This window comes from Lagenorhynchus albirostris, chromosome 2 (genome assembly GCF_949774975.1).
Source record: "Lagenorhynchus albirostris chromosome 2, mLagAlb1.1, whole genome shotgun sequence".
NCBI lineage: Eukaryota > Metazoa > Chordata > Mammalia > Artiodactyla > Delphinidae > Lagenorhynchus > Lagenorhynchus albirostris.
In genome coordinates, this window is record NC_083096.1 from 71,940,917 (window position 1) to 72,013,005 (window position 72,089).

At 41.4% G+C, this 72,089-nt stretch overlaps 3 protein-coding genes across 4 annotated transcripts; 2 read left to right on the forward strand and 1 right to left on the reverse strand.

The window, feature by feature from the left end:
* The first annotated feature begins 7,077 nt into the window (after window positions 1–7,077).
* LOC132515447 (E3 ubiquitin-protein ligase MSL2-like) lies at window positions 7,078–10,228 on the forward strand. Its single transcript, XM_060141863.1, has 2 exons — window positions 7,078–7,174; window positions 7,891–10,228. Exons 1-2 carry the CDS (start codon window positions 7,078–7,080, stop codon window positions 9,291–9,293), a joined length of 1,500 nt encoding a protein of 499 aa, XP_059997846.1. The 3' UTR covers window positions 9,294–10,228.
* A 3,753-nt stretch (window positions 10,229–13,981) lies between these two features.
* LOC132515911 (T-cell surface glycoprotein CD1b-2-like) lies at window positions 13,982–46,614 on the reverse strand. Of its 2 annotated transcripts, none has more exons than XM_060142279.1 (6): window positions 46,487–46,614; window positions 17,590–17,856; window positions 16,640–16,918; window positions 16,141–16,419; window positions 15,570–15,663; window positions 13,982–14,667 (listed from the first exon to the last, which is right to left on the reverse strand). In XM_060142279.1, exons 1-6 carry the CDS (start codon window positions 46,605–46,607, stop codon window positions 14,646–14,648), a joined length of 1,062 nt encoding a protein of 353 aa, XP_059998262.1. In that variant the 5' UTR covers window positions 46,608–46,614; the 3' UTR covers window positions 13,982–14,645. The 2 variants fall into 2 exon arrangements, with proteins under 2 accessions (XP_059998262.1, XP_059998263.1); XM_060142280.1 differs by lacking the exon at window positions 46,487–46,614 and adding an exon at window positions 18,111–18,228.
* Window positions 46,615–65,288: 18,674 nt separating this feature from the next.
* Window positions 65,289–66,676, forward strand: SMIM42 (small integral membrane protein 42). Its single transcript, XM_060141864.1, is given in 2 exon segments — window positions 65,289–65,332; window positions 66,433–66,676. Coding segments are annotated over 2 exon segments (288 nt in total).
* The last annotated feature ends 5,413 nt before the right edge of the window (window positions 66,677–72,089 follow it).

Consider the following 72,089-nt stretch of genomic DNA (forward strand, 5'->3'; position numbering starts at 1 on the left):
ATAAAGATGTAAAAAAAAAAAAAACGAACGGCAGAATTTCAAATACCAAATTTTAGATATTTAGGCAATTAACACTTCTGTATGTCACAGGATTTTTTTTTAAGCTACGTAGTAGGGTTTCATCTGGCAAAAAAAAAAAAAGAGAGAGAGAGAGAGAGAGAGAAATACACACTCACTGTAGAAAATTTAGAAAAAAAATAGAAAAAAGTTTGTGACCTTGGGTGTACAGAATAGGATTGATTAATCCTTTCTTCCTGACACACATACTCATTGTTGGTCTAGCATGGCCTGCTTATCTTATCTTACTATTTTAAGTAATGTAGTCACTCATGAACACACCACTAGCAACAAGAGGTAGGACCCTGACCACACCTGCATGGTCTTCTCCCCAGTTCATCACCCTGCCTCTTCCCAACTGAGCTGCCTATCATCCTGAATTAGTATTTATCACTACCTTGCTTTTCTTTGTATGTTTTCCTTGCCTTTATATACGTATGTGCGTGTTTTATATATATGCATAGACACACACATTGTGATGTTAACTTTATGTATCAATTTGGCTGGGCCACAGGGCGATTAGCTATTTGTTCAAACATTATTCTGGGTGTTTCTTTGAGGATGTTTTGGGATGAGATTAACATTTACATTGATGGACTTTGAGTGAAGCAGATTGCCCTCCACAATGTGAGTGGGCCTCATCCAATTCAGCAGAAGGTCTGGATAGAACAAAAAAGACCGGCCTCCCCAAGCAAGGGGGAGTTCTTCAGCAGACCGCCTTCAGACTCAGACTGGAATATCCACTCTCCTCGGTCTCCAACCTGCAGCCCAGCATGCAGATTCAGGACTTACCAGACTTCATAACCACAGGACCCAATTCCTTATAAGAAATCGCCTCCTGTATATATATAAACATCCTACTGGTCCTGGTTCTCTGGAGAACCCTAATACACATATATATTTCCTAATGTTTTTAAGGTTGTTAAATGTAAAAAAGGGATTCATGCTAAACACAATCCTTTTTAACTTATTTTTCATTTAATACAATATAACTAAAATTTAGCCATATTGTTACATGTCACTATAGTAGTTCATTTTGGCTACCTTATGAGAGTCTGTTCTGTGGCTATTCTACAGTTTATTCATTCATTCTCCTGTTGATGGGCACCCGGGTTGATTTCAGTGTTTTTCTATGGAAATAATTTTTTTAAATGAAAAGAATATTAAAGTATATTTCCTCCCACTAAAAAAAAAAAGAAAGAAAGAAAATAAAGGACAAAGTGATATGGATACAGAAATTTGTAGAATGTTTGTGAAAGGGAATACTGAGAAGAGCTGTGAATCTCACAATTCTCTAAGATTGGATTAAATATAGTTGGGTAAATGGATTTTGTTGGAAGTGGGCTATTTGTATTTGGTTTGGATTTGGTTTCTCTGTTAAGAGAACAAAGTTTTCTTGGAATGTTGCTTTTGATAACAAATTGTGTGAGTTTCTTTGCCTTTAAATGATCTGTGTTTGCTTTTGAAATATTTTCACTTTGGTTAAGTGAATAAGTATTGTCTGCCAGATTCTAAAAGATTGACCTCCAGCTACCTTTGAGATGCTTCAAAGTAACCCTGAGGCATCTCAGAGAAATATTAAATTAACTATGATTACCTGGTATGTTAAATTATAGGGAAAGCATTGTCAAATGAATGATAAGCCTTCTCCGGTTATACTGTATGGATAAATGTTATTAATACAGATATTCTAAAAATTACATGAAATTCCTAAAAATCTGGTATGTCCTGATAAAATGTTACCAGTCATAATTCTGGTTATTGTAACCAAGTTTCTTTACTGATTACATCATAATCAGGTGTTTAACCATGACTTTTATATCTTTCTGTCATTTAAAGACAGTTATTGTTGTATTCTGATGCTTTTGCCAAAGTGCTTTATCTTCAAGAAGATTCACTTCTTGAAATTTCCTTCAAGAAGGAAATTTTGACAAGTACAAGTCTCTGATAAATTTCAGATTATACCACTGAACTGGGTAAGAAATTAAAGAATCCTGATAGAAAACCTGGTGGCTTCATAAAAAGTTAACAAAAGGATTAGTTATTGAGTGAACTGGTGAATATAGGTATAATGCTTATGGGTTTTTGTCTGGAATATTACTGGTTTTGATCTATATTTTTCAGATATATGGAAGCCCTTCCCCTCAAGCTACTATGACTTAACAGCAATTGGGTAAATTACACCTCTGTGTTTAGAATCGAAATGCTATTCTTTTCTCTCTGCCTGGTCTCTCCAGAAATAGGAGAGTCTCAGGTTCTGAGGAGGCTTATCAAGTGAATGGGAAAAACTATCTCCTGGCATGTGCAAGAATTTTGATATTTTGGAGACCTCTAGAAAAGAGAAGTCCACTGAGGCAGAATCTGATGGCAGGACTTTGTCATGGATTTCCTGGCCTTGAGAGGCCTTTGTGGGAATTCAGTCTGAGACTCCTGAGGAGTTCCACCAAAGCCAGTGTGGAGGAGCCTATGTGGTCAATAGACTGGACTTATTTTGGAAACAAATTAGTCTTGATTCGGCTGTGTTTGTTGGAGATGAGGGTGATTAGGGAGAAAAATATTATGTTTCAATAGATATTAAATTCTAGTTCTGTTAATGCTGTTGTGTTAAGCACACTTTTGCCTTAATATTCAGGAGGACAAGAAAATTACCTAACAGAGTTATCACAAAGTATAACTACTCATGATATATGACACTGCTTGCTTTAAGTCTATTGCTAAAAGCACATGTACAAATGCTTGTGTGACAAATGGGTGTAATAGATTTTATATATATATATATATATATATATATATATATATATGGCCTCTAAAATGATTCCCTATTAACATACCTCTGAGCTTGTTCACAATATCTGATCAGTTTTCCCCCAATATGAAAAACTAGGCAGATATAAAGGAGGCCTAGCACCCCAGCTGCTTGCTGGTGCAAGCAGCTGACTCACCCCAGCATTGAGGAATGGATATTTTGATCATCAAAGTTTTCTACTGAAAGATTTACAATCAAAAGTTAAAATGATGGAAGAATCTGCACACATTGAAGTATGGGGAAATCATTTTGGCTTATACATGGTGTAACTTAAACTTTACTGACCAAAGTGGCCTGTTTTGTGAACTTTCAGACATGCATTGTACACCTACTTTGGCCATTGAGGATAAAAGTACATTTGAAAGTCAAAATAGAGTAACCATGGTTCAGACATCCAAGGTAATACTAGGTGGCCATTGTGGATGTGACCTCAGATATGTTCCTGGGTTGCTGAATTTTCTTAGCTGTGTCAGACTAGGGGACACCACTAGCCATTCTCAAAGCAATGTCTGCTGGCAGCTAGAAGCTGCAGCCTTACATTTTCAAGGTTTCCTCTTGTAACAATTAAATTTTTAGACAATAAGATTCTGTAGATCAGATGTTGGCATAAAAAAAGGAGACTGTGTAGTGGCCAATAGCTCCTATTGTGTATATGTTAATACAACACCAGAAGTTAAAACCTACTTAAATAAAAGACTGGCTATCTGGCTACAAGTCTCCCCAAGGTGCTGGGCCCAGACTAGGTTTCAGGTTTATTCTCCTGATTTCCTCAGGGAATGATATCTGTTTTCTCTCTTAAAGTTAGTTTGAATTGGGTCTGTTGCATCAAACTGGCAGACCAAGGGATTGAGGTTTTAATCATACCAGACTCAGATCCAGGACTTGGAACTTAGGGATATTTATAATTTGGTGTACCTTCCCAAAACTGAGGCAGGACTATGCCCCATTTCAGCAGGAAGTACCCAGAGTGGTTGTCCTCATGTTCTCTGAAAGATTTGGGGAAGGTTGAAAGACAAGGTGGGATTGAAACCAAGTCCCCCTACACCTGAGTTTCTCTGCTGAGTTTATGATTAACCTCTATACCCAATATGTTATTCCCTTTCTTATCCAGCACCTGTTCTCCTCAAGATTGAGAAGTATCAAAGAAAAGGGGGATTGAAACTGAGCAGGACCCTGGGCCTCCTGGACATGAAAGCCTTTCTGGCCCCCAATTCTTCTTTGTAGAAATTACGTTTCATTCAGCTCCTTGACCCTCGATGAATTCCAGAAAACAGATTCAATCAGTTGTTAATCAGGGAAAGGATAGAATGCAGAAACAAAGGAGGAGCAAGCAAGAAACAATAGGGCAGCCTTGGGAAAGGGTCCTGGTTCCTCCTCAAGAAATATACATAAAAATATCTTTAAGTTCTTCTGCAAGCCCCCACCCACCCATGTGGAGGATGGCAACTTCAGACTGAGCACAAGATTTCTGGAACACTGCCCTGTTACCTCACCACTGAACAGAAGAAAGTCACACACCCTGCACCCCAAATTTTGCCTGTAAAAACTTTCCCCAAAAAACCATCAGGTAGTTTGGGGTTTTTGAGCATGAGCCACCCATTCTCCTTGCTTGGCCCTACATAAATCTTTCTCTGCTCCAAACTCTGACGTTTCAGTTTGTTTGGCCTCACTGTGCATCAGGCACACAAACTTGTGTTCTGTAACACTACTGGTATATGACCTTCTTTTCAGTAGTTCTTGACCTTTGGAGCTGCCACTACTGGCAGATAGTTCCTAAAACATTTGGAATTTCCTAACTTTTGAAAGCAATCAAGATATCTTTTGTTAGTTAATGAAGTGACTTTGGAAACCCCCTATATAACCTAAGGATGGGTGCTGGTTGTCAGTGGAGACAATCATGTGATTGGAGGGGTGGAACTTCTAGTCCCACCCTCTGACATCCAGGGAGGTAAGAGGGACTAGCAGTTGAATTGAACCCTATAGCCAATGACTTGATCAATTTACCTATGTAATGAAGTCTCCAAAAATAACCCAAAAGAATGGTGCTTGAAGAGCTTTCAGTTTGGTGAACACATTGAGGTCAGGAGAACAGCAGGATTAGAGTCGCATGGAAGTGCCGCCACCTTACCCCATTTCTTGCCCTTTGCATCTCATCCATCAGGCTCTTAACTATCCTTTTATAACAGGTGATCTAATAAGTAAATGTTTCTCTAAATTCTGTAAGCCACTCTATAAAATTAATTAAATCTAAGAAGGAGGTCAAGGGAACCTCCAATCTATTTGTGACTGGCAAGTCTGATTGCCCCCTACAGTCTTGTAGGTCTGAACCCTTAAACTGTGGAATCTGATGCTATATCCAGGTAGATAGTGTCAGAATTGAATTGAATTATAGGACACCCAAGCTGGTCCAAAGTGTTGCTTCTTGGATGTGTGAGGAAACCCCCTCCCTCACACATTGGAACTGGGTGATCAGAGTCCTTATATCACAACAGAATAAATGCAAAGAGAGTAGAAGGAAGGAGATAATAAAGAAAATGATACAATCATAGAAATAACCAACAACTCAAAACATAGCTTTTGAAAAAATTTATAAATTTGATAATCTCCTGTCAAGATCAGAGAGAGAAAACAAAGAAAAGAGAGAGAACCGATTTCTAAGATCTGGTTTAAAAAGGCCGGGTACATAATTATGAACCCTATAGACATTAACACGATAAAAAGAAGATATTATGCACAAGCCAACAGTAAATTAGAACAACTTGGACAAATCCTTTAAAAACACAACTTACCAAAGAGGACACAAAGAAATAGACAATTTGAAAAGAGTTATCTTTATTTATTTATTTTTTATAAATTTATTTATTTTATTTTATTTACTTTTTTTTTTGGCTGCATTGGGTCTTTGTTGCTGCATGTGGGCTTTTCTCTGGTTGCCACGAGCGGGGGCTACTCTTCATTGTGGTGCACAGGCTTCTCATTGTGGTGGCTTCTCTTCTTGGGAGCATGGGCTCTAGGCACGTGGGCTTCAGTAGTTGTGGCACACGGGCTCAGTAGTTGTGGCTCGTTGGCTCTAGAGAACAGGCTCAGTAGTTGTGGCATACGAGATTAGTTGCTCCGCAGCATGTGGGATCTTCCTGGACCAGGGCTCGTACCTGTATCTCCTGCATTGGCAGGCAGATTCATAACCACTGCACCACCAGGGAAGCCCCATTATTTTTATTTTTAAAAATTATCTGTGAAATTTAAAACTCCCTCCCCCAAAAACACTTCCCAACACATGTCTTCACTACTGAATTTTACCAAATATTTATTTTAAAAATAAATACATAACAGAAATTCTCCCAGAGAACAAAAACAGAAGAAAGATTTCTTGACTTGTTTTAGGAGGTTAAAAACCCTCAAAATACCAAAGAAATTATAAGAACTAAAAAACATTATAAACAAAATATTAGCAAACTGAATCCACATAATACTTTATGAACAAGACAGATAAGTTGCAGAAACACAATTTTGTTTTACCATTTGAGATTCAATAAATGTGACTCACAACATTAAAAGGAAAACAAAATATGTAAAAGATTTTGTCATTTCATGATAAGCCCTAATGAAATTCAGTAGCCATCCATAATAATAATGATAATAAAAAACATTTAGCAACTTTGAAAGTGTTCTTAATCTAATAAAAAGTATACATGAAACACTTGCAGCAATTATCATAACTAATATTCTCTTGAGTAATTCTTATCCAATACAAGTAAAAAGATGAGAATGTCAGATGTCAATTCTATTCAACAGTGTACTGCTGTTCACAACAAGTGCCATTGAGCAAGAAAATGCAATAAAAGAGATCATGAGGATTGAAAAGAAACAACTGGAATTTTCATACTTAGAGCTGTCATGAGAGTATGCATAGAAAATCCAAAAGGACCTACAGATAAAATATTAAACTTAATAAGTTAATTTAACACGGATACTGGAAACAAGGACAAAATATCTTTTAACATATTTCTATAGATTAGCAAAAACCACACAAACACATACACATGCACACAAACTCTCATATAAAAAGAGTTGAAAAGCCCTTATATTCTGAGACTGAAGATCTGTTTTTGAAAGTCAATCATCCAGAGGTCATAGTCATGGGTAAATTAAGGTTTTCCAAGGTAAGGACACAGAGGAAAATCACAAGTCCAAGAAACCACCTTTGAGGGATGATGACTTGGGGGAAGGAGGAGAATAAGAAGAGTAAAGAAAACAAGGAAAGGCATAATAAGAATGTGGAAAAACTGTTACAAGACATCAGAAAGCATAGTAATATCAGAATTTTTAAGCAAGTAAATATTCTAACTCAGTTCTTTTAAAAGGAAAAATGAGGGCTTCCCTGGTGGCACAGTGGTTGAGGGTCCGCCTGCCAATGCAGGGGACACGGGTTCGTGCCCCGGTCCGGGAAGATCCCACATGCCGCGGAGCGGCTGGGCCCGTGAGCCATGGCCGCTGAGCCTGCGCGTCCGGAGCCTGTGCTCCGCAACGGGAGAGGCCACAACAGTGAGAGGCCCACGTACGGCAAAAATGAAATCTGTTGTGCTCATATAACTAAAATATCCAGAGGTAGGTCAGTCTCCACATGTGGTCTTTGGCTCTGTCATCATTCTGTTCTATTTGTGAACTTCATTCCTGGGCCAGCTTTACCTATGGAAAAAAATTCTATAGCAACTTGGAGCTTTGAAGGCATCATACCCCCAAGACAGAGTCCCTCCTTCCTCAACCACCAAATATAAACTATTGCTTTATTTAAGTGGGATCACCAATTATTCCAACTAAGTGCTGAGGGAGGAGGTGAAATTCTGTTCATTATCTTAGACCTTGGTTCTCATCTGTGGTCAATTTTGCCCCCGAGGGACATTTGGAAATGTCTGAAGATATATTTGTTTATTGTAACTGGGGAGGTACTACTGGCACCCAGTGAGTAGTGGCCATGGATGCTGCTAAAAATCCTGCAGTGCATTGAACAACCCTCCATAACAAAGAATTATGCAGCCCAACACGGGATATAATAGAAGCAGTCGACTGTTCTTCTGATATTTTGGCTTTGCTTAATGATGGATCATTGTTTTGTGAGGAGACGGAAAAACCCTCAGATTCATCCTTTACTTTGTGTTTGACACATTCCCCTTTACCTTCGACCTCAGAACCCACAACTGATCCTCAAGCTAGTTTATCTCCAGTATCTGAAAGCACCCTCAGCATTGCTATTGGCAGTTCTGTTATCAATGGTTTGCCTACTTATAATGGGCTTTCAATAGATAGATTTGGTATAAATCTTCCTTCACCTGAACATTCAAATACAATTGATGTATGTAACACTGTTGACATAAAAACTGAGGATCTGTCTGACAGTTTGCCACCTGTCTGTGACACGGTAGCCACTGACTTATGCTCCACAGGCATTGATATTTGCAGTTTCAGTGAAGATATAAAACCTGGTGACTCTTTGTTACTGAGTGTTGAGGAAGTACTCCGCAGCTTAGAAACTGTTTCAAACGCAGAAGTCTGTTGCCCTAATTTGCAGCCCAACTTGGAAGCCACTGTATCCAATGGACCTTTTCTGCAGCTTTCTTCCCAGTCTCTTAGCCATAATGTTTTTATGTCCACCAGTCCTGCACTTCATGGGTTATCATGTACAGCAGCAACTCCGAAGGTAGCAAAATTGAATAGAAAACGATCCCGATCAGAAAGCGACAGTGAGAAAGTTCCGCCACTTCCAATTTCTACCATTATCCGAGGCCCAACATTGGGGGCATCTGCTCCTGTGACAGTGAAACGGGAGAGCAAAATTTCTCTTCAACCTATAGCAACTGTTCCCAATGGAGGCACAACACCCAAAATCAGCAAAACTGTACTTTTATCTGCTAAAAGCATGAAGAAGAGTCATGAACATGGATCCAAGAAATCTCACTCTAAAACCAAGCCAGGTATTCTTAAAAAAGACAAAACAGTAAAGGAAAAGATTCCTAGTCATCATTTTATGCCAGGAAGTCCTACCAAGACTGTGTATAAAAAACCCCAGGAAAAGAAAGGGTGTAAATGTGGGCGTGCTACTCAAAATCCAAGTGTTCTTACATGCCGCGGCCAACGCTGCCCTTGCTACTCTAACCGCAAAGCCTGCTTAGATTGTATATGTCGTGGCTGCCAAAACTCCTATATGGCCAATGGGGAGAAGAAGCTGGAGTCATTTGCTGTGCCAGAAAAGTCCTTGGAGCAGACCAGGCTCACTTTGGGCATTAACGTGACTAGCATTGCTGTGCGCAATGCTAGTACCAGCACCAGTGTAATTAATGTCACAGGGTCCCCAGTAACAACGTTTTTAGCTGCCAGTACACATGATGATAAAAGTTTGGATGAAGCTATAGACATGAGATTCGACTGTTAAATCAGTGGGTCTTTAAACCTACCTCTGGTAGGGAAATAGCTACAGTTTTACGGCAGCTATGGTTTTGTTGGTTTAACTTGCCGGAGCTCCTGCATATAGATCACTTGTATCAAGTGTTTTCATTGCTAAGTTATATGTGTTAGTGTCGGGGAAATAGTTTGCAGATAATGGAGGAGTAACCCTACAACTATATGTCCTTAGTTCTTACAGAACCTCATAGTTTGAGAACAAATGCTGATGCAACTGATTTATACAAAACGAACTTTGGCAAGGAAAATAACATTAACCTCACTGTTTATGGTCATGCTTTGTGCATAATCAAAGTTTATGATTAAATGTAAGGAAGTGGTATCTAGTCAGTCCATAAAGATTGTGCTCATATTTTGTGAAAAAGTAGCCATTAGTTTGTTCAGGAGACTCAGTGCTACCTTCAGATGCCATTGATGTTTCTCCTGTTGAAAAGCTGATGTGTCCAGCTCAACCTTTGTGCTGACATAATACCATTTCTAATCATGAAAATTGGCTACTGGTGTATGTAGCAGTTCTTAAATCAGCAGTATTATGAAAGAAAAATTGCCCCTCATTAGAATGTTGAAGAAATCTGTCTTTTAAAAGTGAACAAACTGAAATTCTGTCAGACTGCAGATGTTTTTAGCTGTTTATGCCACAAAACTCTTCTGAGTTGATCCCCATTTTTAGTTAAGTCTGACTCATTTCTAGGGAAAAAAACAAATCCTTCACTTTGAGCAATGTTCTAATAAGATAAATGAAGTGGAGAAGAACAGTTCTATTCTGAAGGTAATTGAATTTAGACTATGGTATGTGACAGAATTTTTTAAAAAATTATTTAAATGTTTTATTTAGAAATTGGGATTTATTTAAAATAATTTTAGAATAATGCTCCAAAAGTTACTCAGATTTATGCATTATACCTATTGCCATTGGCCACTTCAAAGTGATTTTCGTTTCCTCTGTTTGCCAAAGACTTATTTTGAATATGCTTTTTACTTTCTTTCCTTTTTTTTTTTTTAGGGTGCTATTCATTGTGGAGACTTCTTTATAGAGGCCTAATAAAAATGCCTTTTTATGAAGCCTGTGCGTTTAGTTGGGTTTGAAGCTAGGAGGATATTCTTTAGAATACTCTTTTGCATGTAAAGCACAAACTATGTTTCAGTTTAAATGCACTTCTTCCCTGTGATTTTTATGGGGGAGATAAGTGAGTCACAACATTCTGTTGAAGGGAAATCTAGTCAGTTGCTTGAAAGAGCTCAGCCCAAATAAAACAAGGACTGACTAGGTTGTAAAGAAATGACCTTATGATTTAAAAGAAGAGTTGCTGCTTTGACAGTGCTTATTTAAAGAAAAATACTGCTGGAAAATTTTCAGTTTCTACTACGTTCACCATCTCTCCTGAGATCTGACATATGTTGAAGTTATGTTTTGATTTGGCACACAGCATGTTCAATGATGGTTACTCACCTAGTACAAGACATGGAGAAGAAACCTTTGGACACAGAGCAGATGACACCTTCTGTTTTGTAGTGTATCCTGGTGTCATTTTCTGTGAATGTGGTCAGGTAGAGTTGTTTTTGTTGTTGTTGTTGGGTTTTTTTTTTTTTTTGTCTCTTTTGGTGGGTGGGGGTGGGCTAAAGCCATAGGAAGAAAAATGTGATGTATGTGTCCAGTATGTACTATTTTGTTTTTGTTTTGCGAGAAGAGTTGAACTATTTTTGATAACAAGAGTAAATGGTGGAAAATGAAAAAAAAAAAAAAAGAATTATGCAGCCCAAAGTGTCAACAGTCCAAAGCCTGAGAAATCTTTAGACAAGAGTTTCTTAAAATTAAATGTTCATCTGAATAACCTAAAAGACTAATTAAAACACAGCATTCTAGTTCCCATTCCAGGATTTTCTGACTCAGTAAGTCTAGAGTGGGGCCTGAAAATGTCTTCATCTGACAAGCTCACAGGTACTACTCCTGCTGGTGGTCCATAGTCAACACTCCATGAAACACTCTAATCAGGGCCCTGGCCTGTAGCTGAAGGTGCAGTGAAGCATAGGACAGCATGCTGGCTCTATAAGATGAGTTGGAGTTTAATGCATCCTGGAGAAATAAACAGCCGTGCTAATGCAGAGAGAAAAAACTATGTCTTCAGTCATTTCCTACCCTGCCCAAATCCTAAAGTCCATGTTGTTCTAAAATGTCCAGGTGGGAGAACTGCTTCCAGTACCCCTGGCTTCCGAAAAATTCCGCTTGCTCTGACCTCCCTTCCTAAGTCCTTCAAAAAATATACCCAGACCTTGCCTGCGCCTGCCCGGAGCCAGCGGTCCTCCACGCACCCCGCATCCAGGGAGACGCGCTGCACACCGGCGGAGCGGACATGGGCAGAGCGATAGTGGCCAGGCTCGGACTGGGGCTGCTGCTTCTGACACTGCTCTTACCTACGCAGATTTATTCAAATCAAACAACTGTTGTAACACCTTCAAGAAACTCCTCCCAGCATACCTCAGCTGCCCCCAATCCAGCGAATGCCACCACCAAGGCAAATGACTGTGCTCTGCAGTCAACAGCTAGTCTCTTGGTGATCTCGCTCTCCCTTCTACATCTCTATTGCTAAGAGATTCAGGCCAAGAAACATCTATACTTCTCCATCCTCTAAACCCAATTCAGATGGCATCCAGACATCCAGTGTGACAAAGGAAAAAAGAAAACAGGTCTTCGTTGAATTAATCTGCTAGTTCCACACCTTATTTTATTGACAGAAACTGCTGAGGATCCCAAATTTGATTGGTTTGAAGAGCATGTGAAGGGTTTGACTAGATGATGAATGCTAATATTAAACCTGCTGGAGTTTCCTGTACAAGATGAAGAGAGACAACATCCAAAATTAGTTAAGAGATGATTTCCTTAAATGTGGCTTAAGAAGTATGGACACATAAAACTCTACCTTGAAAGAATAGATTTTATCTTACGTAGAGATAAAGAATGAGATGTAGAACAGAGATTCAGTTTTCATTTGGCTCATTAAATTTATAAGGCCATAAAACAATGAGGTAAAACAGAAAGCTGTGATTCTATTTATATGTACATTAGAAGGAACTTCCACGTGCTACTGTAAATCCTCAATGTGTTGTTTCAGCAGTACTAATTTAATGCTGATGTACCCTAGAGAAAGCTTTATGTTAAGCTATCACTGTTCTCTTGGGAACTGAAATCTTTCCCTTGGGGATTGGGTTTGACATTGCATTTGAATTTTTATATAGTCATTGATATGTACCAGGGCAATGATGGATTGGAATCTACCCCAAATCCAAGCATAATGAGTACATTTTGCTTCTATACTTATCAACTATTCTTATTCAAAAAGAGCACTACATTCATTTAGCTAAACAGATAACAAAGAGTAGAATTATATTGATCTCAACTAATTTCAAAATGCTTTTTATTTCTGCATAATGTCGAATACTTTTTACAGTTTAAAAAATGATCTGTTTTGATGGTAAGATTGACAAATCTTGAAATTAAAAAAGCAAATATGTGAAGGAGCTAAACTATACATCAAATATATTTGGCAAGGGAAGACTGGAAGCTTGCTTACATTAAATTCAGAAAAACTTTTATACTCTTTTCTGTAAATACTTTTTTTAAAACTGAATAGCCACATTTGGAACACTTTCTGTTATCAATCAATATTTTTAGATAGTTAGAACCTGGTCCTAAGCCTAAAGTGGGCTTGATTTTGGAAAGTAAATCTTTTCACAACTGCCTTGATGCACGGAAACCTTTTTAAAAATAGACACTCCCTAAGTCTTTTGTTCGCATGATCACACACTGATGCTTAGATGTTCCAAAATCTAATATGGCCACAATAGTCTTGATAACCAAAGTCATTTTTTTCCATCTTTAGAAATCTACACTGGAACAACCATATCCAGCAGATCTCAAGCTACTATGTGTGTGAACGAACCTTCTCTTTTGTTTCATACCTGAATGCTGTACGTCTATTTTGGATTGTATATTGTGTTTGTGTATTTGTGCTTTGGTTCATAGTAACTTCTCATGTTATGGAATTGATTTGCATTAAACACAAACAGTAAAATAAAATTTATATATATATATGTGTGTGTATATATATATATATATATATATATATATATATATATATACCCAAATTCTCCCCTCTTCCCCTTCCTATTCTTTTAATTAAATGAGTTTGGATTTTTTTAATGAGGTTTCTAGGAAACTGTAGAATAAGCAAAAGAATCAATAAACATAAAGTCAACAATGTAACTGACTTGATAAACCACAGATATCAAAGTCCCAGAGAGCAAGAAAAGCCCTCTTGACTCTTTGCTTGAATATTTAACAACCCATCTGCACTATTACTCCTCACCCATCCTGCCTCTCATGCATTCTCACTGGAAAATGAGAAACAGGATCCTTTTCTGACTAATCTTTATATGTAAACTATAGTTATAATATGGGCAGAAGTGGTTTTCTCCAGAGGAGCTCAGGGCAGAAACAAGGAGAGCGTGATATTTTTTGCTATGTGAGAATATCTCAATAAGAGGAAAATCTAGAATATCAACTAAAGAGGAAAAAAAGGAAGGAGATAATTTTGAAAAAAAAAAAAGACAATTAACGTGGCAGTTATAGCAACTTAGATTATTTTATTAAACAAACACATATGCAAGTGAGAGATCTTGCCTGGGATCCATCTAGAGCAAACCTTTCTCTCAAGGAACTTATAAGTAGAAAGAAAAGAAAAACAAAAAGAACTGCAATGTTGTGGGTACAGAGTAATGTGGATCTCAGCATGACACCACACAAGGGAGGGTTACTTCCACTGTAGCACTAAAGAAGGCCTCCTGGAGAAAGAAGCTGCTCAGCTGGCCCTCGTGGTTAGAAAATCATCCAAGCAGAGACAGAGATATTATGTTAAAATAGTTCAGCATCTCTGCAAATACAATTATCTCGGCATAATTATAGTTAGCTCATTTTAACAAATGATATTTCAGCAGAATCACAACAAAAGAGTTCAAATAAGAAGCCAAAGGGATGTCACTGTTAAGTCATGGACACCATTTCACTTATTCCGAGGTATATTCTTTCTCACCTCACATCTATGAAATCTGAGTGGCTCCTACTATTGATATTGTCTCATAATAACAATTTTTAATTATTTTTCTGCTAGTGTATAAATTGTGATTTAATCTTACAAACTATGGGCACTCTGATTTGTCCAAATCTGATGATTATTTGATGAAATATGATGAGATTGACTCCTGGGCTGACAGAGTTTCTGGACTCCTGGTTACTGATCCCAAATGGAAATGGAGACATGGTGAGGGCTCATGAGATACTCTGAAAGGACCTGTTGAGATCACAAGCAAAAAATTGTTCTACATAAGAGATATTTGTACACCATGTTCATAGCAGCATTATTCACAATAGCCAAAAGGTAGAATCAACCCAAATGTCCATTGACAGATGAACGGATAAACAAAACAGCCTTAAAAATAAAAGAAATTCTAATATATACCACCACATGAATGAATTATAAGGACATTATGCTAAATGGAATAACCAGTCACAAAAAGACAAATAGTGATGATTCCATTTATATGAGGTACCTAGAGTAATCAGATTCATATAGACAGAAAGTAGCATGGTGGTTGCCAGGGACTAGGGGAGCAAGGAATGGGGAATGTGGTTTAATGGGCCGAGTTTTAGTTTACAAGATAAAAAAAGGTCTAGAGATAGGTTGCACAAAATGTGAATGTACTTAATACTACTAAACTGTATGTTTAAAAATGGCTAATGCAGTAAGTTTTTAACTCATGTATATTTTACCACAATTTTTTAAAAATAGATTTATCAGGACTTCCCTGGTGGCGCAGTGGATAAGACTCTGTGTTCCCAATGCAGCAGGCCTGGGTCAATCCCTGGTCAGGGAACTGGATCCCACACGCATGCCACAACTAAGAGTTTGTATGTCACAACTAAGGAGCCCATGAGCCGTAACTGGGGAGCCCACCTGCCTCAATTAAGGAATCCACGTGCTGCAACTAAGGGGTCCGCCTGCTGCAACTAAGACCTGGCACAATCAAATAAAAAAATAAATATTTTTTAAAAATAGATTTACCTAAAGATGGGAGTGGGGAAGAAAGGGGAAAGGGTCTGCTGGAAATACTGAGGCTAAAATATGTAATAGATAAAATGGAGGGAAAGAGTGAGAGGATGGACAAAAAAGAAAGATTAAAAAGGAAAACTCACCTGCGCCTCAAAAACCGTAATGCAAGACATATCAAAAGGACCAAGGAGGGCACTAATATTGCCAAAAATATCAAGCTGACGGAGGTGGGGTGACCTGGCAATTGGGAGAGGACACAGGGATGTCACTTCAAACCCATTCTCTAGTTCTCCTGGCTTTGTTACCCACCCGAGTGTCAGCACCACCACTATCAGCTTCTGATGCATAGGCATCTGTGATTCTCTCTCTCATATTCCTGGATATCATATATTCACAGCCACCCTTTGTCTCTCCCTCTTACCCCATCCCACCCAGTCTATAAGTCCTTCATTCTTATCTCTTCTATACCTTAGATCATCTATTTTCATTCCTCTTGGAACTGTAGTCCCAGGAATAAATCTCAACCTCTGTCTCTCTGTCTCTTTTTCTCTCTCTGACTCTCTGTCTCTCTCTCTCTCCTTCCCTCTCTCCATTCCTTTCTCCCCACCGTCCCTCCCTATCTCATCCATCAAATCCCTCCATTTTCCCAGTCCCCTCCTCTGTGCTTGAGGACCATCTCCTCCCATTCCCAGCTGGGCCCCAGTCCTTCCTCACCCCAGTAGACGATGATGTCCTGGTCTCCTAGACTGCTGTGCTTCACTCGGCAACTCAGGCCAGTCTCCTCCCCAGCCGTCACATCCAGGGTTACTCGGAGATACCATGTCCCATCAGCATTGGGCACAGTATCACCTTGCCGAGTGCCAGACTGCTTCTGCTCGCCCCTCATCCACATCACCCACACAGGTTTCGGGTAGAATCCTGAGACATGGCACACCAGCAGCAGACGGCCAGGCCCAGGACTGGGGTCACTGGACAGCCAGGCCTCGGGCTTCACTGGGGCAGGAAGAGGCAGGGAGACTGTCAGATTATGACTCTAATCTAGAGCATAGGCATTCAGAAACCCACAGGTTTGGACAGTGACCTCTTCTACTCTTAGGGGAATCAAATCATTTATTGATTAAGCCCCTCTCTCCTTAGGTACCTCCTACTCTTGAATTCAAAGAAGGTGGCAGGACATGAAATAGAAAAGTCTTATGAAGAGAAAAGAACTAACCTTGCCTCTGTAGTTCGGCCTTCCCTGCATCGAGGACACCAAGGAGAAACCGAGGGCAGGTGTCTGAGAGGAGCGTCTCTATGAAACCCTGGATGCCTTTGTACTGAGAGACGAATGCACAGAACTGCTGCGCGCTGCTGCCGCCCTCTGGGGCAGGTGCACATGAATGATTCTTAATGCTCACGTAATCCAGTCCTCCTAAAGCTCCCCTCAAAAAGCTTCCTATGGACTTCCCAGAATGCAACTCACAGCCTCCTATGCACTGGATCACAAAGGGGTCTGGATACATGGAAAACAGGGACAAAGTTACTAAAAAGCAGACAAGAAAGAAAGTTATGGGGAAAGGACATGGGGCTTTGGATTTGGGGGGTGGGAGAAAGGTCTGAGATGACTCAAAAACTAATTGCAGTATTCAGAGCCTTTTCAGAAAGAAGAGCATTGGGGAAAGGTATGCATGTCATAAATGGTGGGGACGGTCTGCTGTAAGGCTGTAGGGTGGGCATGAGGGGAGAAGGGGAGCAGCTTGTGATGGACTCAGGAGTTCAGCATCCCAGGGTGAAGGGGAGAGTTACACTGAGAGAAGGATCAGGCAGGAGATGCTTGAGGAGACGGATTGGAGGAGGAGGAAGTCACACTTCAGTTCACTCAGGCACAGAGTAGAGAATTGAGGGCTTTGTCCTTGGGGTTAGAGAGAAGCCAGTTATGCACAAACAAACCAGGAGATGGTTACAAAGGGGGATCTTCATTTATCACACAGGGGTGCAAGAAACAGGAAGAATCTGGGATACTTGTTGGAGGTGTGGAGTCAGAGTTGGAGACTACTCTGGAGAAGTGTGTGCATGCAGTTGGGTAAAGTGGGAGGATGGGACCAAGATCCAAGAGAGTAATAGCCTTAACCAGGAGAGAGAAAAACCATTGGGAATCTCCCCGGAGCAGAGGACTGTACTCACATTCAATCTGGACTTTACTGACATAGTCCTGCAGTTCCTTGGTCAATCCAATGAAGTAGGCTTGGAATAGGTCCTCCAGCTTAATCAACTCCTCATCACTGAAGTTGCCCTTGGACCAGGGCTTCAGGAAAATGGCAGTGCCCGAGTCATTGTCCCAGCCATGAATCTGAAAATCATCCAACCAGCCTGAGCCTTGATATTGTGCCCAGGTCCTGTTGACAATGGTCAAAGTCTGGATAATACGGTAAGAGGTTGGCCCCTGGAAGGCTGTGGGTGGTGGAAGGATAAGAAGAGTGAGGAGAAAGAAAGAATCAGGATGAAATGATAAAGAACCCAGAGTCTGAACAACAACACAGAGCCTAAGACATTTTCCTGCCCCAAGGCTTCTAGCTCCATCCCCAACCTCCAGAATGGGGGGAGAGGGCTGGAGACACGAGGGCCCTGACCCTTAGTGATCGGTGCAGCATGCTTTCATCCAGACCCCCTGCACCTGTTCTGGGAGCTTCCAGAGTTCCTCTTACCATCCTCATTTTCACCACCTGGGACGATAACTGCTAGCAATAGAAGTGGCAGAAGCAGCATTTCATTGGGAACTTCTGACCCTCAGAGGTGCTGTTTGATCTCTAATTTCAGCAAACCTTTTTCTCAGTACTCTACAGTGACTTCCTCTCTCTTCCAACTGACAAACCTCTTCCTCACCCACACTGCACGTCACAGAAATACTGTGTCTTCTACAGCTCTGTCCTCCCACTCTGCCTCTCATTTCCGCTCCAGCCCTTGACTTGCAGATTTTTTTTAAAGTCTCTGGCTTCCAGCTGTTCTCCTTGACCTCAGCTTTCTTCATATTTATTACTTCGGAAAAGCTCCCGTGTGATGTTAAAAGGTTATCTCACCTCCCCAATCCTTTATTTCCACATCTGTTAAATAAGAGGGTAATATTAAACAATTGCTCTGCTTCCAGTCTCTTTTAATCCAGAAGAATTCCTTTGGTTTATACACCCAACTGGACCTCCCTCCTCACTGCCCCTTTCCTCTGGCACTTTGCCACTACCTCTTCCCAGCGTTCTCAATGGCCCCTCTTTCTTATCTCATCCCTCTTACCTAGTCTCTCTAACCCACATTATGGTTTCTGAGTGTGGGTGTGTGTTGACAATCATTTACATGCATGCAAAGCATTTAAATCACTGCTTTATCGTATTTGATTCTGGGACCCAAATGCCAAATGCTTTCATCCTATGTGACCCAGGTCACTGCCACAAGCCCTTATTCGTGCAACACAATCCAAACCCTCTCCCCATCTGTTCAGCACTCTGGTTCAGAATTGCTATAAAAATGTACACCTGATCATGTCAAGCTGATGCTTAAAATATTTCAATTACTCTCATGAAAAATAATCCAAACTCCTACTATGTATGTCAATTTTATATAAAAAGGCTCATATAGATATATCATTCTACAAGAAAAAGGGTGGGGGAGGTGAAAGGAGTGGGATCTGTGAAAAGGGAAACTGACAAGACAATTTGTACCAGTGAACACTTATGAACATAAATGCAAGAGTCTGAAATCTGTATGACATGCAATAGAGAGAGAAGGAGATGGTTATATAGGCCCTCTAGACACACAGGACCCCCAAAGAATAATCTGAGATGGGTGGGACATCCTCTGATTAGAATCCAGCCTGGCTGAGGGTCCTGGCTGTCCTGGGGGAGCCCAGTGCTCTTCCTCTGTCACCAGCCTTCCCCAAGCTCCCTCTTCTCACCCCATTGGTGCTCAGGCCACAGGCATCCTCATGCTTGCCTTTCCCTGGGCTCTTACCTGGCCCTCCCCCAAGCTCACCTCAGTGGGTGGTTTTCCTGCTAGAGAGCACTGTCCTCAGCACTCCAGTGTCCTGTCCCTGCCCCAGTGTCACACTCTACCCCCTCATCCCCTCTCTGCCAGCAGAAACCTCACCCTCTGCACACTTCCCTATTCTAGAAACCCCACTGCCTTCCACAACACGCCTTTTACTTGGCCTTTCATTTCCCCATTAGTTCGTCTTCAAGCTATTCTCTCCACTTTCTGGCTCCCAGCAGCAGTCCCTGCCTCTGTCCTATGTCCTCCCCCATCTCACACCTACAGCAGTAGGAAGGGTCCCACCCTGAGATCTAGGGTAAATCACTTACTAGAATGCATTGATCACTGCCCTAGGTCTCAATTTCTCCCACTGCAAAATGATTGGACTAAAAGAACTTGACATTCTCCAATTCTGCTTCAACTTTAACATTCTTTGACTCGGTCTGTGTTCACATTCGTTTTTATTTACATAGTCTTTTCTTTCTGTGCCTCCTGGGCCTCATTTCTTACTTTTCTATGGCTCCATAATGTTCTCTATTTACCCTTAATCTGAGTCCCCAAGGTCTCATCTCTATTTTGTCACCACTCCTCCCTAATTTATCCATTCATTCTAAGTGCTGCTCACCACCTTGGCTAAATTTTGAAACATAAAGCATTGCCTTATCATTAGACCGTTAGATTTCTTTGTGTAAATATATGAACAACAGGCAAGATGCTTTTTTTTTTTTTTTTTGCAAAATAGAAGCCAAGAAATGAACAAGAAAAAACTACCACAAGACAGAGATATACCAGGTAAGCTATAGTTTTATAAATTATTTATACATGTATATGTTGACCTTACAAGATGATAAGAAAGTCTTCAAGAAGCAAATCAAATAAGACATTGAAAACAAGAGAGGGAAATAGAAGCTTCCCAGGGCATTGTCGAGGGTTGGTTCCCAAGGCTTTTGTCTACAGTAGCCACATGGGTGAAGAGGTAATGTCTTGAGATCACCCCCCCCACCAAAAAAAAAATGCAGGTTGTCATGAGACTTTCTACTACACCCTCAGTGAAACTGGACCAGAAAAAAAAATCCATCCAACTGAACAGGGAAATAACAAGGAACGTTATGGTTGCCTTATGCTCTGCCTAGGAATTTTTTAAATTATTCTTATGAAATTTCTTAATCACAGGTTTGCCTCACATGAGTTTGGCATTGAAAATATTCTAATTAATTTGGAATGCCCAATCCAAGAAATTAATATCAAAAAAGTGGTTCCAGGAGAGGAGGCATGAATAGGTAGGGCACAGAGGATTTTTAGGATGGTGAAAATACTCTATATGATATTATAATGATGGATATATGCCACTCTATATTTACCCAAACCCATAGAATACATAAAGATTTTTTTCTCAGCAATCAGTAAAAAAGAAAAACAATTCTGATCAATTTATGCTGGACAACAGACTGGATTATCTTTCCATGTTCTCTAAATAAAATGATCATTTTTAAATTATTTCCCTGGATGATGTATTATTTCTAGAATTTTTTATCTAGCTTTTTATCTAGCTTTTATCTAGCTTTTTTTAAATTGAAGTATAGTTGATGTACAATTTTATATAAATTACAGGCATACAGCATACTGATTCACAATTTTTATAGGTTACACTCCATTTATAGTTATTATAAAATATTGGCTATATTCTCTGTGTTGTACAATATATCCTTGTTTGTCAGCTTTTTAAAAATTGAAATTTATTGTCACTTCTGTTGTGTCTTTTAAATATTAAGTATCTGACATAAATCACAGCAAGATCCTTTTGACCCACCTCCTAGAGAAATGGAAATAAAAACAAAAATAAACAAATGGGACCTAATGAAACTTCAAAGCTTTTGCACAGCAAAGGAAACCATAAACAAGACCAAAAGACAACCCTCAGAATGGGAGAAAATATTTGCAACTGAAGGAACTGACAAAGGATTAATCTCCAAAATTTATAAGCAGCTCATGCAGCTCAATAACAAAAAAACAAACAACCCAATCCAAAAAAGGGCAGAAGACCTAAATAGACATTTCTCCAAAGAAGATATACAGACTGCCAACAAACACATGAAAGAATGCTCAACATCATTAATCATTAGAGAAATGCAAATCAAAACTACAATGAGATATCATCTCACACCAGCCAGAACGGCCATCATCAAAAAATCTAGAAACAATAAATGCTGGAGAGGGTGTGGAGAAAAGGGAACACTCTTGCACTGCTGGTGGGAATGTGAATTGGTTCAGCCACTATGGAGAACAGTATGGAGGTTCCTTAAAAAACTACAAATAGAACTACCATATGACCCAGCAATCCCACTACTGGGCATATACCCTGAGAAAACCAAAATTCAAAAAGAGTCATGTACCAAAATGTTCATTGCAACTCTATTTACAATAGCCCGGAGATGGAAACAACCTAAGTGCCCATCATCGGATGAATGGATAAAGAAGATGTAGCACATATATACAATGGAATATTACTCAGCCATAAAAAGAAACAAAACTGAGCTATTTGTAATGAGGTGGATAGACCTAGAGTCTGTCATACAGAGTGAAGTAAGTCAGAAAGAAAAAGACAAATACCATATGCTAACACATATATATGGAATTTTTAAAAAAAAATGTCATGAAGAACCTAGGGGTAAGGCAGGAATAAAGACGCAGACCTACTGGAGAACGGACTTGAGGATATGGGAAGGGGGAAGGGTGAGCTGTGACAGGGCGAGAGAGAGTCATGGACATATACTCACTAACAAACGTAGTAAGGTAGATAGCTAGTGGGAAGCAGCCGCATGGCACAGGGATATTGGCTCGGTGCTTTGTGACAGCCTGGAGGGGTGGGATAGGGAGGGAGACACAAGAGGGAAGACATATGGGAACATATGTTTATGTATGACTGATTCACTTTGTTATAAAGCAGAAACTAACACACCATTGTAAAGCAGTTATACCCCAATAAAGATGTTAAAAAAAAAAAAACACACACAAATACGAAAAAAAGAAAAAAAAAAAAGAGTCATGTACCAAGATGTTCATTGCAGCTCTATTTACAATAGCCCGGAGATGGAAACAACCTAAGTGCCCATCATTGGATGAAAGAATAAAGAAGATGTGGCACATATATACAATGGAATATTACTCAGCCATAAAAAGAAATGAAATTGAGCTATTTGTAATGAGGTGGATAGACCTAGAGTCTGTCATACAGAGTGAAGTAAGTCAGAAAGAGAGACAAATACCATATGCTAACACATATATATGGAATTTAAGGGGAAAAAAAAGTCATGAAGAACCTAGGGGTAAGACAGGAATAAAGACACAGACCTACTAGAGAATGGACTTGAGCATATGGGGAGGGGGAAGGGTAAGCTGTGACAAAGCGAGAGAGTGGCATGGACATATATACACTACCAAACGTAAGGTAGATAGCTAGTGGGAAGCAGCCACATAGCACAGGGAGATCAGCTCGGTGCTTTGTGACCGCCTGGAGGGGTGGGATAGGGAGGGTGGGAGGGAGGGAGACACAAGAGGGAAGAGATATGGGAACATATGTATATGTATAACTGATTCACTTTGTTATAAAGCAGAAACTAACACACCATTGTAAAGCAATTATACTCCAGTAAAGATGTACAAAATAAATAAATATTAAGTATCTTACAACTGAAAAAAAAATTGGTTTCAAGCTGGTCGCTTGGCAGAAGAAGACACAAACCTGAATTCTAGGGATCCATGACCAATACAATCTTCTTTTTTCTAATACAGGCAGTCCTTGCCTTGCACAATTTCAGTATACACAAATTTCAGTTACCATGGTTTATTTAAATAATGCCAATCCCCCAACAACATGGCTCAATTTCAGTTGCCACAGTATACTAAAGATTAGTAATTGAACAAAGCACAAACTTTACTAGTAACTCTTCATTCTATGAATGACTATGGAAATAATAAAAGTGCAATCAGTAACCAATGACATCAGTGACCAATCACAACACTTCTTTCACAGTCTGTCAGTGGCTGTTAATTCTGTTCCATGCATGGACAGCAAAATGTGTACAGCTGACCCTTGAACAATATGGTTTGAACTGCATGAGTCCACTTATACGTGAATTTTTTTTTTCAGTAAACACAGTCACAGTACTACACGATCAGAGGTTGGGTGAATCTGCACATGCAGAACTGTGGGTTCAGAGGGCCAACTGTAAAGTTACATGTGGATTTTCAATTGCGCAAAGAGTTGGTCCCCCTAACCCCACATTGTTCCAGGGTCAACTGTACTTGCGTTATCTCCTTGTATCCCAATAATAAATCCGTGTGACATTTAAATGAAGAATAATAGAAAGAGGGAATCGGCCAAGAAAGATGAAAATGAAAATGCTGGAAGTGAGATTTGAATTGAATGTAAATAAAGTCATAGAAGAAATAGCAGACATGGGGAATGTTGACACTGCCACTGGCTGAGAAATTATAGATATGAACCTAGAGGAACTTAGTGAAGGCAAACTTATCAATATAAATGAGAAGGATGAAGGTGTCCCAGACGAAGTGACGCCTACAGAAAACTTCACATTTAAAGAACTCTCAATGTATCAAAAACTCAAAGTGTAAATTGGAAGCTGGCCCAATCTTAGAAAGAATTATGAAAATTCACCAAGGCATAGAAAAGATACTCCATATCTATAAGTTATAGAATGAGAATAAGGCAAGCACAGTTCAAACCGCTCTTGGTAAATATTTACAAGAAAATAAAACATTTAAATTCTGGACATTTTTATCATTTTCAGTGACAACATGCTAAATTAATACTAGTGTTACTATTTTTTTCAATATCCCTATACAGTTGACCCCAAAACAACATAGGTTTAAACTACGTGAGTCCACTTTTACATAGATTTTTTTCAATAAATACAGTACTACACAATCGACAGTTGGTTGAATCCACAGATATGCAAACACAGACACAGAGGGCCAGCTGTACAGTTATACACAGATTTTATGACTGCGACCCTCACATTGCTCAAGAGTCAACTGTGTGTTTATAACCAACAGTAAGAGGGTTTTTTAATGTTTCGACAAAAGTTTTAAAGGTGATGGAATGATCATAACTTTCCCATTGATTATTTAGGTCTTTTGCTTGGTTTCACTTTGCATGATCATTTTTTAGCGTCCCACACTATTATGCAAAGTAAAGACTGACTTTATATTGTAAGATTTGGAGTCAAAATTTAAAAATTATAATTTGTTAACATCCATAATATCTTCTTATTGACATATCACTTCATTTTTCTTTAAAGAATGCCTTAATCCTTTGAAGCTTGGAAGGAATTAAGTACATTGGATTGGGATTCTAATACCATTCTGCTTATGGTATTAATTTTACTAAAATACCATGGCAAACTAGTACCAAGTCCATCAACTTAAAGGATATTTTTGGAAGTATACATTTGGCTTGTTTTCTGGAACCCATAATTTTATTAATATCTTCAAATTTTCCAAAGAAGTATTGAAGATTACCACAAATTGAATTGCTAATCCCATGATGGCATAAGCACTTCTTCTCTTATATTTAACAATGGTTTTAATTTCATATTTATATTTTCAATACACTCCAATGTTTTGTTGGAGACTGAAAAGTAATAGTACCATTTTTGTATGGTATTTTAGAACCATTTATAGATAGGCTTTTACTATATCTTTTAATACCAAAATTTTAAAAAGAATGTGCACAGATCAAAGTATATAGAATGCGAAGTTACTGTCCTTCTGCTTCACACTTACTTCAGATGCAGCCCTTTAAGATGGTAACCTAAAGTTCAGGCACCAGTGATATCTTTGACGATTTGCAAGTCTGGTGAAAGCTTTGCTGAACTTCTCAGTGTTTTTATCTGCCTCTCATGGAATCAGCAGATGCTCTTACTGGAAAAGCAGCCCCAACTACAGGCCTCATTCTGTGAATTTCTGTCTTCTCCTAGATATTGACCCAGTAATTTATTTCTCCTTTGTTGGATCTTCAATGTCTTAAGGCAGATTTTATTTTATATTTTCTCGTGTTTTCTACTTGTCCTTGACAAGAGAGTTCAAATTAGATAGTCCATCATTTCTAGAAGCAGAAGGCCTCTACTTTTTAAAAAATTGTTCATTAATAAAACCTACCATCCTTTCATGTGTGGAGCCTCAATTTATGTCTCAGAAATCTAGGCAACAACAACACTGGTACAGGCAAGTTGAGACTCTATAGTGGGAAGTGACCCCTGAGCATGTGTATAAAACACGTGAATTCAAGGTGAATTTCTTCACAGGTCTCCTTGACCATGAAGCTAGTTCAAAATAATATAGGAGAGGAACCAAATTTGGGGCACCTTATCTAAGCTGCACACCTAGTCCAGACTGAAAACCAAGGCAAAAACGGGCACTAATTGTTTTGTTGCCTAATGCTTTAAAATACTCTATATCTAACAGTCTCTGATTCCTTTAACAGATAATTTGCCTCAGCCATTCCTCCTGAGGCAGCCTAATTGAAGGTCATTGCTCATAGAATCTCATGCACATTTCCTAAGATTTGCTTTGTGGCCTGTGTTTTCAACACTAACTTTGTTTTTGAGGCCTGTGTGTTTACTTAAGCCTTGGCAAGTAAATCTCTACTTCCATAGAAATGCACTCTTGCTCTAGTGGATGCTGTGGAGCCACCAGTGTACCCCCTTCAGGACAAACATAAGTGTTTCCCTCAGCCTGAGGGAGTGTTGGCTGCTGACAGCTCACAGACATGTCCCTCTCCAGGCATTGCCTTCAGTGGGAGAGTTGCTCTGTCCAAGGGGACATCCCTTCCCTGAGAGCACATACCAAATATGTGAGTAAAAAGTTAAGTCCCATTACCTAGTTTTAGGAAGTCTCTGAAGGGTCATCCTAGCTCCAGAACTCTCTGTGAGTTTGACTAAATCCTCTACTGAAACTGCATCACAGTTCAACTTCCCCCTCTCCTCAGTCCTGCTGTTCCTGAAAGCACCCCCAGCAAGCCTTCTGCATGCAGACATCCACCTGAGTATGTTTCCTTAGAAACTGACCTATGACACTCATCTGTATAAAAATAGTCACTTGACTTGGACAAAGCCATCCTAAGTAGCAGCAACTTGCCACAGTAAACCCTCAAATGGACACGAGAAGCAAAGTCCTACAACAACCTGCTCAGGCCACAACAATAAAAAGGCAACTACACGGCATACAAAAAGCTCCATGTAGAGAATGGATAAAGAAGATGCAGTACATATATACAATGAAATATTAGTCAGCCATAAAAAGGAACGGAATCATGCCATTTGCAGCAACGAGGATGGACTTAGAGACTGTCATACTGAGTGAAGTAAGTCAGACAGAGAAAGACAAATATCATATGATATCGCTTATATGTGGAACCTAAAAAATGGTACAAATGAACTTATTTACAGGATGGAAATAGAGTCACAAATGTAGAAAACAAACTTATGGTCACCAGGCAGTAAGGGTGAGGGGGGATAAATTGGGAGATTGAGATTGACATAGACACACTACTATATATAAAATAGATAACTAATAAGGACCTACTGTATAGCATAGGGAACTATATTCAGTACTCTTTAATGACCTATATGGCAAAAGAATCTAAAAAAGAGTGGATATATACATATATATATATATATATATGTATAATGGCGTCACCTTGCTGTATACCTGAAACTAACACAACATTGTAAATCAACTATACTCCAATAAAAAGGTTTTTTTAATTAAAAAAATTTTTAAAAAGCTCCATGTTGAACCATATGGGTCACTACACACTCACGAGGCCAGAGACTCATGTGGGCATTCCCTAATTTCTAAAGCCAAAGGTTTCTCACAGATTAATTTGTTCTCCATTTCCATAACAATTTTCCCCTCCATACTTGTCTTCTAACAAAGGCCCCAGCAGCCTTTATTAATTCTCTTATGAATTAAACTTATTATCCTAAACTACAGATATCCATCGACCTTCCATTTTATTTAAAATGAGTGAAAATGTATGCTAAAAATTTATTCCAACCTTGTTTATAAGTTATAGACTTTCCTTGGTTTTGTTTTAAGTTACAGCTCTTCTCTAGGTTCAGTAAAGAGGAAGTTCCTTTTTCTATTTTGGGTTTATTTCAGTGAAATGAATTATGAAATATTTCCCTCTACTATTTTCCCGGAAGTTCACTCTGATTTTTAACATGTTTCTTTTTGTATAAATTTTGGAATGACTGGTTGCATTTTCTCCTTTGCCTTAGAAAATATACAGATAAAAATAAAACTAGAGGGGCTTCCCTGGTGGCGCAGTGGTTGGGAGTCCGCCTGCTGATGCAGGGGACGCGGGTTCGTGCCTCGGTCCGCGAAGATCCCACATGCCGCCGAGTGGCTGGGCCCGTGAGCCATGGCCGCTGAGCCTACGCGTCCTGAGCCTGTGCTCCGCAACGGGAGAGGCCACAGCAATGCGAGGCCCGCGTACCGCAAGAATAAATAAATAAAACTAGATACAGATAACATGGGTGTTACTGTGAAAATTTTGATTTAGCCTTAGCAAAAAATAAATAAACCAAAGCTATCAACACATTTTTAGGCAGATAAAGTCTCATTTTATTGAATGAGTGATCTATGTAATTGCTGAGGCCACTATGTACAGACAAGAGGGGGAGAACCTATTTCTTGGTCTCTTCCTCCTTGGACAGAGCCTTGATGATTTCTCCCTTCTTGGCTTGGAACCCGTCTTCACATTGCTCTCGTGCTTCCCTGGTCTTAGACCTGCGGGCCTCAGCCTAGTCGGTCTGAAGCTTCTTGCAAGCTTTGTCTAACTTCAGCTTGTGGATATGTTCCGGGCTTGTTTTTGAACACATTACCCTTCACTTTCAGGTACAGGCTGTGATACATGTGGCGGTCAATCTTCTTAGATTCACGGTATCTTCTGAGCAACCGGCGTGGAATTCTTATCCTTCTCCTCATCTAGGTTACCTTCTTGGGCATTCGAGCATTGGCAGTACACTTTCACTTACCTAGGTCCATAAGCCTGCCCTTCTGGCAGGCCGAGGTATTTTTCCGGCTTCAAGCCTGGGAATGGACAGTCACAGGCTTCTGGATGATCAGCGCTTTTTTTTTTGCGGTACGCGGGCCTGTCACTATTGTGGCCTCTCCCGTTGCGGAGCACAGGCTCCGGACGCACAGGCTCAGCGGCCACGGCTCACGGGCCCAGCCGCTCCGCGGCACATGGGATCCTCCCAGACCGGGGCACGAACCTGTGTCCCCTGCATCGGCAGGCGGACTCCCAACCACTGCGCCACCAGGGAAGCCCTCAAGTGATTTTTATTGGTAGACAAACCTTGCATTCTCTGGATAAATCCCACTTTATGTGGTGTTTGTTTATATTTGCAAGTATTTTATTTGAGTCAGTTATAGATAATTTCTGAGTAAATATACATAAATGAGATTAGCTAATGGTTACTATTTTAATATTTGGGTATTTTTTTTCCTGGAAAAATTCTTGCGGGTCTGGTGTAATGAAAATAGTGCTTCCTAAAATTAGTTGGGATTGCCAACAAACACATGAAAGGAGGCTCAACGTCACTAATCATTAGAGAAATGCAAATCAAAACTACAATGAGGTATCACCTCACACCAGTCAGAATGGCCATCATCAAAAAATCTATAAACAATAAATGCTGGAGAGGATGTGGAGAAAAGGGTACCCTCTTGCACTGTTGGTGGGAATGTAAACTAATACAGCCAATATGGAGAACAGTATGGAGGTTCCTTAAAAAATTAAAAATAGGACTACCATCCGACCCAGCAATCCCACTACTGGGCATATACCCTGAGAAAGCAATAATCCAAAAAGAGTCATGTACCACAATGTTATTGCAGCTTTATTTACAGTAGCCAGGACATAGAAGTAACCTAAGTGTCCATCAACAGATGAATGGATAAAGAAGATGTGGCACATATATACAGTGGAATATTACTCAACCATAAAAAGAAACAAAATTGAGTTATTTGTAGTGAGGTGAATGGACCTAGAGTCTGTCATACAGAGTGAAGTAAGTCAGAAAGAGAAAAACAAATACCGTATGCTAACACATATATATGGAAACTAAAAAAAAAAAATGGTCATGAAGAACCTAGGGGCAAGACAGGAATAAAGATGCAGACCTACTAGAGAATGGACGTGAGGTTACGGGGAGGGGGAAGGGTAAGCTGGGACAAAGTGAGAGAGTGGCATGGACATATATACACTACCAAATGTAAAATAGATAGCTAGTGGGAAGCAGCTGCATAGTACAGGGAGATCAGCTCAGTGCTTTGTGACCACCTAGAGGGGTGGGATAGGGAGGGTGGGAGGGAGGGAGACGCAAGAGGGAAGAGATATGGGGATATATGTATATGTATAACTGATTCACTTTGTTATAAAGCAGAAACTAACACACCATTGTAAAGCAATTATACTCCAATAAAGATGATTAAGAAAAATCAGAAACCATTACTTGTGATCCTACTTGATGAAATGAGAAACTTTAGAGTTTTACTTAGAATTAAAATATATGCTAATAAGCATGAAGTTTACAAAGGGTCCTGCTATAAATGTACTATTACTAATGTAAAAAGTTAATAAATAAAACCCTCAATTAAATAGTGTCAGAGGCCCCACGTGGGGGCTCTCAAGCTTTTACGTGGCTCGCCATGATTGCAGATGCCAAACTGCAATTCTCTGCTCATCCTGAATAAACCCAATTTTGCTGGAGAAATATCTGGTCGTCTATTTGTTTTAGGTCAACATTTATAATAAGAAAGCAGTGAGAATATGTGGGAGAATAAGTTAATAGAATATTCTGGGGTTATTTATCCAAGATTCTCTTCTCATTGGTCCTGCTTGAATGTTCCATGCCTGCCTTATCATACACTGGTCTCTGCTGGACATGCTGACCTTCCTCTTTCATGGTGTTTATAACTGTTTAAAGTCTCTTAAATATTTTTTATTCTATTTATCACCCAGATAAATGTATTTAGGCTATTTATTTTGTTATTTATTGGTGTATAAGTAAACAAAAATTATCTCAGGCTAATTCAAGGAAAAACATTTTTTTGCAAAGTTAAAATTAGAACATAGAAAGCTGGAAAGAGCTTCACTTGAATACTTGTAATTTTAAAAGCTGGATAACCAAAATCACAACTTTTCTTGAAACCGTCACAGCACTGAAGTATCAGGGCAACCAATTAACCCAGAATTTAAGGAAAGATTCCTCCAAGGAAATAGGAGATGCATTGCTTACTTGGGACAGATGCCAGATGCTACATAAGCCAGGAAGAATAATTCAGCTAAAATTGTTAATAAATTCCTAAAGTCTAGCATAAGTATATAGAACCCCTAAGAGTCACAGATAAGGGAAATTCACTTATATCTCTAGGATTTTTCCATGGACCTCACCAGGGGCTCCTGAAAGATTGGAATCAAGGATATAGGCCAGAGAAATCCTTCCTCGCGGCACAGGCCTGAGATCTGAGAAAGGCAGGAAGTCCCAACCAGATCTTTCTCCACTATCTCCCCCACAGAAAAAAACCTTAACCTGGTGAGGGAGGGGAGGACAGTGGGGGAGGGCAAAAAGCTCTATTGTCTTCAGGGCACAGGTGAAGACACACAGCAATTGGAGAAAGAGGAAAAAGTGGGGAAGGGACACTAAAACATCCTGTCCTCAACTATTAGAGGTTCCATACTGCTGAGAGGAAGGCAGGAACACTTAGGAGGCCCAAGCCCTAAAACTGAAAAACAATGCTTAATAATGAGACTGAGTCAGAATAAAGATAATGCCCCTACTCTCCGTCCCAAGCAGGTAAGCAAGCATAGAGTAATAGGAACATTCTACTGCTGCAAGAGAGGCAGCAGCATGACCATAAACCTTGAGGCACCTCACAAAGGAAATACCGAAGCCTGAGAGTGAGGCAGACATTAAGAAAAACTCTTTAGCAAATAGTCCTACTGTACAAACAAGGTAATGCCAGAGGAATTTGAAGGCTGTTGAAACAACAACAAAACACACAAACCCAGTTAACTCCTAACTCACTGACTGAAACCAACACACTTGATGGTTAGCAAAAAAAAAAAAAAAAAAAAGACAAGTTCACTTTGAAGCCAAGAAAATAAAGATAAAAACACTCTTGACCTCAGTGTCTATTGTTGTACACAAGATGTCTGCATTTGGATGAAAAGTTATTAAAAACACACAAAAAAAGCAAGGAGAGGGAAGCCCCCAGGTGCCTAAGAGGGTCTGCACTTGCCCTATGAATTCTTTTGCCCAAGAGACAGTGACACTAGCCAATTAAAACAAACAAACCAAAAAAAGTACACAAAGATAGGTTGAGAGAGAGAGAGAGAGAGAGAGAGAGAGAGAGAGAGAGAGAGGGAGCTGACTTCAAAAGAAAGGAAATAGGTTTATATTTTAGAACCATTGAAAGCACTTTTTCTTGCTTTTTAAATATGAGGCCCCACATTTACATTTTGTACAGGACCCCCAAATTATGTAGCCACCGGTGCTTATACCCTTCACCATGACTGGGGAAAACTGAGGAGAAGGCAGTTTGAGTTTGAGCGGGAAGAAGAGAAAAGAGAGTTAACTAACTAAGTTAGTCTGGGACCAAGAGGTTGGGAACTGGGCAGAGACACCAAGGGACATAGCAGATGGAGGAGGAGAGGAGGAAGTACAGGAGAGGAAGAGGCTAGGAGGGGTGGGGGAGGAGGACTGGAAAGAGAAGTGGAGCGGAGCCACAAGGTGTTCAGCTCAGCTCCTGTGGGCAGAGTTGATCCTCACCAGGGAGCAGGAAGCAGCTGGTACTTGAGTCGTGGCCCCACTGTGGATCTGCAGCATCCCAGGCAGCTCCACTCCTGAATGTACACTCAGCTATGTCGGAAAAGGACAGATCTGAAGGAGCGGAAGACAGGGGCTTCTCAGGAGCTGGCTGAGGAATACTGAGAACACGGGGAGCTGAGAAAGAGCAGAACTGGATGCCAACATCAAGGGATAAAATGTGGGTGGGGGGAAGGTGACCATGACCAGGAAAATAAAAGAAAAGAATTGGGAGAGAAGGAAGTGGTTATACAGGTCACTGATAATTATGTGCTCCCTGTATCAGGAAACCCCAGAGGAGAAAACTTGGATGGGTCATATATTAGTGAATATGTGTAGAATCTAGAAAAATGGTACAAATGATCTTATTTGAAAAGCAGAAATAGAGAAACGGACGTAGAGAACAAACATAAGATACCAAGGGGGAGGGGAGGTGGGATGGATTGGGAGATTGAGATTGACATATATACACTATTAATACTCTGTATAAAATAGATAACTAATGAGAACATACTGTATGGCACAGAGAACTCTACTTAGTGCTCTGTGGTGACCTAAATGGGAAGGAAATCCAAAAAAGAGGGGATATATGTATACATACAGCTGATTCACTTTGCTGTACAGCAGAAACTAACACAACATTGTAAAGCAACTATACTCCAATAAAAACTAATAAAAAAAAAGAATTCAAGATGGCAGGATACCCTAGCTATCCTAGGGGAGTCCAGCATTCTTCCCTGGGTCACCAGACAGCCTGGGGATCCTTCTTGACTCATTGGTGAAGACTTGACTCTTTGGTGCTTAGACCACCAGCATTCTCATGTTCTTTCTAACAGCTCTTACTTGGTGCTCCTCCAAACACCATCACAGCTCTTGAATTCCTGCCTCCTCAGGACACAGATGTGAGCTCCCCTCCCCACATGGTCTCACACAGTCATCTTACATTCCCCTCCCCACCAACAAAAACTTGAACTTCCCTGCTAGAGAAATCCACTGCCTCTTATAACCATTTGCCTTTTACTGGCCTCATTTTCTCTCCCTCTCTGCTTCAAGTTTTTTGCTTGCCTTTCTGGCTTCAGGAATCTGGTCTGTGTGCTTCTCGCCCCTCACAGCAAATCTTTTCCAGTAAAAGCCACAACTACTGAAGCCCGCACGCCTAGAGCCCGGGTTCCGCAACAAGAGAAGCCACTGCAATGAGAAGCCCGCGCACCGCAACGAAGAGTAGACCCCGCTTGCCGCAACCAGAGAAAGCCCACGCACAGCAACAAAGACCCAACACAGCCAAAAAAAAAAAAGAGAGAGAGAGAAAGCACTTTTAAAATATATCTAGGGGCTTCCCTGGTGGCGCAGTGGTTGGAAGTCCGCCTGCCGATGCAGGAGACACGGGTTCGTACCCCGGTCCGGGAAGATCCCACATGCCGCGGAGCGGCTGGGCCCGTGAGCCATGGCCGCTGAGCCTGAGCGTCCGGAGCCTGTGCTCCGCAACGGGAGAGGCCACAACAGTGAGGGGCCCGCGTACCGCAAAAAAAAAAAAAAAAAAAAAAAAAAAAAAATATATATATATATATATATATATATATATATAGGGATATCTGAAGAATTTCCTACAGTGCAATACAGCACTAAAGACTTGAATATGAAAAAAAGAAGTTAAGAGATATGAAGACTAACATGAAATCCAATATAAGCCCAATAGAAATTTCATTAGGAGACAAAACACATAATGAGAAGAGGAAATATTTGAAGAAGTAATGGCTGGGAATTTTCCAGAATTAATAAAAGGCATAAATCTTTAGATTCATTAAAAACAAAAGCTCCAAACAAATTAATGATTTGAAAAATAATCTTAATCTTTTATAGTGAAGAAAGCAGCTCAAAGATGTAGGTAACTTAGAATATAAATCAATTTAAAGCAAAGTTCCTTTCTCTTAGATTTCAGTTTTTTCTTAATAATTTAATCAATATTTAATAAATACCAAGGGACATGCTGAACACTAAGATGAGAAAGTGTAGAAGACAGAAGCTCACACTCTAGAAAAAGAAACATGTAAACCAACCATAAATCTAGAGTGTTGTGCACCAACCATAAATGTAGAGGTTGATGATTCTACTGTGAGAGAAAGTACAGGGGTGGAATGAGCCTCATTAAATCCACTTTATCCATATTTGTACTGCTTACATGGCCTTGCTCACTCAGAGCCCCAAATATTGGCTTCAATAATCATATAGGACTGAGGCAGTGAGACTATATACCCATGAGAATATTTCAAGTGGTTTTTAATTCAGAAATTGATGAAGATATCAAGAAGGTTGAACCTACATAATGAGCACCCATATTAACACCTTGTGTGTTAGATATCAACTTTAACTCTTCCATAAGAAGCCGATGAGAATCTTGGACAGTCAGAGAACATTTTCTTGGCCATGCTGCTTAATGGTTCGCACCTGTTTCAGAATCACTACATAAGAAGGATAATAGTCAACACACCTATTAGGTGCCTCTTCTCGTGCCAATTACATTTAATATCGTTTTTTCCCAGTTTATTTTTTAGGGACACATAATCAGATAGAAAGTAGGTGAAACCATTCTTTGCTATGTGTTTACTCAAGAATTCTCCTTAAGAGCATCCTCTACGAAAGCTATTTTAAGAAGACGTTGATTTTCCCTCATATGTTCTGAAAATGCTGCCTAAAAGTTTAATTATTATCCTGCTATGGTCGTTATATGCTTGTTTACTTGTCTACCTTGCTTAATGGCTAATCACCTAAAAGAAACTTTGCCAACACCGGATGTATTAGTTGGCTAGTGTTGCCATAACAGCTACCACAGACTGGGAGACTCAAACAACAAAAATGTATTTCTCAGTGTTCTAGAGGCCAGAAGTCCAAGATCAAGGTGTCAGCAGATTTGGTTCCTCCTGAGGTCTCTCTCTTCAGCTTGTAGATGGCCATCTTCTCACATCAATGTCCTCAGACCATATTTCCTCTGTGCATGCACATCCTCTTGACTCTTTGTGTGTATGAATTTCCTCTTCTTATAAGGATACCACTCACATTAGATTAGGGGCCACCCTAGCAGCCTCATCTTAACTTAATTACCTTTCCAAAGGCCCTGTCTCCAAATACAGCTGCATTCTGAGATGCCGGGCATTAGGGCTCCAACATATGAATTTTAGGGAGACACAATTCAGCCCATAACACAGGATATATTCACTTTCAAAATCTTCACTTTACCTCTTTCACTTTTCAAAGTCTTACTGACTTTCAAATTTGTTTTTCTAACAGAGGTGCCCTATAGATGTCTAGACTTCAGAGACTGTTGCTATGGATTATGAAAGTAACCTCTAACTTCCAAAAGGTCTATAATTTTGTATTGTTTTCTTATTAATAATTGTTGCCCCAGTGTTTACACTTAAATAGACATCTCTGTTTTTTAACATGTAGAAATAAGTCTAACTTTTCTTTATTAAGCCCAAAAATCAACATTATATTTTTCCTCTCCTTTCACAAGATGCGCTTAAAGAAGAGAAAAGTAGGAAGAGTCACTCTAGTATCAAGATTTAGTATAAACCTAGAGTAAATAAGATTACTTTACTACATTGCATTGGTGCAAGGATAGACTTATAGAAGAAAGGATCAGAATGAGTCCAGAAACAGACCCATATACTTACATATGGACACTGAAATTACAACACAACTGGTACTGCGTATCAGTGTTATTAAGCAATTAACTAACATTGAAAAAATACAATTTTACCCCATTTCACACTGTACACAAAAATCAAATCCAGGTATATTATAGATACAAATGTAAGAAGTAAAGTAGTTAAGCTGTTCAAAGATAAAATTGTACAGAGGCTTGCAAAGTGGGATCCTCAGACCAGAAGAATCTGCATCATTTGGAAGTCATAAGAAATGCAGATTCTTGGGCCTCTTCCCTGACCTAAAGAATTAGAAACTCTGGAGGTGGGTCCCAACAAGATACACTTTAAAAAGCCTTCCAGATGATTCTGATGTCCACTCGAGTTTGAGAACCATAGATTAAGGAGAATATCTCATGACCTTGGGGTAGGGGTAAATAAATTACAAGAGTAGAACAAAAGTCATAAAGAAAAATGTCAATAAACTGTATCCCATTAACAAGAAATCCTTTTCATCAAAATACAACTTTAAGAGAGTGAAGAGTAAACCAAGACTTGTAGAAAATATCACAATGCATATCCAACAAAGGATTTGTATACAGAAATTATAAAGAACTTCAATTCAACAATTAAAAGACTGAATCCCCTCCCCACCACAGACACACACACACACACACACACACACACACAGACACACACACACACACACAAATAGCTAAAACCTTAAACTGGTACTTCACAAAAGAGTGTATATAAATAGCTCAAAGGCATATGAAAATATGTTAAGTACAATTAGTCAACAGGGAAACATGAGCCAAAATAACAATTGGATGCTCTACACCCACGCCAGAAGGGTTAAAATTAAAAGGGTTAATATATCAAATATGAATTAGGATGTGGATAAGATAGAAGGTAGATTGGTATAAACACTATGAAAACCTGTTTGTCATTATTTATTGAATGTAAAAATTATATATAACCTGTGACCCAGGATTTCATTTACATGTATATTCCAAGAGAAATGAGTGTTTATATTCACAAAAAACATGTACAAAAATGTTCAAAACTGCATTGCCCAACACACCTAAAATCTGGAAATAATTTGAATTTCTATCCAGAGTAGAATGAATAAATTTTGGTATATTCACACAATGGTATACTACACAGCAATGAAAAATAATAAATTACTGCTGCATGTCGCAACATGAATAAAATCACAAAAATAATGTTGAGTGAGAGAAGGCAGACACAAAATAAGTCTTACTGTATGATTCTAGTAACATGAAGTTCAAAAACAGAATCAAAACTAAACTCTGGACATGGAGATCAGAGTATTTGTTGTCCTTAAAAGATGTTATCTGGGAAGTGGAACCAAGAGGGAGATTTCTGGGGGCTGAAAATATTCTTTATCAGGGTAGTGGATTGTGCTTGTGTCCCTTCAGGAAAGCAGATCTAAAATAGGAAAGGAGAGAAAGTCAAAGTACACTGCAATGACAAAGGGAGCTTTATAGGTAAGACTTTATTTAGGGGCATGATGCCAGGTATTAGGAGTGGGACACTCAGTAAAACAGGAAAGGATAGAAAGCCAGTAAAATGGTGTGTTATCAGATTGGCCACCACTATGGAAAACTAGGATCTGATCCCACTGGAACCCTCTGATGAATCCTGCAGCCTGTGGCTCAGTGTTCTCAGCCTGAGGCAGATGAGGGGAGCGCATACCCATGACCCCTGTCCCCTAAGCGTCAAGGATTGCCCCGAGGAGTGTTAATTCCCACACACTTACAGTTTTGAGCATCCAAGCGTGATAAGCAGCTGCTCACAGGTGTTCCAACCACATCATGAGAAAAGCCTTACCGCAAAAATGCAAGATACCCAGTGCAGATCAAGTTAGGCTCTCTAACCAGTTGCCTTAGCAATGGCTGGGGAAAAAAATAGAGGGCTAGAAGATGTGATGCAGGTCATAAGAGGTGTCTGATACTACCAGGTTTTTATGAGCAAACAAACAAAAAATATTTTCACAAAATCGATCAATTTTTTTCATAAGTAAACTTCCAATAAGCTACAGTCTGGTCAGTAACTGCTTATCTCCCGGTGACATCTAGTGGTGAAATATAGACATTCACAAGCATCAAGTTACAGCTTCTCAGGTGTCTAAAATGAAATTCTTCTGAAAATTCTATGTAGCTAAGCTTCCCTCCATTCTGAATCAAAAACCCAGTGCCTGATGTGGACAGTCACCTGCAGTAAGAGCTGTTCATCTGTTGGGACACATCTTAACCCACCACTTTAAGAAGAGCAGGCAAACTCAATTTGGTACCTTGTAAGTAAACTACATTAATGTGGGGAACTTTGTAACAAGACTGCTGTAAGTGTAGGATTTTATCTGACTCTGAGTTACTTCCTCCATATTTTTTCCCATAGTTACAGTCAGCCTTAAATGAGATCTCTATGTTGCATTTGTAGTCTAAAAATCCTATTTCCTCCAGCTTTTGAGAGTTGCTCTACTTAAATCTTCAAATTAAAATATCTATGAGAAAGTATACCAAGTAAATTCCATTAAGCCAATTTAATTTCATTATTCTAAAACCACAATTAAATAAATTATTGTTTCCCAACTTTATATTTTTATTAAAAGTATACTCATTGGGATCAATTCTTTTTCATATGAAAAAATTATATGTGGTAAAAACTAATTGAGAAGTCAGTTGTTAAAATTTACCTGTAAAGGGGGTTTCCTTTGTGGTGCAGTGGTTAAGAATACGCCTGCCAATGCAGGGGACATGGGTTCAAGCCCTTGTTCAGGAAGATCCCACATGCTGCGGAGCAACTAAGCTCATGAGCCACAACTACTGAGCCTGCGAGCCACAACTACTGAGCCTGCATGCCACAACTACTGAAGCCCGCGTGCCTAGAGCCTGTGCTCCACAACAAGAGAAGCCACTGCAAAGAGAAGCCCGCACACCGCAATGAAGAGCAGCCCCCACTCGCTGCTACTAGAGAAAGCCTGTGCACAACGAAGACCCAATGCAGCCAAAAATAAATAAAATAAAATAAATTAAAAAAAAATTTACCTGTAAAGGCTTTGCTTTTGTGAGGGTTTTTTTTTTTTTTGGTAGCCATTATTTCTACCAAAATGCATTAATGACCAAGGAGAGGGGGTTGTTACTGGAACCTGGAATGAGAAAGAGCCATACAGAGTCAGTCCATTTGAGAGGAGCAGTGATCTTTACTTGAGGGACAGAGCTAGCCCAAGCCAGTGACACAAGCCAAATATATTTATAATACTAGTTTTAAGCTTTTTTTCCTGCTAATTCCAGTATCTGCATTTCTGTGGATATGTTTCTTTGGTTTCTTTTTATGTGTTCCATTTTCATCACATATTTCACAGTGCTTTATGATATATTGGACATTGTTTATAGATAGCAGTGGAGATTTAATTATACAACTCTTTTGCGTTATATTTATTTCCAAGAATGTGTAATCTCCTTCCAGTATGTGGCTACTAAAGTGAAAATGTGTTTATTCAGATATCACCATGTATCAAGTTAATCTTGGCCTAAGGCAACAATTTTTAATATTGGCTTCATCTCTGGTTAGCCTTCCTCCCAGTGCCACAGCTGTTCCTGCCTAAGTCCAATTTCTTTGATCTTATCAATGTTTAATCCTGGGATCTGATGGGAGTTGGAACTCAGTTTCATCTTTTGAACCCATGGTAGAAGAGCCCTTTGTACTAGGCACCTTGCGAATACATGAGACTAGAGTATATCATCTAGTCTCATGTATTCTCTAGACTAGGTCCACAATCACTGCCCTTTACTCAGCAAAACTGGAGTGGTAAGCCCGGGATAATTGTTAGTCCGAGTAAATATTGCTGCATTTGAGAGTCTTTTAGACTCCAGTCTCTCGAACCTGTTCCCACCATTGTTAATCTTTCATCTATCTCAATCTTGGCAGGCTTTCTTCTCCAACGTTGCCTCCAGACACTGCCATTTTTGATAGTCATGTATAAAGAGGTCCTGTCTCTGAATATCAGTCCATCTGGGATTTTCTTACATCCACTTCTCTTCAATAGTTTCATACATAACTACAAGTTTTATAGTATCTAAATTTTTGGTGTTACCATGGGAACAAAGATTTTCTACATCCTTTCATATCCTAGCCAGAAAATTGCTTATTGTGTTTAAATTGTAGCCAAATTGCAAAGAAAATTAGAGTTTCTTTATTTTGTCTATAACTGATCTGGTTTTTCCCACAGTTATCTCCTGCTGGGTAAAAGGAAAAGAAAGAAGAAAAGGATGCAGTTATGTTAAAAGTCAGTGTAGGCTCTAAGACTGCATTTTTCTATCATGAGCCTAGGAGCTCCTACTGTAAAAATAGAACACATATGGGACATATTCTCTGGGGTTACAATTGACAAAAGTTAAGATATATTTAACTCCACTAGGTTCAAGATGACGGAGTAGAAGGATGTGCACTCACTCCCTCTTGCAAGAGCACTGGATTCACAACTAACTGCTGAAAAATCATTGACAGGAAGACACTGGAACTCACCAAAAAAGATACCCCACATCCAAAGACAAAGGAGAATCTGCAATGAGATGGTAGGAGGGGTGCAATCACAATAAAATCAAATCCCATAACTGCTGGGTGGGTGACTCATAAACTGGAGAACACTTATACCACAGAAGTCCACCCACTGGAGTGAAGGTTCTGAGCCCCATGTCAGGCTTCCCAACCTGGGGTTCTGGCAAAAGGAGGAGGAATTCCCAGAGAATCAGACGTTGAAGGCTAGCGGGATATGAATGCAGGACTTTGACAGGACTCGAGGAAACAGAGATTTGACTCTTGGAGGGCACAGGCAAAGTAGTGTGCACATTAGGACCTGGGGGAAGGAGCAGTGACCCCATAGGAGACTGAACCACACCTACCTGCTAGTGTTGGAGGGTCTCCTGTGGAGGGGGTGGGGGGGTGGCTGTGGCTCATTGTGGGGACAAGGACACTGGCAGCAGCAGTTCTGGGAAGTACTCCTTGGCACGAGCCCTCCCAGAGTCCACCATTAGCCCAACCAAAGAGCCAGGTAGGCTCCAGTGCTGGGCTGCCTCAGGCCAAACAACCAACAGGGAGGGAACCCAGCCTGACCCATCAGCAGACAAGCGGATTAAAGTTTTACTGAGCTCTGCCCACCAGAGCAACACCCAGCTCTACCCACCACCAGTCCCTCCCATCAGGAAGCTTACACAAGCCTCTCAGATAGCCTCAGCCACCAGAGGGCAGACAGCAGAAGCAAGAAGAACTACAATCCTGCAGCCTGTGGAACAAAATCCACATTCACAGAAAGATAGACAAGACGAAAAGGCAGAGGGCTATGTACCAGATGAAGGAACAAGAGAAAATCCCAGAAAAACAATTAAATGAAGTGGAGATAGGAAACCTTCCCAAAAAAATACAGAATAATGATAGTAAAGATGATCCATGACTTCAGAAAAAGAATGGAGACAAAGATTCAGAAGATACAAGCAATGTTTAACAAAGACCTAGAATAATTACAGAACAAACATTTAGAAGAATTAAAGAACAAACAGAGATGAACAATACAATAACTGAAATGAAAACTACACTAGAAGGAATCAATAGCAGAATAACTGAGGCAGAAGAACGGATAAGTGATCTGGAAGACAGAATGGTGGAATTCACTGCCACAGAACACATTAAGAAAAAAGAATGAAAAGAAATGAAGACAGCCTAATAGGTCTCAGTATTAAACGCAACAAAATTTGCATTATAGGGGTCCCAGAAGGAGAAGAGAGAGAGAAAGGACCCAAGAAAATATTTAGAGAGATTACAGTTGAAAATTTCCCTAACATGGGAAAGGAAATAGCCACCCAAGTCCAGGAAGAACAGAGAGTCCCAGGCAGGATAAACCCAAGGAGAAACACGCTGAGGCACATAGTAATTAAACTGACAAAAACTGAAGGCAAAGAAAAATTATTGAAAGCAACAAGGGAAAAACAACAAATAACATACAAGGGAACTCCCATAAGGTTAACAGCTGATTTCTCAGCAGACACTTTACAAGCAAGAACGGAGTGGCATGATACATTTAAAGTGATGAAAGGGTAGAACCTACAACCAAGATTACTCTACCCAGCAAGGATCTAATTCAGATTCGACAGAGAAATCAAAACCTTTACAGACAAGCAAAAGCTAAGATAATTCAGTACCACCAAACCAGCTCTATAACAAATACTAAAGGAACTTCTCTAAGTGGGAAACACAAGAGAAGAAAAGGACCTACAAAAACAAACCCATAACAATTAAAAAATGGTAATATGAATATACATATCGATAATTACCTTAAATGTGAATGCTCCAACCAAAGCTCCAACCAAAAGACAAAGCCTCACTGAATGGACATGAAAACAAGACTAATATATATGCTGCCTACAAGAGACCCATTTCAGACCTAGGGACACATACAGACTAAAAGTGAGGGGATGGAAAAAGATATTCCATGCAAATGGAAATTAGAAGAAAGCTGGAGTAGCTATACTCATATCAGGTAAAGTAGACTTTAAAATAAAGAATGTTACAAGAGACAAGGAAGGACACTACATAATGATCAAGGGATCAATCCAAGAAAACGATATAACAATTATAAATATATATGCACCCAACACAGGAGCACCTCAATACATAAGGCAAGTGCTAACAGCTATAAAAGAGGAAATCAACAGTAACACAATAATAGTGGGGGAATTTAACACCTCACTTACACCAGTGGACAGATCATCCAGACAGAAAATTAATAAGGAAACACAAGCTTTAAATGACACAATAGATGGGATAGATTTAATAGATATTTATAGGACATTCCATCCAAAAAGAGCAGATTACACTTTCTTCTCAAGTGCACATGGAACATTCTCCAGGATAGATCACATCTTGGGTCACAAATAAAGCCTCAGTAATTTTAAGAAAATTCAAATCATATCAAGCATCTTTTCCAACCACAACGCTATGAGACTAGAAATCAATTACAGGGAAAAAAATGTAAAAAACACAAATACATGGAGGCTAAACAGTACGTTACTAAATAACCAAGAGATCACTGAAGAAATCAAAGAGGAAATAAAAAAAATATGTAGAAACAAATGACAACAAAATCACAATGATCCAAAACCTATGGGATGCAGCAAAATCAGTGCTAAGAGGGAAGTTTATAGCAATACAATCCTACCTCAAGAAACAAGAAAAATCTCAAATAAATAATCTAACCTTATACCTAAAAGAAATAGAGAAAGAAGAACAAATAATACCCAAAGTTAGTAGAAGGAAAGAAATCATAAAGATCAGAGAAGAAATAAATGAAATAAAACCAAAGAAAACAAGAGCAAAGATCAATAAAACTAAAAGCTGGTTCTTTGAGAAGATAAACAAAATTGATAAACCTTTAGCCAGACTCAACAAGGAAAAGAGGGAGAGGACTCATATCAATAAAATTAGAAATGAAAAAGGAGAAGTTACAACGTACACCACAGAAATACAAAGCATCCTAAGAGACTACTACAAGCAACTCTATGCTAATAAAATGGACAATCTGGAAGAAATGGACAAATTCTTACAAAGGTATAACCTTCCAAGACTGAACAAGGAAGAAATAGAAAATATGAACAGACCAATCACAAGTAGTGAAATTGAAACTGTGATTAAAAATCTTCCAATAAACAAAAGTCCAGGGCCAGATGGCTTCACAGGTGAATTCTATCAAACATTTAGAGAAGAGCTAACACCCATCCTTCTCAAACTCTTCCAAAAAACTGCATAGGAAGGAACACTCCCAAGCTCATTCTATGAGGCCACCATCACCCTGATACCAAAACCAGATAAAGATACTACAAAAAAAGAAAATTACAGACCAACATCACTGATGAATATAGATGCAAAAATCCTCAACAAAATACTAGCAAACAGAATCCAACAACACATTAAAAGGATCATATACCATGATAAAGTGGGATTTATCCCAGGGATGCAAGGATTCTTCAATATATGCAAATCAATCAATCTGATACACCATATTAATAAATTGAAGAATAAAAACCATATGATCATCTCAATAGATGCAGAAAAAGTTTTGACAAAATTCAATACCCATTATTGTAAAAACTCTCCAGAAAGTGGGCATAGATGGAACCTACCTAAACATAATAAAGGCCATATATGACAAACCCACAGCAAACATCATTCTCAATGGTGAAAAACTGAAAGCATTTCCTCTAAGATCAGGAAAAAGACAAGAATGTCCACTCTCACCACTATTATTCAACATAGTTTTGGAAGTCCTAGCCACAGCAATCAGAGAAGAAAAAGAAAGAAAGGAATACAAATTGGAAAAGAAGAAGTAAAACTGTCACTGTTTGCAGATGACCTGATACTATACATAGAGAATCCTAAAGATGCCACCAGAAAACTACTAGAGCTAATCAATGAATTTGGTAAAGTTGTAGGATACAAAATTAATGCACAGAAATCTCTTGCATTCCTATACACTAACAATGAAAGATCAGAAAGAGAAATTAAGGAAACAATCCCAATCACCACTGCAACAAAAAGAACAAAATACCTAGGAATAAACCTACCTAAGGTGGTAAAAGACCTGTACTCAGAAAACTATAAGACGCTGATGAAAGAAATCAAAGATGACACAAACAGATGGAGAGATATACCATGTTCTTGGCTTGGAAGAATCAATATTGTGAAAATGACTCTACTACCCAAAGCAATCTACAGATTCAATGCAATCCCTATCAAATTAGAATGGCATTTTTTACAGAACTAGAACAAAAAATGTTAAGATTTGTACAGAGACACAAAAGACCCCTAATAGCCAAAGCAATCTGGAGGGAAAAAAACAGAGATGGAGGAATCAGACTTGCTGACTTCAGACTATACTGCAAGCCTACAGTAATCAGGACAATATGGTACTGGCACAAAAACCCAAATATAGATCAATGGAACAGGATAGAAAGCCTAGAGATAAACCCACGCACCTACGGTCAACTAATCTATGACAAAGGAGGCATGGATATACAATGGAGAAAAGATAGTCTCTTCAATAAGTGATGCTGGGAAAACTGGACAGCTACATGTGAAAGAATGAAATTAGAACACTTCCTAACATCATACACAAAAATAAACTCAACATGGATTAGAGACCTAAGTGTAAGACTGGACACTATAAAACTTTCAGAGGAAAACATAGGAAGAACACTCTTTGACATAAATCACAGCAAGATCTTTTTTGATCCACCTAGAGCCTGTGCTCCACAACAAGAGAAGCCACTGCAATGAGAAGCCTGCACACAGCAGCGAAGAGTAGCCCCCGTTCACCGCAATCAGAGAAACCCCGCACACAGCAACGAAGACCCAACGCAGCCAAAAATAAAAATAAATTAATTAATTTTAAATAAAAAAGAGTCATGTACCACAGTGTTCATTGCAGCACTATTTACAATAGCCAGGACATGGAAGCAACCTAAGTGTCCATCGACAGATGAATGGATAAAAAAGATGCGGCACATATATACAATGGAATATTACCCAACCATAGAAAGAAATGAAATTGAGTTATTTGTAGTGAGGTGGATGGACCTAGAGTCTGTCATACAGAGTAAAGTAAGTCAGAAAGAGAAAAATAAATACACATATGTATGGAATCTAAAAAAAAACAATGGTTCTGAAGAACCTAGGGGCAGGACAGGAATAAAGACGCAGAAGTAGAGAATGGACCTGAAGACACAGGGAGGGGGAAGGGTAAGCTGGGATGAAGTGAGAGAGTGGCATGGACTTATATATACTACGAAATGTAAAATAGATAGCTAGTGGGAAGCAGCCACATGGCACAGGGAGATCAGCTCGGTGCTTTGTGACCACCTAGAGGGGTGGGATAGGGAGGGTGGGAGGGAGATGCATGTGGGCGGGGATATGGGGATATATGTATACATATAGCTGATTCACTTTGTTATACAACAGCAACTAACACAACAATGTAAAGCAATTATACTCCAATAAAGATGTTAAAAAACAAAATAGGTGTTCTCTGACACACAATGAGATCTGAGACTCAAATGAAAACAGTCCCTGTTATTACACGTAGAGGTTTCTCCAGTGCTCAATGAGAGTGGAATGTGGCCGAACTTTTGTCAAACTCAGTATATTTATAGGCTTTTTCACTAATGAGAACTCTAGTGCTGTATGAAATGAAAGCTCTAAAGGAAGCTTTGACACACTGGACACACACACACACACACACACACATATATATGTATGTGTATATATATATATATATATATATATATATATATATATATATATGGATTTCTCCTCAAGTATATTCTCTAAGGATGGCATGCCAACTGAAGCTCTTCCCAAACTCACGTGTATACAAATCCATTCCCCTGGGACTGCTTCTTTGAGACAAGAACATCTTAGGGGAAATCACTGGCACATTTTTCTTGGTGGTACCTTCTTTATCTTTCACTGCCTTCTTGTTGCTGAACTTTTTCCAGTTTGGATGCTGTGCAACACTTATTGACCTTTCTTGTAATGTTTCAGTATGCTCAGATACCCTGGAAATATTCTGCATCTAGACCTGAGAAAAAAATAAAGAATAACAGGCCTTATATTAGTTATTAGGAGAATCCAACATTTTTCTTCTGAAGAATTCAAAACAAAGGAAGAAAATCAAAATGATGTTTGGTCCACTTTCAACTGTTAAGTTCCAACTCTGTTTTTCTATTTTTTTTTTTAAAGAATTTATTCAGGTAGGAAGAAAGATCAACTGAGGTGGGCCTTTAGAGTGGTTAATTGTTTTAAGTGAGCAGTTTTCTTCTGAGGAAATTAGGCACCATTTTAAACTGCACTGAATTATCTTTAAGAAGAATATGTACAGTAAGTTTTCAAGCATCATAAGGGAGTAGAACAGTGATGTAATGTGTTTGCATTATCTTGGAGGAATAGTTGGGGTCGTGAGACCCAACTCACTTCATTGTCAACTCTTATTAACCACATTCTTTTAAGAGAAGCACAATACTTGCTTTATTGCGTAAGTCATGCTTTGAAGGACATAAAAAGAAGATTCTGGAAGTTCTACAACCAGAATTTTTTTAAAAGCTAGGCTGAAATGAGACTTTAATATGCGATGTTAACACATTCTCTAAAGTGGATCTACCAGAGCATCAACCAAATGACAACTTGTAGACCTGAAATCTCCTTCTCTCATAGTTTTTTGAAACAAAAGTAACGACTAAGTTAAAGTTTCCATACCATGAATCAAAATAAAAACTACCTTAAATTTAAGATGTCAATTTAATTAACCATATTCAAATCTGGTTGTTTTTGTGGGTTTTAAACTGGAAGTGTATAAAAGCAGGTAAAAGGCTTGAAAGCTTAATCTTTCCCAGTCTTATCTTTTATTTTGCTTGACCAAACCTACTCATCATTCCTACTGCCACCATCTGACCCTAATTAGACACATACTATCCACTTTTAACTCTCAAATGGAGCAAGATTGAGTGCAATATAACCTACTGACACATTAATATTCTCTCTCTCTCTCCCTCTTCCTTCCTCCCTCCCTCCTCTCTCTCTCTCTCTCTCTCTCTCTCTCTCTCTCTCTCTCTCTCTCTCTCTCTCTCTCTCTCTCTCTCTCTCATACACACAATCACCCATCACTCACTCAGGTCAGGCCTACTGCTCTTATAACCAGGAGTCAGCCATCTTGAACCTGTATGAACAAGAGAAGGAGAACATAAAGAAATCCACAGAGGGGCTTCCCTGGTGGCACAGTGTTTAAGAATACACCTGCCAATGCAGGGGACACGGGTTTGAGCCCTGGTCAGGGAAGATTCCACATGCCGCGGAGCAACTAAGCCTGTGCGTCACAACAACTGAGCCTGCGCTCTAGAGCCCGCGAGCCACAACTACTGAGCCTGCGTGCTACAACTACTGAAGCCCCTGTACCTAGAGCCCGTGCTGCACAGCAAGAGAAGCCACCACAATAAGAAGCCCACGCACTGCAACGAAGAGTAGCCCCCGCTTACCACAACTAGAGAAAGCCCACGCACAGCAATGAAGACCCAACACAGCCAAAAATAAAAATAAATAAAATAAATAAATTTACATTTTAAAAAACAAGAAAGAAATCTACAGGGATTTCCCTGGTGGTCCAGTGGTAAAGAATCCGCCTTACAATGCAGGGGACAAGGGTTCAATCCCTGGTCAGGAAACTAAGATCCCACATGCCATGGGGCAACTAAGCCCACGTGCCACAACTAATGAACTTGCACACCTCAACCAGGGAGCCTGGTTGAGGTTCCATATATATGTGTATTTATTTTTCTCTTTCTGACTTACTTTACTCTGTATGACAGACTCTAGGTCCATCCACCTCACTACAGATAACTCAATTTCATTTCTCAATTTCATTGCATGCTGCAAACTACAGAGCCCAGGTGCTCTGGAACCTGCATGCTACAACTACAGAGCCCGGTGCCCTGGAGCCTGCGCGCCACAACTAGAGAAAGAAAATCGACCGCCACAACTAGCAAGAAGCTTGCATGCCGCAAAGAAAGATCCTGCATGCTGCAACTAAGACCCAACATAGTCAAAAATAAATAAAATAAATAAATAAATAATTTGAATAAATAAATCGCTATTGGATAAAAGATAAATTAAAAAAAAGAAATCTACAAAGAGACAACCAAGTTGAATTAATTGAGCATGGTACCAGAAGCTGGGGATACAAAGGTGAGTACAATTAGATCATTGTACTGAAGAGGAAACAGACTCAAAGAGTCATGTGACTGACCCAAAGACATACGGCCAACAAGCAGAGCTGGAATTCAAACCTGGGTCTGACTGACTCCAAGGCCTGTACTCTTAAATACCATGCAGTAAGCCCTTCACATGACCACCTTCAAAGGACCTACAATCTAGTAAGTAGAAATAGATTAATGAGTACTGCCATGTTGTTTTGTTCTGAGAAAAGGAGTGGGACATAGGAAAGGAAACTCATCCATCCTGGGCAGGAGAGAAGAACTGTTAAAGCTTCTTGGAAGATGTGTTCCTCTAGCTGAGTTGTGAAAGACCACTGTAGTAAGGCAAGGATTAAGGGAAAGGGCATTCTAGGCAAAGAGAACAACACAGAGAAAAACAAAATAGTAATATAGTCAGGGAACTGCAAATTTCATATTTCTGAATCATCAAGTCAGGAAGAGCACAGAGGACGATAAAGCTGTTGAGGTAAACAGGAGTCAGATTAGGGGAGGGGAGAAGCGGGTGCGTGGAATGCCAAGTAAGGAGTTGCCAACTGAAGGGCTTAAAATGGGAGATGTGGTAAGACCTGTGGTTGGTGACAGCCACTCTGGTGGTGGTGAACTGGATGCCCTAGAAGGGGAGTGAGATTGGCAGCCAGGAGGCCAGACAGAAGTAAAGCAATAACAACTTTTGTGTGCTCTTTGACTAGGCGGGCTCATCCTTCTACACAAGGACATGGTGGGAAGTGGTCCCAGAAATAACAGAGCAGCACAGAGGCCAGTTCAGAAGTATGCCAAATGGGACAAATGATACTACATCCCAAATACACCACAGGTGACCTTGACTCCTCAGACTTATGACCTTTGGCTTAGCTACAATTTAAGGAAAGATCCTAAGAGTATTCTATAGTCTTTCTAGACTGCAGATAGTTCAAAGTTAAGGACTATTATCTTATTCGTCTCTGTAGATCCCACACTATTCACTATACACACAGTGGCTTACACATAATAAGTGCTCTGTAAATGTTTCTTTTAAATCCTTTCATCCTACAATTGAGTGCTTTCTATACACCATGTTCTAGGGACTAAGGAAACAGATTAGGACCATACTCTCATGGAGCTTATTTTCTAGTCTGGGAAACAGACAATAAGCAAGTAAACAAATATATAATATTTTCAAGAAGTGATACTACTTAATACGGGGATAGAGTAATACAGGCTCTATTTTATTATAGATAAGGTAATCAGAAAAGGCCTCTCTGATGAAATGAATATTTGAGTAAAGCCGTGAACAAGTTACCTGAAAAAGAGTATTCCAGGCAGAGGGAGTGTGCATGGCATGTTTATGAAATAGCAATAAAGCCAGGGTAGCTAGAGTAGAGTGACCATAAGGAAGAGGGTAGGAGGTGAGATTAGAGAGGTAACTGGGGATCAGGTGATGCAGGGACTTAGAGGGGAATTATTTTAAGCATAATAGAAGATGAAATGTCACTTCTTTATGGTGCGTCCCATTCTCAAGGAATGCAAGTGAAGTAGTATTAGTCATAAACAATCCTAGAGGTAAATCTACTGTCCAAAGGCATTGCAAAGCATTCTTCTTTTTTTTTTTTTCTTTTTGTGGCTGCATTGGGTCTTCATTGCTGTGGGCGGGCTTTCTTTAGTTGCAACGAGCAGGGGCTACTCTTCTTTGCAGTGCACAGGCTTCTCATTGCTGTGGCTTCTCCTGTTGCACAGCATGGGCTCTAGGCGTGCAGGCTCATAGTTGCTGCACGCAAGCTCAGTAGTTGCGGCATGAGAGCCCTGTAGTTGCGGCACACAGGCCCTAGAGCACACGGGCTTCAGTAATTGCAGCACGTGGGCCCTAGAGCACATGGGCTTCAGTAGTTGTGGAGCATGGGCTCAGTAGTTGTGGCACACACGCTCTAGGGTGCACAGGCTTCAGTAGCTGTGGTGAGCATTCTTTAAATAAGCTTGGTTATTAGATTATCTATTATTTGGAAATCTATCCACCACCACCCCCTATTGCATTGCCTCCAATAAGACAATTTAGAATAGACTAGGGGAATAAAAAACGATTGCTGAATTTACAGTTCAAAAATATCTTTTGAAAGGTAATATTTCTGTTCTAGCCCAGTCAATCCATTAAGGCATGCTTTACAAAAAAAAAATGCTAAGGCTTTTTCTTCCCCAGTCATGCAGGGTTCTACTTCTTATCACACATCAATGGGTCCCTCCTGACCACTGTCTCCATGAGATTAACTCTTCAAACCTCAGATTCCTTCCATCGCTCAATAGGCAGCAGAATTAAGTCAATTTGGGTTGCATGACATTCCATGATTCTGGAGCATTCGGTATAAAAGATCTGCAAGTGATTCTAGTCCAAGCAGTGTGTATAAATGCTAAGAGATTGCCCTGGAATGAGATGACGATTAATAGACATTTCTCACACAATGATGAAGGCCAAGCATGGAGCAATCTGTGTTACTAAATCCCCTATGAGCATGGTTTTCCCTGCAACACCTTCTAGTGTCACAAAGTGACAAAACAGCAAGATACAAAAGAAATGGCTTGGGTCAGAACAAGAGGAGAGGGAGCTTGGGAGTGGAAAGAAGAACATGGAACAGAGGGAGATATGAAGAGGCAAAGTACTTTGGAATGAGCTGAGGGAAGGATGAGAATGAGCAGAGGAACACACATGAAGGTAGGACAGAGATTGATTCCATCCTCCACTGTTGCTTACCTGCATGTCTGTGTCCTCCTGGACTGGATCCCCAGTATCTAGGTGGTTTCCGGCTAGTGCATCCCCAGCACGGAGCCCCCAGAGCCCTGCTCACAGCCAGCACTAAACTGTTTGTGGAGGTACAAGAAGAAAAGGATTGCTCTCTTCCCCTACTTGCACCATATATTTTTCTGACTTCTATAAAACCTAGTTCTGCGAATTCTTTTTTTCCTACCCAGTTTCTTTCATTTCCCCCTCTCTGTCGTATAAGTCAGCTCATGTGTGCACCCTCTGTTCTATAACCAAAATGTGAGGCCAGAGACAAACTGACAGGACCAAAGAGGGACCATCTATGACCAAGGTTGCCCAACAGACTTAAGAAGAGAGACTACACAGAGGTGGAATCAGAAAAGAGGCAATTGCAATATCAGAAGAGGAACAAAAAAGAAGTGAGCTGCAAGGCTGCTGAAGTGGAAAACTCAGATCTTCTTGTGCCTACAAACATTTGCCGTGACAGCCTTTTCTTGGGGCCGTTGGCATGCCTCATGGGCTAAGGGCAGTGTTAAGATGGGCTCTGTCTAGGACAGAGACAAGAAAATGTACTCACGGGAGAAAGAAGGATGAAGGAGGATTCCAGGGCCTGGGTGTGAGGAAGATAGCCGAGATAAGGAACTTAAGACCAGTTGGAGCCAGCTTGGAATTGTAAAAGGGATCTGCATGTGATGGGAGCTTATAAAGGGGGAAGCCTCAAGCATGGAACAAATTGAAGGCCCCTGAAGGCAGACAGAAAGAGCGAGGTCTCACCCAAAAGAAATAGCAGAACAAAGCCACCCGATTCCCCTGTGCAAGCAGCTTCCCTGTACCCACTGGACTCCAAGATTTCTCTCTAAAAGACTGGACCCTGGTGCCCGAAACTACAACACCCATAGTGCCCCACGCGCAGGCCGAGTGACTCACCCTCTTCTGATCCCCACTAGCCAATGGGCTTCGCCAATTTCCTCTGCCCCCGGAAAAGCCGCGAGAGAAGAGGGTGCTTCCGGTCCCGTGTTCTCTTTGCCCCTCGGGGAATCCAAAGGTGCAGTGTTTACGGCCAGACCGTAAGGCAGCGGTCCTAGGTGTAAGGAAGGGGTCGTCCATGGCATGGGTACTGCTAACCGAACGTGGGCTGCTTAGGCTGACGGATAGTGCCAACCCTCTCCTTTTACGTTCCTTCCCCACCTCTTCCGGGGCTGGCCTAGGACCTGCAGCACATGCGCACTGTCCCACCGATTCCGGGGCCGGCCTCGTACCGGTAGCACGTACTCACTTCTTTACCTTCGCCGCGGCGGGCCTCGGACTTGCAGCACGTGCACACCTAGAGGAAGACCCGACAGTCAATCTGGTTGTTTACGTTGCTGTGCTCAGGGCATTGTAGTTTGGGTAATGCTGTTCTTTTTTTCATTTTCTTTCTCTTGTTTAACATCGGGAAGCAGCAATGAAGTGTTACTAAAAGATCCCCCCCCCCAAAAAAAATCCCTAAAGCTGGAGTTGAAATTTGCTCTTTGTAACAAATCAGCTGTGGGGTATTGGGCAAGTCAGTTAATCTTCCGTTAGGACCTACTGGTCTGTGAAAACTGGGTGACATTTGAGACTCAGCCTGTCTCTTCACGCTGCTGGGAGGGCTGTTTGCAAACTGTTGGTGCCCACAGCCCTCCAGGTCCCCGTAGGACAGCCAAGCTGCCTCCTAAGCGTAGTGCCCCAGAGAACCAAATGATCCAGCTGAGCACTGGTCCAGCATCATCGAATGAAGTGAAAGAAAGGAACTGGAAATGGGACAGCATTTGGGGGGTCAGCTGGAAGGAGAAGTGGGGAAAGAGAAGTTTTGTTGGGTTTTCCCCTCTACCAGCAATCCCTGATAATTCTCTACCTGAATATCATCCCATCTGACCCCTTTTCTCCATCCCTACTGTCATTCACAGATCAAGATCATCTCTTGCTTAAATGATTTCTCCATCTCCAGTTCCCACCCCACCACTTGTGGGATTATTCTAAAGTGCAAATGTGATCATTAAAATGTGTCATGACTTCCCTGTGCCCCTAAAATAAGGTACCAACACCTTAACAAGGGTTTCGTTGCCTGGCCTCTTCCTGCTCCTCCAGCCTTCTCTCACTCTGTGTTCCAATCACTTTCAAATACTACGTTCTTTTTTTTTTTTAATCTTTAAAATGTTTTTCTTTTATTGTGATGAAATACACATAACATAAAATTTACGATTTTAAACATTTTTAAGTGTACACTTCAGTGGCATTAATTACATGCACATTGTTGTGCAACCGTCACCACGGTCTGTCTCCAGAACTTTTTCATCATTCCAAACTGAAACTCTGAACTCTTTGAACAATAACTCCCCATCCCTCCATTGCTTCCAGCCCCTGGCAACCACCATTCTACTTTCTGTCTCTATTAACTTGACTACTCTAGGTACCTCGTGTAAGTGGAATCACACAGTAGTTGTCCTTTTGTGACTGGCTTATTTCAGTTAGCATAATATCCTCAAGGTTGTACTTTAACACAAGAGGCTGCTTCTTACCTCAAGGCCTTTTTGCCTGTGGAAACAATGTAATAAGCATTCTGAACTCTGCTGAACACAGTCCTGGCTTGCTTTTAAGCGATGCCGTCCGCCATACTCTGTCAGTTCTCCCTTTTCGGCTCTGAAAGATTCTGTAGCTTTCTGTTAGCTTAGTTATTAGAAGTCCAGCCTAGTGTAGTTAGTCCACTTTAAAACTTCAGTCTCATATCAAGTTTACATTCCTTCCTTCCCCTCAGCACCAGCTAGTCTTCAGCGTGGGACTCAGTTTGGGGAACTGGTGCATTCTGTCCTTTAATAGAACTCTCTTTTTTGCTAATTTAAGCTACTTGTTGTGTTGGGACCTGGAAGAGGGTCTGGGACGAAGGGCAAAACATCCTTTTACCTAACTGGGCATGTCATGGCAATCATCAGTTGGTTGTTTGCCTCTCAGGCTAAAGCTGACTGATGGTGGATACCTTCCATTTGGAAGGTGCCCAAATGCTAACTCTTACGGGCACATGGATTAGTTTCCTGGGAGCTCTCTCCATCGCACAGTCCCCTGACGGGACATCTGCTCCAGCCTAACTGCTTCCCACGAGGCCTCAGGTCCTGCCTTTGGCTGTATAACTAGGCTCCCCTGGCTACTGGTTTTCTTGGGAGGAGGACCAGCAAGATGGCTCCAGCTGTGCTGACTTTCACACTGTTCCTTTGACTTAAGGAAACTCACATGTCCCTGCTAAACCACATTGCAGGAGTGACAACCCTTTTTCCCCGTCAACCCTCACTCCTTATTCCAACGATCACAGAGAATAGATCAGCAAGCTCAACAGCAGATATCCAGCCACCGACTGAGATGCAGTCTCTCCTTGCCAACCCATCAATTTCTATGAGTGGTTCCCTCGGAGACCCCTCACTTGGGGGAGGTGAGGACAAAACGCACAGCACTCAATCCCTTGGCTGGTGACAGACACATGATTCCATCAATCCCTTTTCCCTTTCCACCTCCACACCATCTTCTGTTTATTTCCTGGGGAGGTAGAGGATGGGGTACTGGGCTATGGTTTGGGATAGCAGAACTGACTTGCCACCTCTTCATGGTACCTCTTGGTTTGGCAGAATAGCTGACAATTCCAGGGTACCGAATGAGTCCTACTTAATGTCCTGCAACAAAAACGCCATCTCGAGCTTCCCTGGTGGCGCAGTGGTTGAGAGTCCGCCTGCCGGTGCAGGGGACATGGGTTCATGCCCCGGTCCAGGAGGATCTCACATGCCGCGGAGCGGCTGGGCCCGTGAGCCGTGGCCGCTGAGCCTGCGCGTCCAGAGCCTGTGCTCCTCAACGGGAGAGGCCACAGCAGTGAGAGGCCCGCGTACCGCAAAAAAAAAACACCATCTCCTTTGCCGAGAACACTTGTCAAACACCTCACACCTTCTCTTTTCTTCCCTTTGTCTGTGACTAGTTCCTTCTCATGTTTTATGTAACAACGTAGATAGCATCGCTGCCGGGAAGAAATCTTAACACTGCCAAGCCTTAGGCAGGACACTGATCTATCACTTCCAAAGGTCCCCTTGCCTCCCTTATAACACTTAGTATGTTATGTTCTAAATGACTCTTGATAGTATATCTTCCCCATGAGACCAAGCCCCACAGGGGCTGGGACAGTGTCAGTTTTGCTCATCTTTGTCTCATAATGCCTCACACACAGATAGCACTAGATACATGAATGAAGGATTCCTAGGCTTTGGCGAAGAGTCTGTGTGATTTGAAAGAGCCTGGGGTCCCGCTGACATGCCATTGTCCCTGCTACCTCTACGTGCCTGAGAACTGTTGTGCTCTACTCCTACTTTACATATCAGGTTATGTTGTTAGAACATCTCTGAAACATCTGAAGTGCTGTATTAGAAGCTGCACTTTTTTTTTTTTTTTTTTGCTGTACGCGGGCCTCTCACTGTTGTGGCCTCTCCCGTTGCGGAGCACAGGCTCTGGACGCGCAGGCTCAGCGGCCATGGCCCACGGGCCCAGCCACTCCGCGGCATGTGGGATCTTCCCAGACCGGGGTACGAACCCGTGTCCCCCGCATCGGCAGGCGGACTCTCAACCACTGCGCCACCAGGGAAGCCCCAGAAGCTGCACTTTTATAAATTAGTTTTATTCGATCAACCTGCCCTGTAAGCATTTGCAAAGTTTGCAAGAGAGGAAATTGTGAGACAGCCAAGGATGGGGGATTACCCTAAACTTTGGATCCGTTCCTCACAAGCCCAGAATCCCTTTCCCAGTTGTTTAGAAGTTTGACTTCATCCAGTAGGAGCTCCCTTCCCACTATTTCTCTGTGATGGAATGGAAAGGATTGCTTCTCCTATGACTGCGCTGCAGCCTCTGGCTGCAACATTCCTTCATTCATTTGTTCAACAAAATATTTTTAACTGACCTAGAAGGGCGGAGGGAGCTTTAATGTATGTCTAACCAGGGCCGTTCAGGCTACTGGCAACAGGACGAAGGATGAACAGCTTTCCAAAATAAGCGTATTCCTGTGCTCGGACACTAGGTGGAGTTCTCAGGGGCTGGAGCCACTCCTTCCTTCTCCCCTTTTCCTTCCTGTCCACCCCCCACAATGGAGCAGAAAGGAAGAGCTGTGCCACAGGCCTGTGGAAAAATGCCCCTTGGCTCTCAGAGCCCTGGCATGAAATAAGATATCGTTCTTAGGAAGCAGTCCCAGACAAAAGATCCTCCTAATGTCTCCTGCCCTGAATTGTCTGCTCTCTGTTTTAAAATGGGGGCAGCATTTTGTCTGAAGAGCCAAATTCCTGGATCAGCTGAAACATGAATTTATCCAGAATATCACATTTACCCATTTATCCAACAGATATTTGTGGAGCAGCATTTATATGCTAGTTGCTGGGGACACTAGAGTGAAGACACAATTCCTGCTCTCAAGGTACAAGCTAGTGAGGGAAAAAAACAATTTCAGCACCAGGAACCATGACAGAGCTTTGCATCTATGGCCTGGAGATGGTGGAGGTTAGGGAAAGCTTCCCAGGGGAAATAACACTGGCTTAGCCTTAAAGTAGAAATTGACCAAGCAGGAAGGGAGAGGGGAGAGATGCAGGATTGTGGGCAGAAAAATCACGAAGTACAGAGGCCAGGAAATAACAGAAGCAAACCCTTGCTGAGCACTATCGGATGCCACTCTAAGAGCTCGACAAGTGTTACATCATTTGATTCTCAGAACAACTGTTTGAAATACATAGTATGCCTATTTGATAGATGAAGAGGTTAAGGTATAAGGTATAGATAAGGCAGGGAGAGGTGAAGTAAATGTATTGAACAAGATCACAGTTTACATTTTCTTTTAAACAATTACTTTTATTTTTCCTTTTTTTTCTTTCTTTTTTTTTTTTTTTTGGTGGTGCGCGGGCCTCTCACTGTTGTGGCCTCGCCTGTTGCGGAGCACAGGCTCCAGACGTGCAGGCTCAGCAGCCATGGCTCACGGGCCCAGCCGCTCCACGGCATGTGGGATCTTCCCGGACCGGGGCATGAACCCGTGTCCCCCGCATCAGCAGGCGGACTCTCAACCACTGCGCCACCAGGGAAGCCCTATTTTTTGTTTTATCCTTTCTTTTTTTTTAAGGTTGTGCTGGTTCTTAGTTGCAGCTCATGGGCTCCTTAGTTGCGACTCGCAGGCTCTTTAGTTGTGGTATGCAAACTCTTAGTTGTGGCATGCATGTGGGATCCAGTACCCTGACCAGGGATCAAACCCGGGCCCCCTCTATTAGGAGCTCAGAGTCTTAACCACTGCACCACCAGGTAAGTCCCAATCACAGTTTACTTAATAAGTGATGAAGCCAAGACTCAAACCAGGAAGTTTGAGTCCAGAACTGCTGTCCTCCACCACTTTGCTACCTGCTACTTCGATTTGATGAAAGTTGTCTTTCATAAAGGAGTATAATGTGCATGGGAAAGCATGAAAGGAAAAGAAACTAGGCAAGTAGGCATGGAAGGACAAAGTGAATGAAGAGTTTATATACCACATGGTGACATTTGGACTTTAAGATAACAGGGATCCAAATGATGGATTTTCAGGAGTAAAATGGTCTGACTTATTTATATATATTACTCTGTTAACATGAAGTAGGATAGATTATAAAGGCGTAGGACTACTAGAAGTAAGAAGAACATTGTAAATCAACTATACTTCAATTTAAAAAAAAAGAAGAAGTAAGAAGACCAATTGTTAAACTATTGCAGTGATCCAGGCAAGAACGAATAAGTACCAGGAAATAAAAGTTTGAACTAAGGTAGAAGCAATGATTATAAAGAGGAGGGGATGTGATTCAGAAGTGGGATTGACAGTACTGAAACTAAGTGCAGGGACTCAGGAAGAAAGAGTGTTTTCTCATGACTCCCAGGTTTCTTATTTCAGAGACTGAGTATAGAGGAGAAGCAGGCTTGAAAGGAAAGATAATTAGAAAGAATTTGGATGTGAGGGTTTGAGATGCTCATAGTAACGTTGAATAGTCAACTAGGCAAGACAATGGGCCGTTACATTTAGGAGTGTGGGGTAAGGAATGAGATCTGGGCAAAGATACAGATTGGAGAGCCATTGGCAACAGGTTGTCACTGAAACCATGAGAATGGACGAAATCACTCAGAGAGGATTTCAGAAGATAAAGAGACTAAGAGACTGAGGGTGGACTCTAGGGAAACACCAAGCAAATAAAAAGGCAACGGGATGCAAGGGGACTAAGGAGACGCCGAGGTAGGAGGGAAATTGTGCAGGTGTCTACCAAAACTAAGGGAAGCAAAGGGTTTCAAGAAAGAGTAATTGGTCAATTCTGAAATGTCAGGACAGAATTTGAAAAGTGTTCATACATTTGGGATGAAGAGGTTGTTGTTGGCTCTGGGGAAAAATGATTCATCGGTAGAGATAAATACCAGATCAAAGTGGGGTTAGAAGCAAGTGCAGGATGAAGGAGGTGGAAAGGGCCTTTCTCAAGAAACGACTTTGATGGAAAGGAGAGACAACACACATTGAGGAAGGGATTTTTCCTGTCTCCCTTTCTTTCTTTCCTTCTTTCTTTCTTCTTTTCTTTCTTTCTTCTTTCCTTCCTTCCTTCCTTCCTTCCTTCCTTCCTTCCTTCCTTCCTTCCTTCCTTCCTTCCTTCCTTCCTTCCTTCCTTCCTTTTAAAGATAAGAGAGATGGGGCTTCCCTGATGGCGCAGTGGTTAAGAATCCACCTGCCAATGCAGGGGACACAGGTTCGAGCCCTGGTCCAGGAAGATCCCACATGCCACAGAGCAACTAAGCCCGTGCGCCACAACTACTGAGCCTGCGCTCTAGAGCCCACGAGCCACAAGTACTGAAGCCCACATGCCCATGCTCTGCAACAAGAGAAGCCACCACAATGAGAAGCCTGCGCACTGCAATGAAGAGTAGCTGCCACTTGCCGCAACTAGAGAAAGCTTGTGCGCAGCAATGAAGACCCAACGCGGCCAAAAAGAAAAAAATATATAAATAAACTAAAAAAAAAATAAAGATAAGAGAGACTTAGCTTGGAGTATTAGTTTCCTATTGTGGCTGTAACAAATTACTAAAAACTTCATGCCTTAAAAGTACATAAATTTATTATCTTAAGTTCTGGAAATCAGAGGTCTTAAAATGGGTCGGCAAGGCTGCATTACTTTTGAAGGATCTAGGAAAGAATCTGTTTATTTGCCTTTTCTAGCTTCTAGAGGCTGCCTGTATTCTTTGGTTTGTGGCCCCCTTCCTCCATATTCAAAGCCAGCAATAGAGCATCTTCCAATCTCTGTCTCTCGATCTCTCTCTCTCCCTATCTCTCTCTCTGTCTCTGCTTCTGTTGTCACATTGCTTTCTGTCTGACTTCTAAAAGGATGCTTGTGACTACATCTGGCCCACCCAGATAATCCAGGATAATTTCCCCATTTCAAAATCCTTAACTTAATCATATCTTCAAAGTCCCTTTTACCATGTATGATAACATATCTATATATTCCTGAGGATTAGGATGGGATATCTCTGGGGAGACATTACACAGCCCATCACTTGTAGTATCTGCCTGGCACATAGTGCTCAAAATAGTATTACTGACAATAATACTTAAATTTATATGCTGAAGAGAAAGAACCATCAGAAAGACATTACAAACATAGGATAGAGAGAGAGAGAGAGAGAGAGAGAGAGACCTTGAGAGAGAGAAAGCAAGAACCCTTAGGCCAAAAGGGATGTGTCCAGAACACAACTGGAGGGAGGAACATTGTGGGTCCCGGACATTAAGTGAGATAATATATACATACCTGGCAAAATGTTTAATATATCATTCAGTACATATTTGTTTTCCTCCTCTATTCCTTCAAGTGTGCCTACACCGGTGAAGGCCCATGGTATTATCATTATTTCAGCCTGACAACCCCACCACATGCGATCACGTAAGCTCCCCCAAATTTCACCTCTGATTTATCGTTGTTTCTTCCATACATTCTGGTTTAGTGTCTTTTGCAAAATAGATGCTCAAATGTTTGGGGATGAACAAATAAATGAATTAATGAAAGAACAAGTGAACAAACTTCAAAGGCTGGGAGAATATTGATTTAGGGTGATCAGAATGTAGCAGCTTCCAACAGTGAAGACTTCTGCACAAAGGCCTGAAAGGAGTGAGCTTAAAGAACAGAAAGGGAGGGCTTCCCTGGTGGTGCAGTGGTTGAGAGTCCGCCTGCCGATGCAGGGGACACGGGTTCATGCCCCAGTCCGGGAAGATCCCACATGCCGCGGAGCAGCTGGGCCCGTGAGCCATGGCCGCTGAGCCTGAGCGTCCGGAGCTTGTGCTCCTCAATGGCCGCTGAGCCTGCGCGTCCGGACGGGAGAGGCCACAACAGTGAGAGGCCCGCATACCGCAAAAAAACAAACAAACAAAAGAACAGAAACAGAGGTTTTGCAGGTGGAAAGGATTCTTCAGAGGTGGAAAAGGGGAAGATGGGAGTTCAAGATGGTATGTGGGGGTCAAGTTTTCCCCCTTGAGTTTAAACACTGGCTGAGCTGATTGAGCAGGTAATCAGTAGAGGGTATTACAAGACCCAAGAATGAGTTTGTACTGATACAAGATAAACTAAGAATTGCTCTAGGATTCTGAAAGATTTAATAACAGCACTACAATAGGAAGAGCCTTGGAATAAAAAAAGCACTAGGTTGGACTTTTTTTTTTTTTTTTAAGTTAAATGCCTGGTCCTAGAACTAATTTCTGCATGACCTTGGGCAAATTACACAATCTCTTTGAGCCTCTGTTGCCTGAAAGGATTAAGCCAGCTGATGCAGTTTAAAAAGCCCAGAAACTGGTGTAAAGAAAGAAAGAATACAATAAATTATTGCTATTACTGTCTCTCAGAGTTATGTTTTAAATAAAATAACGTGTCAAAGCACCAAGGATAGTGTCTTAACAGAGGCCCAGTGAAGTTTAATTTCCTCTCTTCCATATTGGAAATTTAAACTAAATGCTCTGCATAAAAATTTTAAACTAAATGCTCTCTGTAAACAGGGAATGAGAGGCTCTGGAAGCAGGGAAGCTCTTGAGATTCTGTTACCATCATCTAGATGAGAAGACTCATATAGTAGTCAGGGGTCTCCAGAGAAACAGAACTAACAGGACTCTGTGTGTGTGTGTGTGTGTGTGTGTGTGTGTGTTATAGGAATTGGCTCACTTGATGACGGAGGCCCTGAAGTCTCATGATTTGCCACCTGCAAGCTGTCAGTCCAGGGAAGCTGGTGGTTTAATCCAGTCCAAGTCCAAAAGCCTGACAACCAGGAGCACTAATGTCTACGAGCAGGAGAAGATTGATGTCCCAACTTAAACAGAGAATAAATTCTCTCTTCCTCTGCGTTTTTGTTCTATTCAGACCCTCAGTGGATTGGATAAGCCGACCTGCGTTGGTGAAAGCAATCTTCTTTATTTAGTCTACCAATTTAAATGCTAATCTCTTCTGGAAACGCCCTCACAGACTTATGCAGAAAATTGTTTTACCCATATCTAGTTATCCCTTAGCCTAGTCAAGTTGACATGTAAAATTCACCATCACAACTCAAGACCTCCAGAGTACATGGAGGACCCATGTGTTAGGATCTAAGCGGTCAATGCATCACACCTCTTTTTTCCCCACCTGTGTACATAACAGGTCTCTTTTCTCCACCCAAGTTCTGAACCAGTGGAGATAGATAAATGAGGCAGACGGCAACACTCACCTTTATAACTGATAAAGACCATACTGGAAGGTATGGCTTAGGTGTACAGCCACCATGGGCTTCCTAACAGGATGGTGGGGGGTATTTTTGGCCATGCCACACAGTTTGTGGGATCTCAGTTCCCTGACCAGGGGTTGAACCTGGGCCAAGACACTGAAAGAGTGGAGTCCTAACCACAAGGCTACCAGGGATCTCCCTTTTTTTTTTTTTTTTCTAACAGGAATTTCAGAATTAGACTGACTCACTACCCCATCATAATTATCAGTGGCAAACCATAGGCCTCTCACTCGTGGGAGGTATACCTCTGTAAAACATATAAAAAGGAGCAGGTCCAAGTGGGTGCTCTCTGCAGCTGGGGGAGAGGGAGTGAAAGCTGAGTGAAGAGAGGCCAGGAGTGTTAGTAATAGGGTTTCTGTCCTAAGAAAGAAAACATCAGGAATGTGGAGAAAGTGGTCCCCCAATACCATGTTCTTTTTTTTTTTAATATTTATTTATTTATTTGGCTGCATCAGGTCTTAGTTGTGGCATGCAGGATCTTCGTTGCCATGGGCATGATCTTGGTTGCCACACACTGAACTGTACGGGGTGTTTTTTTTTGGCCACGTCACACAACTTGTGGGATCTCTGTTCCCTGACCAGGGATTCAACCCGGGCCATGGCAGTGAAAGCCCAGAATCCTAACCACTAGGCCACCAGGGAACTCCCCTGAACTATATACTTTAAATGGGTAAATTGTACAGCATGTGAATTATACCTCAATAAAAGACGTTTAATTTTTTTTTTTAAAAAAAGACACCGTTGTAGTGGACTAGGAGAGGAGAAACCAGAATCCCAGTCCTTTACTTATTGTGCCAATAACTATGCGACCTTGATCACTTTCCTTCTTCAAGCCTCAGCTTCCTCACCTGTTAGACGAAGGAGTTGGACTAGATGACCTGTGAGGTTCCTGTATTAGTTTCCTGGAGCTGTTGTATCAAATTACCACAAACTGAAAACAACAGAAAGGGGACTTCCCTGGTGGGGCAGTGGTTAAGAATCTGCCTGCCAGTGCAGGGGACACGGGTTCGAGCCCTGGTCCAAGAAGATCCCACATGCTGCAGAGCAAATAAGCCTGTGCACCACAACTACTGAGCCTGTGCTCTAGAGCCCATGAGCCACAACTACTGAGCCCACACGCCACAACTACTGAAGCCCACGTGCCTAGAGCTGGTACTCCACAGCAAGAGAAGCCGCTGCAATGAGAAGCCCGTGTACCCCAATGAAGAGTAGCCCCCACTTGCCGCAACTAGAGAAAGACCGCCCGCAGCAAGGAAGACCCAATGGAGCCAATAAATAAATAAATAAATAAATTTTAAAAAATAAATTAAAAAAAATAAAACAACAGAAAGTTATTCTCTCACAGTTCTGGAAGCCATAAGGCTGAAATCAAGGTATTGTCAATACCACACTCCCTCCAGAGGCTCTAGGGGAGAATCCAATCCTTGTCTTTTCCAGGTTTGCTCCTAGGCTTATGGCTTCATCTCTCTCTGCTCTGTCTTTCCACTTGGATAATCTAAGATCAACTCCTCCTCTCAAGATCCTTAATTAAATCACATCTTTTGCCATATAAGGTAGCATCCACATGTTCCAGGGAATTGACATAGATATCTTGGGGGGAGGGGAGTTATTCATATACAGATCTTTGCAAGTCTATAGAAGAGTTGAGAGAACCAACTTGAGAAAATTTGAACTGCCTTATAGTCTCTAGACACACCCCCTTCTTCACTTCACTTCCATCCTAGTTCACATTTAAAATAACTTCCAATTGTATGGAATTTTATGGTTTGAAAAGTTATTATGCATTTATCAGCTCATTGCAGTCACATAAAAACCTGTAAATTTGTTATTATCACTATAATTACATTCTAATGAGAAAATGGAGGCTGAGAGAGATTAAGTGACCTAACCAAGGTCACACATGCTGGAAAGTACCAGTGCTAGACTCTAGTCTTAGTCCTTGCCCTCCAAATCCTTTGGTACCCATTCTGCCATCACCTGACTGAATCTTGGTATAGCATCAGGAGTTTCCAAACCAGGATGGGGTAGAGGCACCTGGAGTAAATTCAGTTCTCCCTATTCCTCCTACTAAGCACAGCTGAAAACCCTGGACAGTTTATATAAAACCAACATAAGAAGATCTGAAAGGTGGGAAGAAAAAGGCAGACTGACTAGGGTTCTTGGAACCCAAAGCTCGACATAACAGTGAGTTCCCTGGGTTTTCATTTTGCCTCATATATATCATGGACTGGGTGCTGGAGAAGCAACTCAGAAATGCCAATGGGCACAGACAAAATGAAGTCCCAAGAAAAGCCTGGTTGCTTTCTCTAGCCAAAGGACTAGGAAAAAGGCAATCCAGCAAGACCGAGAACCTTTGGACGATAACTGCCTGACTCCAGCCAAACACCATGGAAAAAAATCATGGTCCTACCTCCAACCCTGCAGGGAGGTGGAGACCCTAGACTTCCACCTTTGTCCAGCTATAATGAGGTTACATTCCCCATTCCCCATTCCCCTCACCAGGGTAGTATCCGAGAAGATAGAGTGGGGAGCCGGGCTTTCATTCCTGCCCAGAGGTAGTGAGTTCCCCGTTCTGAGGTAATGACACCCCTCCCCCTCCCCTCCCCCTCCCTGCCAGAGTGTCAGAGGAGGCCACCTAGGGAGTCTGAAATCCTATATCCACCCCGAAATGAGGAGTTACCTCTCCCCTCTACTCTGGGTGGACAAAGGAGGCTGAGTGGAGAACCTGGACCTTCACGCCTGCCTGACATTCGTGAGGTGATGCCCCTTACCCACAACAGGCATGATGTCAGAGGAATCCTGCTAAAACAGATTTAGATAAGATCCAGAGTCTCACAACAACCAAAATGTCCAGCAGGCAATCAAGATCGCAAATCATACCAAGAACCAGGAAAACCTCATCTCAAATTTAAAAAGACAATCGGCAGATGCCCATACCAAGATGATACAGATATCGGAATTATCTGACAGGGATTTTGAAGAATCGTAAAAATGCCTCAACAAACAATTATGAACACACTTGAAACAAATTAAAAAATAGAAAATCTCAGTGAAATAATGGAAGAGGTAAAGAAGAACTAAATGGAAATTTTAAAACTGAAAAATACAATTACCAACATTAAAAACTCAACGGATAAGCTCAACAGCAGAATAGAAGGGACGGAGGAAAAGAATCAATGAACTTGAAGATCAAACAATATAAATGACCCAAGTTGAAAAGAGTAATTTGGGTAAATACAATAGACTTTCCTTCTCCTCTTGTTTTCTAAATTATGTTTGAAAATTAAAGCAAAAGGCATAATATTGTCTAAATGGTAATTTCAATGTATGTAGAAGGAATATTTAATAAAATTATATTATAAATGGAGGAGGTAAAGGGACTTAAAGGGAGATGAGTTTCTACACATGTCTCTCACTGACAGAATGTGAACAATAGTTCTTCATGATGATGGAATCATTGTGTGTCTTGACTTCAGCATGGTTACCAGAATTTACTTATATGATAAAATGCCATATAACTATATGCACACATTATTTCAGTGTCCATCTACTGGTTTTGATTTTGTACTATAGGTACACAAGATAAGCCACTGGGGGACACTGGGTGAAGAATACATGGAACTTCTCTGTATTATCTTTGTACCTTCCTATATATGTAAAATAACTTCAAAATGAAATTTTTTTTAATAAATAAATAAAAGAGGATTGAAGGGACAATTTATCAGGCAATTAGGGAACTCTCTTTTCAATCTGGAGGCTAGACATGAAGGGAGGTGGTGCCCAGAGATGGAAGTTTCTGGACACGAACCTTCAGGTCAGACCCTAGCCTTATCCTCAAGTGACATCACAAAGCCTCAGAAGCCCCACCTACCACTCAGAGGTTTTGCAAAGTGAACTATCATCTCAGGACTGTATTTGCATTGGAAGCAGTTGTTCAACCTTGCTGAGCAAACTGCTGTGCCTGCTCAGTTAATTCGGAAGGAAAATGACCCCATGTGAGCAACGTCAATAGTTTGACACTCATTCCTAGGCTATAACAAAGAGCAAGACCAATTCTCTTGGTGTTTTCTTGGTTGTGTGGGCAGTCTGCTTCTACCATATATCTCAGCTCTCTTTGAGAAATGTATTTCTTCCCCACAACTTCCAGCCTTCTTATGGGACAAGGGCACACTCACCACGGCCATATCTGATCCTGCTTACCTAGTACAAGTTCTCTCCTTCATTTCACTCCTGATGACTCTACTCATCCTGGTCTGGAAAGTAACCTAAGACAAAGGCAACAAGAACAGAGAACCAGACCGAAGAAAGGAGGCAACACCGCTGGCATGAAGGTCTGCGGTTCTTGGTGGAGACTCCGTTGAGGTGAAGACCTGGAGGCCCAAAAGGTAGGAGGTAGAGCCTGGGAAGGAAGAGCTGCTTGAGCCACCCTACCCCCCAATGCCAGAGGCTCCCCCCCAGGCCTCATTTCCCTCCTCCACCACCACCTCCGTTATAATTCACACTCATCTGCTGCTCTTGGGCTTCTCCAGCCTCCTGAGTTTAAATGTCTTCCCTCTGTGGAATCTTCCAGACCGAAATTATAAATGGCTCTTGATTTCTGCATTAACAGAGGAAAGGACCAAACTCACGGAGAATTGAAAATTGATTACCAAGCCCAAATTTTCCTTTTTATATTAGGTATGTGTTGACTCCTGGATATTGAAATTATTGGGAGCTCACAGCAGCATCTCCAAATCGACAATAAAACCATACTGGAAGCTCAGTTCCAGAAGATCCTTGAAAGGGAAACAGCTCACCTACTCTGAATTCTAAGTAAAATTCTCCCTCTTCCTCACCTAATTCTGGGAACAAAGAGTTATTTCCTCTTACAAAACGATTTGAAGCAGCGAGTACTTTTCTCTCTTCTTCCCCATCCTCCAACTTTGTGGGTTGGTAAATTTTAAAGATAGCATATTCTAAAACCATACTTCTGTTTGATTTTTAAAATCATTTCTGAGTTTGGAACACATTAACTTCTTTTTCAAATGAAATCCAAATTAAAGCCACAGTGTTCTGAAAATCCGTGCCCTCATCCAATCAGGCTTGGGTTAACCTATGGAGCAGTTGACATTTGCCTAGAAGGAATTAGTATTTTTCTAGGAGAAGAACCTCTATGTCCAACCCTACTGTTAACCCTTCCTCTCGGAAGTATCCTATTAGATGGTCCCTTGTCTCTTCCCTCACATGCATTTGACTCTGGAGTCTTGAGCCAAGAGCCCCTCCTTCAGAAGCTTTTCTCACTGCTTAGAATCATGGGACTGTGTCTGTCCACGCCTCTCTAAAGATAAGTCCCCCCCCACCCCCGCTTTCTGGGCTGTGTACTCTGGATCTCAAGCCATGGGTCATTCATTTCCTGCCACTTTAACCCATAGAAATTAAGGAGCTTCGTCACTTAGTGCTGAGGAAATGTTAGTATTGCTACCAGACCCAAGGGGAGCCCACCTGCCCCTCCAGTACCTGGTGGTGGTGGTGCTTGTTTTGGTGGTTGACCAGCTTTAGCAGAGACTGATTACAAGTGGCCTACAATAAGACCCAAAGCCTCGTGGCCAAGGAAGACATAGCCCTCTCCCCTCTGGTAGAGTGGACTCCTTTATCAGAGAGACAAGCCTTCCCTTCAAGCTGACTGTCACACTTTTTCTCAGTCCAGCAAGCCTGCTTGGGAAGTAGGCAGGGGTGGGGTGTGGTGGAGTGGAGTGGAGTGGGAAATGAGCGTGCGGGGTTCCCATGCATCTCCTTTTGAGGAGGGGGCAGCCCAGAAAAGATCTGTCAAGCCTCAGCGTTGGCAGAAAGATCCTCACTACTCCTAACCCTCTCCAGATCTTTCTTTCCTATCCTGCAAATGCCTCTGTTCATCCATCAGATGGTTATTGAGGCTTTGCTTTGTATCAGGCTCTGTCCCGGGTGCCAGGGATACGACAGAAAGGGGCCGCGTCTCCTACAGCCCACACAGCACAGTGAGAGATGGATGCTAACAAACTAATCACACGGATGAATGCTTCGTTCTCAACTGAGAACAGTGCTCTGAAAAGAATTTGGCTTCATGAGAGCGTGTACCAAAAGAAGCTGACTGGGGAAGGCTTACCTGAGGAAGTCATGCCTGGGCTGAGAGCTGAGAAGCGAGTGGGAGTTAGACACGGGGATGGTGGGGGTGGAGGGGTGTAGTCTTCTAGACTACTGGTCCCCAACCTTTTTGGCACCAGAGACCAGTTCCACAGTAGACAATTTTTCCACGGACCAGGGGCGGGGGTGGCGGGGGAGGGATGGTTTCGGGATGATTCAAGCACATTACATTTATTGTGCACTTTATTTCTATTATTATTATATTGTAATATATAATGAAGTAATTCTACAACTCACCATAATGCAGAATCAGTGGGAGCCCTGAGCTTGTTTTCACTTGTCACTCACTGATAGGGTTTTTGTTTTTTGGGTTTTTTTTGCGGGCCTCTCACTGTTGTGGCCTCTCCCATTGCTCCGGACGTGGTCTCAGCGGCCATGGCTCACGGTCCTAGCTGCTCCGCGGCATGTGGGATCTTCCCGGACCGGGGCACGAACCCGTGTCCCCTGCATTGGCAGGCGGACTCTCAACCACTGTGCCACCAGGGAAGCCCTGATAGGGTTTTGATATGAGTCTGCAAGCAATTGATTTATTATGGTCTCTGTGCAGTCAAACCTCTCTGCTAATGAAAATCTGTATTTGCAGCCGCTCCCCAGTGCTAGCGACACCACCTCAGCTCCACCTCAGATCATCAGGCATTAGATTCTCATAAAGAGCACACAACCTAGATCCCTAGATCCATCACACGCACAGTTCACAGGAGGGTTCGCGCTCCTATGAGAATCTAATGCCGCGGCTGATCTGACAGGAGGCGGAGCTCAGGCGGTAATGTGAGCCATGCGGAGCGGCTGTAAATACAGGTGAAGCTTCGCTCGCTCACCCGCCGCTCACCTCCTGCTGTGTGGCCTGGTTCCTAACAGGCCACAGACTGGTACCGGTCCACGGCCCGGGGGTTGAGGACCCGTGTTCTAGAGAGCAGCATGAGCAAAGTCCTGTAAGGGGAGGAGTCTGTTGTATTAATGGGCTAGAAAGATGGTGGTTCTGGAGTGCTAGAATGGAACCATATAGAGCTGGAGACGTCTGTGGGACTGGATCTCACAACACCCCAGTGGGCAGTACTAATTGGGATGATTGTGGAGTGGGTGGGGATTGTGGAGTGGGGGCAGTCCTCTACAGTTCCTTAATTTAACAGCCTTGTGCATGATTACCAGACTCCTGGGCCGGTCCCTGCTACCCAGGGACTCTAAGTTACCCTCCTCCCATTTTCTTCTGTCCTCCAGGATCTCCTTGTTCCTCCAACTCCTCGTGCACCCAAATCTCCTCAGTTTTATCCTTACTGGGAACTCACTAACAAATCAGCCAGACTGCATTGTAAGCTATGGCCACCTGATGGCAGCAGAGGGTCAGCAAACCTGGTCACTGCAGCAACCGCTAGATAGCGGGATCCTCTCTCTTTCACACTCTGAGAGTTGGGGAGTTTGTCCCCAAGAGACGATAATCAGGTTATCCACGATAATGGGAAGCTCTTATCCAGAAGATCTCCTGAGCTGCAAATTTCATCATTTTTGATCATCAGTCATACGCTGGCTCTTAACATTATTTCTGTTCTGCTTAACTACCCTATGAAAAGGACATTATGCACGCAGGTGGGAAGTTGAGTGAGGCTCAGAGACTCAGAGAGGCTGACTGTCTGATCAAGTCTCACAGAAAAGCCAGCTTATTTTTCCTCTCCCTTGCTGCATCCTGTGTTCACGGAGAAGTAAGACATCTCCTGCTTTGAGGCAGCTCTTCTTTCCCTATCAGAAGTCTCTGTGCTCTAAAATGCCATTAGCCCGTGTTCGTATTGTGCCCTGCATTCTCCTGTGTTGCCTCCTCTTCTGTTTTCTCCCCAGAACCTTCAGAGAGGTCCGTCTGCAGCTCCGTGTCCTGCACTTGGAGGGATGAAACCAACAAGTACCAACCACCATAACACACCCAGTGGGTAATGGGGACCAAAGGGAAAAGGCAGTGGAAAAGGATAAGATGCTGCTCCCTTTTTCAGGGAGCTTCTGGGCCAGAGGTGGCTGAGGGCTTCCCCAATCTCAGTGCCAGGTGGTTTCTGAGAAAGGCCAAGGGTGGGTACTAATGGAATGCTCTAAGCATTCTGACACCTGGGGAGCCCCTGTGTGCTAGCTCGATGCGGGGGGGTTGCTTCCTGAAACAGGGGAAATATTAGGAAAATGTATGGCTTGGATTTAGGTGTGGGAGGGAGAACGTGACAGACATAAGGGACAGTGAGTCAGCCACACGATGCATGTAGGGAAACAATGGGAAATCAGGTCAAAGAAAAGAGTACTAGCCCATGGGAAAGGGCCTTGAATGCCAGATGAGGGTGTTGGATTTCAACTAAGAGGGACCCAGGGAAGGTTTTTGACTAGGGGAGTGACAAGTGAAATAAACATTAAACTAGATGAATCGGGTATAGTCAATGTGTAAGACAAATGGGAGAAGGGAGAGACTGAGTAAGAAGACCAGTTAAAATGCCAGTTGAATAACAAACTTCCCAAAGTTCCTGGTACTTTACTGTTTCTGTGACTTTGCCCATTCTATTCCTTCCACTTGAATTGTCCATTCGTAAACCTTTCTCTGCTCAATCGTTTTTTAAGGCGGGGTATGAAGAAGGAGGGTGAGTGGAATTCAGAGGAGTGCATCCTCAAAACTTTTTTCTAAAAGCAGGCCAAAGGGATGGGGACCTCTGCCCATTCCCATTCTCCCAGCCCTGAGGGCTGAGTGACTGTGTCAGGGGCTGAAATGGATGATGCAACAAGCTGAGGGTGGGGTGAGACATCTGTATCCTCAGAAAAGTTTAGACTCACAGAGCTGTCTTCTCAGGAGGATGTGAGGAGATCCCCCACGGGTCTTTCTCTGTTCCTTTAGATGCTCTAACTGTTCCAGTCCACTGAATCTCAAACACTGTGGATTCCCTAAGCTGGCAGCAGCCTTGGAATCAGGTCTGCCCAGAGCTGCCACGGTCCAGACAGAATCATGAAGCGTCAGCCCCAGAAGGGCCTTAAGCCATCCAGAATCCCACTCTTTTTTACAGAGGAGGCCCCTGATGCCCAGAGGTAAATGAGGGAGGCAGTGAATGTGAAAGAGTGGCCAGAGGGATGTACTGTGAGATCAGACAAGCCCGGTGTGAAATCCTAGCTGCGCCACTTCACACTAGTTATGCACCCGCAGGCAAATTATTTAAGCCAGTGACTCTTAAAGTATAGTCTTGGGATCCCTGGGGATTCCCCAAGACCCTTTCTGGGCATCCGCGAGATTGAAACTATTTTCATAAAAACAGTAAATTATTATTTTCCTTTTTCACTCTCATTCCCTCATGAATTTTTGAGCGGTTACATGACGTCTCCTAATAAGTCAAGTGTTAAAGAGATTCGCAAACATATGAAACAATGCTATTCTTCCTTCTTTCAAAAATAAGTTTATTATTGTTATTTTTATGAATTAATAGGTTCTTTTTAAAGTTCAGTGTTACTTTCTAATATGGTGAACATGGATAATATAACCCACATAAAGAAAAGCTCCTTGGAGTTCTCCAAACTTTTTTTTTTTTAATATTTATTTATTTGGTTGCACCAGGTCTTAGTTGTAGTAGGCGGA

What these genes read in the sequence shown, in the direction of transcription:
- LOC132515447 (XM_060141863.1), top strand. Translation starts at nt 7,078, where the DNA reads ATGACTTGGGGGAAGGAGGAGAATAAGAAGAGTAAAGAAAACAAGGAA. An exon ending in ACAAGACATCAGAAAGCATA is followed by an intron (nt 7,175 to 7,890) that starts GTAATATCAGAA and finishes TCCATAACAAAG; the next exon opens with AATTATGCAGCCCAACACGG.
- LOC132515911 (XM_060142279.1), bottom strand. Translation starts at nt 46,607, where the DNA reads ATGCAGAATATTTCCAGGGTATCTGAGCATACTGAAACATTACAAGAA. An exon ending in GGCAGTGAAAGATAAAGAAG is followed by an intron (nt 17,857 to 46,486) that starts GTACCACCAAGA and finishes CACCACCCACAG; the next exon opens with CCTTCCAGGGGCCAACCTCT. An exon ending in GGCCGAACTACAGAGGCAAG is followed by an intron (nt 16,420 to 16,639) that starts GTTAGTTCTTTT and finishes TTCCTGCCCCAG; the next exon opens with TGAAGCCCGAGGCCTGGCTG.